At 36.3% G+C, this 72,089-nt stretch overlaps 4 protein-coding genes across 4 annotated transcripts; 3 read left to right on the top strand and 1 right to left on the bottom strand.

Annotated features, from left to right (window-relative positions):
• Positions 1 to 31,388: 31,388 nt before the first annotated feature.
• On the bottom strand, positions 31,389 to 33,844 carry LOC113230925 (juvenile hormone esterase-like; the record flags this gene model as incomplete). Its single annotated transcript, XM_026465034.1, has 2 exons — positions 31,389 to 31,591; positions 32,724 to 33,844. Coding segments are annotated over 2 exons (1,320 nt in total), but the record flags the coding sequence as incomplete, so codon positions are not given.
• Positions 33,845 to 38,389: 4,545 nt separating this feature from the next.
• Positions 38,390 to 44,953, top strand: LOC113230924 (acetylcholinesterase-like). The gene is made up of 4 exons (XM_026465033.1): positions 38,390 to 38,402; positions 39,514 to 39,650; positions 41,049 to 42,376; positions 44,691 to 44,953. The coding sequence occupies exons 1-4, from the start codon at positions 38,390 to 38,392 to the stop codon at positions 44,878 to 44,880; spliced, it is 1,668 nt and encodes a 555-aa protein (XP_026320818.1). The 3' UTR covers positions 44,881 to 44,953.
• A 1,924-nt stretch (positions 44,954 to 46,877) lies between these two features.
• LOC113230964 (esterase E4-like) lies at positions 46,878 to 49,962 on the top strand. Its single transcript, XM_026465079.1, has 3 exons — positions 46,878 to 47,075; positions 47,697 to 49,057; positions 49,592 to 49,962. Exons 1-3 carry the CDS (start codon positions 46,878 to 46,880, stop codon positions 49,779 to 49,781), a joined length of 1,749 nt encoding a protein of 582 aa, XP_026320864.1. The 3' UTR covers positions 49,782 to 49,962.
• Positions 49,963 to 52,256: 2,294 nt separating this feature from the next.
• Positions 52,257 to 55,496, top strand: LOC113230923 (esterase E4-like). Its single transcript, XM_026465032.1, has 3 exons — positions 52,257 to 52,457; positions 53,497 to 54,851; positions 55,082 to 55,496. The coding sequence occupies exons 1-3, from the start codon at positions 52,257 to 52,259 to the stop codon at positions 55,494 to 55,496; spliced, it is 1,971 nt and encodes a 656-aa protein (XP_026320817.1).
• The last annotated feature ends 16,593 nt before the right edge of the window (positions 55,497 to 72,089 follow it).

Here is a 72,089-nt window from a genome sequence, read left to right as displayed (position 1 = left end):
GGTGAAACTTATTCATTACACCACAACCGTAATAGGGCCATACAAGCCACACACTAATGATAGCTTCCCTAATAAGGGACAGAGAATTCTCCTTCACTGGCTCCAACCATTAATAACTCTGGCGTTACTTGATATCTCCGAAAACGTATTTCGGATTCATTTTCAGCATTTTCGTAGCAGTAAAGCTCCTTGTGAAAGAGTTCGTGTTAGGACGTACTACCACCGCACTTATTTATTTCATAAAATTACACAGTATTACAGTAAATTACCAAGGCACGTCTGCTTAGAGGTGTAAGAATGAGAGCCTGGTGCTCTATAACACAGGTTCATCCTTAAATGCTATGGAACACACTTTGAATCTAATTTGTGTGGATTCTGGAGCCATATCGTCTTTCCATACATCTTCATCTAACACGTAGTCTTCAATTTTGTAATATGATTTTTCGATCAAAATATTTTTAATGTACTTTTTAAACTTAGGAAATGATAAACTTAATATATGCTCCGGAATCTTATTGTAAAAACATATACAGTTCCCCATAAAAGAGTTGTTTACCTTGGTTAAACGAAATCGTGGTACCATGAGTTTGGATTTAGCTCTAAGGTTAATATTATGGATATCTTCTTTCTTATTGAAATTATGTATATTTTTACGGGCATATAAAATATTTGAGTAAATGTATTGTGATGCCACAGTCATGATACCAGCCGCCTTAAACTTTTCTCTGAGAGAAACCCGAGAGCCTAGACGGTATACAGAACGAATCGCTCGTTTTTGCAATAGAAATATGGTTTGAATATCTGCCGCTTTACCCCACATGAGAATCCCGTAGGACATTATACTATGGAAGTAACTAAAGTAAACTTGTCTAGCAGTAGTAACATCGGTAAGCTCACGTATTCTGCGGACTGCGTATGCAGCGGAGCTTAATCTGTTGGCCAGGGAAGATATATGTGGAAACCATTGAAGTTTACTATCTAAGGTCACTCCCAAGAAGACAGCTTTATTAACAAAGTCTAACTTTTCTCTGTTTATTTCTATGCTTGGACTAGTCGATTTTACGTTACGTAATTCAAATTTAACACATTTTGTCTACTTGGCATTCATAGGCATATATAAGTATAAGTTTCTTTTGTGAAAGTTAATAAAGACATTTTCATTTTTCATTTTATTACCGAGACACTGTCAAATTCAATAACTAGGTAATATTAACAGTAAATCACTCACAAAAACATTGCAGATCTGGTTCAGATACAAGAAGCGCATTAAAGCAATGCAGAGCGCGAACAACAGTGATACAGTGCGCACCGCCGGCACTGCCAAAAGATGGTTCCCACGTGGCCGCAGGAAACAGTAATGTGAGCATTACTGCATTCCAGTTTTGAAGTGTGCTAGTGAAAGTACAGGCACATGGAACTTGTTAACTTTATGTCACTGGGTGACGGGTGCAGTGTCACTACCTCTCAGATCTTTATTACTGCAACTATTATGGATAAACGTGTCGATTACCGCCAGTTTTGCACTACATCCGATTCGTATCAGTTCCGAACCCGAGAAATGACGGTCCGAAATGTCACAGGGATCATTTTATCTCTAGATGTACATATACGCGTATTTTCTCGGATTCGAATAGGACCTAGTGCAGAAGCGACATCCGAAGTGGGTCCTAGTTTTCTAGATTTGTATAGTCTCGTATTAACTGGGAGTACTCATCTGGGAATGCATTTGGACCGCAGAATTACCTGGAAGAAACACATCCAAACGAAAATAGGATGAGATCAATTTGAAATTCAAAGGACTCCATTGACTGATTGGGCGAAATTCAAAATTGGTTATTGATAACATTCTGCTATGCTGTCACATGGCATACAAATCTGGGGAGCTGCTAGCACCTCCAACGTAATGATTATTCAAAGGGTGCAGAGTGCAATATACTTCGTCAAAAATCAAACGTGCCATGGTTCATACAAACAACGGAGATTCACGAATTTCTTGACATGCCCACAGTAAAAAGAAGAAATGGCCTCCTACAGTAATATATACAGAACCCGGCTAGAACATCACCCAAACCAACTAGCCAAGCAATTCACCATGCCTGAAAGTGTACGAAGACTGACACAGGTGTGACATCTTTGACCACGATAGTCAGCAAAATATCTGACTAAACAATCTGTAGGGTTGGGCTCCACTGGGAGTAGCACCCTTTCCAATATGATACTACAACCCATCTGTTTATAGCCAAGAAGGCTGATTTCGCTGATTCGTGTGAATCGATATTCTATACTCTTTATTTGCATTGCACAATGATGTACAAAGTGTTGCATACTAAAATAAATCTCACTACCTTGGGTTGGCTGGAAAAGCTCTCTTTTGAAGATAAAGCCGTCATACCATAAAGCCACCTTCTATTTAATTAATATTTCTAGTGTATTTATGTGGTGCAATTAAGAATTATATTACGTATTTTGTTATAAATTTTTGTGAACATGACGTAAGGGCTAGACGAATAGTGAGTTAGTTACCTAATTAAGTAGTTTGTAAAAAAATCGATATTTTTCCGATGTGATATATCAAAATATTGTATCGATATTTAGCGATATATCGGTACAAAACATCGATATTTTCGATATGTCGTAAATAATTCTAAAATGTATAAAGGGAGGAAATTTTACTAAGAGTAAATATGTAAAACCACCAGTTTTGACACAGTAATCAAATGTATTTCTTATATTTATATTCTCATTGACTAGCCCCACAGATACTATATTATTGACAATCCAAGTTTATGTATGTTCCCAAGACAACAATATCGCCCGCACACAAGCAATATTATTATTGTGTGTGTGCGACCAGCCAATGAGAATATAACCACTAGTACTGGTCCACTACGGTACAATAACGGATTGACAGCGAATCAGCGTTCGAAGTGCGCTTCGTTTGTGCAAGTACAATTTTGAATTGTGTACTTTCAACTTTGTACGATTTTTCATGTATCCGATAAAATATATCGATAGATTAGTACTATCGATATATTTATATCGACACCGATTGACAGGATAATATCGGATTGATTCGATATATCGAGGGCATATATCGATGTTTTTTAAGTAACACACTTAAACAACCATAGGACACTGCTTATCCACTGGGCTTATATCTCTGAGAGAACCGGTACAGGAAGCTGATTAAATAGCATTTACTTGAATGGGTTAATTGATTCGTAAACCAACCAGTGTATAGTGAGACAACCAGCCTACTGGTCCCTTTTCACACCGCGAATTCCCTTATTAAATAATAATAAAGGCAATGCACGGAAAACCGCCTCTTTAATTTAAAAATTCAATTTTCATCTTTTAAGCCGTGCAGAAGGCGTGAATCGAAAATGGAACGCTCAAAATAATAATCATAATAAAAGCGGTGATACGCGGTGTACGAATAAAAAAAACAGCCGTTGCAGCCTAATGGTTTGATCTGCACGTCTAGGGAAGTACTTGCCACTTACCTATTATTTCCACCGCCAAGTAGTAATGTCTGCGTTACTGCGTTTCGGTTTTGAAGGATAGTAATAAATGGCGCACATTGGGGGAGGTTATGTCCAGCAGTGGACTGCGATAGACGATAGATGATAATGATGAAGGGTTCTAGTGAAATTACAGTCACATGCGACTTGTCAATGTATGTGTCTGGGTAACGGGAGCAGCGGCAGTGCCCCTCAGATTTTTGCGATTAAAACCTCTGAGCGGCACTGCAACTGTTATGGACAGGCGTGTCGCTTACCACTAAACGCACGACTTATTCGTCCGGTCAATAATTGATATCATTAAAAAAATATTGTTTTCCGTAAAGCGCAGTCCACACCGCGAAACTAGCTACGAAGCTAGCTAACTTAGTTTAGCTCACGTAGTTGCATGCAAAACTAAGCTAAGAAAATACGTAGTAAGTAGTGACGTAGTGAGGATACGTGCGGGGGTGAAGGGCGGGCGATGGGCGACATATTTTATATAGCTAGGATCCTTGGGTTAGCTCAATTAGCTCTCCGCCAGGCATAGTAGCGGTTATGCTGGCAGATCAAGAGTCCCATGATGCAGTTGCAGTGGTCTCCTTCTGTGAAGCGGTGATGCCTCCCAGGACCTCTCTGGAGTCACCGAGCTCGATCGGGAGAGGGCCGAGCATAAAGCCTCCCAGCTGCCCCCGCGGCGGAAAGATATCCTAGGAGCATTTCCCGACGAAAAAAACAAGTTTAGTTACCTCGGTCAGCTTAGTTCGCGGTGTGAACCGAAGTATAAAAAGATGCCCCGGCTACGTGAGTTAAGCTAAGTTAGTTTAGCTTCGTTCGTGTGTCCTGCGCATAACACCCAAAGAACGTTTTGGAAAGGTCCTTCATGATTACGAGAGACTATTGGAGAGTCACCCAACAAGCAATGCAACAGTTTTATTTCACATACCAGACATACATAACCCCTTTCCTTAAAGAGCGTCATATATGTTGTACTAAACGTATGTGCTATTTAGGGCCATTTGTCTAAGGGCAGAGAATAAGAACAGGCTAAGGACTCTCATCAATTTAAAAGGATTATGTAAGAGGTGGGTGTCATCTGGTTTCTGTCACGTTACTAGATACAGGAGCAAAAGCAGATTTTTTTATCATAATGAAAATAAGATAATTTGGACGTAGTTACACAAAGGATCCAATCCACATTCACTCACTTTCGAAATGTGGCAGTTTGAAGTTTAAGGGTGTTTCTCACTCTGTTTTATTTTCAAAACTTATAATGTCATGTAACTCCAGAGATATTTAATTATATTTATATGTTGGATATTTTTTGCTAATCTAAGAGGTTAGACTTTAAGAACCGTTTGGTACATATAACTCATTTTTTGATAATTTTATGGATTGGATCCTTTTTGGTTAACTATGTCCATTTATAAAATAACATAATTATTAAAATTAAATAGAAAATAATGATTGTTTTATTTTGTGAAACAACTCCACTAGTTAGTTATAATTATTAAATACAAAGATCGAACAGAAAAATCATGTGATCCGAGAGGGTATCGAAAGCCGAAAATTCAAGCAAACATCTATAACAAACCATAAAAGAAATTCACAAAGCAAAGGGGACGGAATCTCGTTGTCGGAGGTTCAAGTCCTGTCGGGTTGAACGATTTTTTCTTTAAGTTCGATCTTTGTATTTAATAATTACAACAAACTAGTGAAGTTATTTCACAAAAAATAAAACAAATCAATAAATGTTCATAAAAAGCTGCATCAACGTCAACTTGTGGTAACTTTGCGTATGCTGATGACAGCACAGTTGTAAATAGGTACTTGACCAATGCAAGAGTCAGTGAAGAGGAAATCCAGTCTTGTCGAGAGTCCACGGTTAGCCGTTTAAATTTGACACTCCAGGCAGTCTCCGACTGGAACAATGCCAATCTTGTCAAATTTAACGCTACCAAAACGCAGGCGCGTCTATTCTTCACAAAACAGAGTCCCTTTGAGCTGACTCCGACTTTTCGTGATATATCCATACGGATAACCGACTATCTCCCGCTACTTGGGATGGACCTGTCGTGCAATTTGAACTTCGGCAGATACGTTGAATCCATGGCCAAAAATGCAGCAAGGAAGCTTGGGATCCTTTCCAGAGGGAGGCGTTACTTTACGCCGGGACAGTTGCTTCAGCTGTACCAAGCACAAGTCCGATCGTGCATGGACTACTTACGTGCTGCCACCTTTGGGATGGCTCGGCTACATATCAACCGGCCACTTTGGATTCAATTGACAAACGTGTCAAGAGGCTTATAGGTGGCTCGGAATCAGTGTAGGCGAAGCTGCAGAGCCTTGAACACCACCGTAAAGTTGCCTGCTTATCGGTATTTTACAGGATACATCACAGAGAGTGTGCGATGGAATTATAAGATATTATTCCGCCTTCCCCTTTCCATCACCGGGGGACTAAGCGTAGGCTTAGGTTCCACCCCTATGTTGTGGATATTCCAAAGTTTCGCACGAAGCGTTATGCTTCCACATTTATATGGCGAACGGTTATGAAGTGGAATTCCCTGCCTGCAGACTTGTTCCCTGAACGTTATGACTTGGGTCTTTTCAAGGCGAGAGTGAATAGGCATTATTTAGGTGTACATGCTCCATCGTCGTTCTCATCGTCACTTTCCATCAGGTGAGATGGAGGTCAAATGCGCACTTATATTTTATAAAAAAAAACTGGAAAGTTACCGGCTGAGTGAGAAGGTTAATAAAATCTCACACAGATGTCACTACTGTATGATGAAACCCGAAAACTCAATGCAAATATCTAGAACAAACACATAGAAGAAATTTGTCGACTTGGTTACTCGACCTGTAGCTTAGTTTGTAAAGCAATGGAGATGGAATCCCGTGGTCGCAGTTTCGAGTCCTGTCGGGTCGAAGAATTCTTTGTGTTCAATATTTGTATTTAATAAATAGAAAATCGATTTACATTTTAAATAAGATTATTTAGTGACGGGGCGAATAAGTTGTGAACCTGGTTATAAAGGAAATGCCTACCTACATAACACTTGCTGTACTACTCAGAGCTTTAATCGCAAAGAACTGAAGGGCACTGTCACTACGCTCATTACCTTGAGACACAAAGTTGACAAATCTCGTGTGCCTGTGTGTGTGTTTCACCGGCACCCTTACCATTCAAAACCTTTTAGTAGCAGTTCTCTTTCACAAGGAGCTGAAATGATGAAGTCGTGAGTCAGGGAAGTACACCTTACCTATTTCTACCGGCAAGAAGTAATGCGAGCATTACTGCGTTCCAGTTTCGAAGGGTAAGGTGCTAGTGAAATTACGCGCTCATGGGACTTGTCAACTTATGCCCCAGGGTGCTATTCTCATTTTATTTACGGCTTTAAATGAATCAATACTGCCGATAGACTTAACAAGTTGGAGGAAGCGTGTGTTACTTTGTTATGTATCAAAAAATTATGTAATCCGACTTATGCCATTGTTCCAATGAGATGCATTTTGTTGACCTTGATAGCTCGGCGATTAACACTGTGGCCTTTATATGAGGATATACCGAGATAAATTGCCATTACGATCAAATTAGAAATGACATTTTCTATATTGCCTCTAATCTGAATGTTCTAAAATGTGTCCTAGACTGGGTTTCGTTACACTGGTACCAATAATAATTCCAAACCTGGGCACCAGGTTGCATGTTGATAAAGTGTCAATGGTAGGATTTTTTACGTTTCATATTCTGCTAAAAGTTTAGAGTCCGTGGCTAGCATCGAGTATATAACCAGAAATAGAGACGAAATGTCATTTAATTTGTTTGAAAACTATTCTGCCAAATAATTACGGTGACAACTGCGCTTGGCCAGCCCGAATTCAATTGTTTCACTCCAATACGACCAGTTTAGCTTGAGCTTTGCTATAATGGACAAAAATTTAAAAAATACATATTTAATTAACGATGAAATGTGATTTCGTTTGTTTTGTAATTAGATGTGTTGCTGCTTTTCCCACACCACCAATTGGAACAGCGTTATTTCGTCTCTATTTCTGGTTATATACTCGATGATGGCTACTAGCCGTCGAACTACTGCCATTCAATTGCCGTTGCAATTTTTTGTATTTTGCTCTTCAATGGCGAGTCCATTGTCGCGTTTATGGCGTAAGTAGTGTATTAACATTATGTAGATATCGGAGTATAACCATGCAGGGAGACGTTGTGGGAAACTCCCTCGTCACTAATCGTGTCAGGAATTATTTGATAATTGGTCTCTACGTTCTTTGTTATCAACTCGTTAAGCCGGCGGTGAATAATAACGTCAAAATTCATATATTTAGAGCTAATGGGTTTGTAAGTGCTCACACCACCGGCGGCCTGCCAAACGTCTTCTTCACCGCCGAAAACTGACACTTACAACTCCATTCGGTGTTACCCGCTCTAAAATAATAATAACTACAATCTTCGATTTAGCGAACACACTAAGTACGCGATATCTCGGTAATCAACTATTGCAATGATGCACGGTTATGTATCATATATTTAATAATCTTCCCTGGCCAGCACATTAAGCTCCGCTGCATACGCAGTTCGCAGAATACTTGAGCATGCCGATGTTAGTGCTACTAGACTAGTTTACTTTAGTTACTAGCAAAGCATAATGTCCCACGGGATTCTCATGTGGATTAAAGCGGCAGACATTCAAACCATATATTTGCATTTCAAAAACGAGCGATTCGTTCTGTGTACCGTTTAGGTTCTCGGGTTTCTCAGTTTCTCGGGGTCGGGGAAAAGTTCAAGGAGACTGGTATGATGACTGTGGCATCACAGTACATTTACTCAAGTATTTTATATGCCCGTAAAAATATACATAATTTCAATAAGAAAGAAGATATCCATAATATTAACCTTAGAACTAAGTCCAAACTCATGGTGCCACGATTTCGTTTAACCGAGGTAAACGACTCTTTATGGGGTCTCTATTATAACTGTACACGTTTTTACAATAAGATTCTATTAAGATTATCATTTCCTAAGTTTAAAAACTACATTAAAAATATTATGAATGAAAAATCATATTACAAAACTGAAGACTAGGTGTTAGATAAAAATGTATGGAAACACGACATGGCTTTAGATTCCACACAAATTTGATTCAAAGTGTATTCCATAGCATTTAAGTTTATTTGAAAAGAGCAATCCCTAGAGTTTCTTACTCGTTCTTCTCGGGGATATCAGCGTAGTGAACAAGCAGTAGCTTTAATGTGACGGTTTGAAGTGTAAATTTATTTTACGTATGAAATAATGATTTTGCCTGAAAACGGTTATTTAAACGAGATAAAAATTAAGGTATGTATAATAATTTCCATGGTAGTTTAGTAAGGGAACATCGATTAAAATTGAATTAATGAATACGCCATCACTGCTATTTAACTAAGACTCAACTGCCATTGCAGCTAGATTTTAACAGAATTACAAATAATATGCAATTATGATGATGATTATTATGCTGGATTGGATAGAAAAATATTTAATAAAATAATAAAATAATTAATGTTATCTCAATGGAATTATTAACAATGGAATTAAAGTCTGTCTTTTTTGTAGACGGAGTAAAATTAAAATTCATAGCGCAAACGTGTTGCGAGCAGCTAGTGATTGCAGTCGATACATATTCTATCGACTATCGAATGAATGTTGGTCACGTTTATGCAATAAATAACCGAACTTATTTCATTCGAATCATCCTCGACTCATTATTCATCCAATTACAGAGCACAAGTTCATTGTCAATTTTTCATACTTGCACATACATACACTGTATTTAGAACTATATTTATGAAAAATAGAAAGAGGAGACACATTTTAAAGTTTTTCATTTTAATTCAATATATCTGTATTCGATCATCATAATCAAATCCAACCATTCTTGTTAAAATGTATATGAACAAAAATTTGTCGCAATATTAATAGGCCAACCTTAGAATAATAACGCATAGAATGATAGTTTCATATCAAACGAACTGTCACAAGTGAGGCAAAAATCAAAGTCATGTAGGCTAGTTTTAGTAGTAGGTTAATTCTCGGTTTTAGTGAATATTTATATAAAAATACAAGTTGAATCGCGTTACTTCCTTGTGGAATGTGATCTTAGTATCTATTTTATATTTGTCTGACGTATTTTTACACTCATTTGCCGTACATTTCGTCATTTTTAGCTAAAATTCTTGAGCTGTTCGCGGTGCAAGTTGACCTTGAGCACTGACGGCCCGCCCGCTCGTGTAGGCCCATTGGGAGCGCTTTAATTTGCCTCACTTATCGTGTGCGGACTAGGTTTCTATGCGTTATTATTCTAAGAGGCCAACTTCCAAAATAAAAATAAAGAAGGCAATAACGCAGTCAGTAATTATTAGAACGTCATACATAACATTCACAATTCAGTCATTCTTGGCAAAATTTTATCTTTCACAATCCATCGATACAACTTTCGACAACAAGTACGTAACTATTTAAAATTTTATGAAAACTGGCAACTCTACAAATGTCATTTTACTCCGTCTTCCAAAAAGATAGACTATATAGATAATTAGCAGAATTGGGCCCCTGGTAGTTCCTATCATAGCCTACTGATATACTGTCTCCACTAGAGCTCTAGGATCTTATAAAGATATAAATGTGCCGTTCTTTTCGCGGGAAGAAAAATGTAGTGCGTTAGTTATTTTAGGCAGTAAGTAACGTCACCGTATACGTAAGTAGGGTTGCATGTCGCACCTAAATCTTAGCAGAGATCAGTTGGATTATCTTCCGTTATACTTTACACGGATTATCACAGCTCATACTTGGTGTACATTTTTTACGTTCCTAATACAACATTTGTCTTTGTACAGTCCGAAAAAATTATCGCTTTCATTATAAGAACATATTATAGGTTCATTTTTAACCGACATAAAAAAAGGAGGAGGTTCTCAATTCGTCTGTGAAGTTTTTTTTATGTATGTTACGCGATAACTCTTGTGTTTGTGAACCGATTTTCAGATTCTTTTTTTGTTGGAAAGAGGGCACGTCCATAGTAGTTCCATTTAATTTTGAAGAAAATCATCCACCTCTAAGGGTGGCTGTTCACGCATGAAGTTTCATTTTTATAAATAGCGCCTAAATTTTATTATAGGGAGGAATTTTTTTAATGTTTGAGTTTGCTCTTCTCCAATTCAAGGCGTTTTTCTCTCAATATACTTTGAGTAGTGAGAACCGATTTTTATTATCTCCTGTGTCAAGTCCCGTATAGTGGCGAACTAGGGGATGAATCCGGGTTTGCGCACTTTCCGGTAACCGATTTCAGTAAAACTTGGCAAATAGACATCATTCATCGAACGTTTGAGATAGGTTTTTTTAGTACTCTATACTTTATTTTTTTCCGTCCTCTGAGCTCTGTACTGAGATTATACTTCACAAACGACAAATTATACGGCGTTCCTAGCGATTACAGGAAGAAACAACTTTGTATATACAAAACATTTTACGCGGCCGCTAGCGATAACTGTCACTGTAATCTCATGTTACAGGCAAGTTGTCAACTCAAAACGCATAACGTCTGTGTAGGTCCTAGAGGATAGAAAAAAATAATAGGTAGACAAACTAGATAATGTGCACTGGTCACTTGCGAAATTTTTTTAGTTTTGCGTATTGATTAACGGTCCTCAATCTAAAATGTTTACAATTTTTTGTATAAAAAGTGATCAAAAGGAGAAAAGCAGACTTTTTTCTTGCTAGCATGACGTCACGTGGTGTGTTTGGTGTTTGCATAACAGATTAACAATATTACAATATCCTGATTTTATTTATTGATTTAAAAATACAAATGATTCTTATTTCACAAATACATACACATATTAATTGAATGATCGGTTTTATTATTGAAACATTCATACTAAGTACATTTTCTATCTGATCATTGTCCGTTTGACTATCAAAATTGGTTGCACGAAAGGAGCCTCCCGGCATGACGTACCATTTCTTTTCTGTACGCCGCACTCTGGGCAACAATCAAGTCAAAGTCTAAGTCACATAATCATTTATTCCAAACTTTTACACTTGACAACGTCATTTTTGAAGCCACTGCTCGTTCACTACGCTTACCTCCCTGAGAAGAACGAGCAAGAAACTCTAGGGATTGCTCTTTTGAAATAAACTTAAATGCTATAGAATACACTTTCAATCATGATTGTGTGGAATCTAGACGCTTGTTGTCTTGCCATACTTCTTTATCTAAAACATATTCTTCAATTTTGTACTGTGACTTTTCAATTAAAATACTTTTAATGAAAGTTTTAAACTTGGGAAATGATAATCTTAATATATTCTCCGGAATCTTATCGTAAAAACGTATACAGTTCCCCATAAAAGAAACGTTTACCTTAGTTAAACTAAATCGTGGTAGCATGAATTTGGACTTAGTTTTAAGGTTAATATTGTGCATATATTCTTTCTTAATGAAATTATGTATATTTTTACGGGCATACGAAATATTTGAGTAAATGTACTGTGATGCCACAGTCATGATACCGGTTTCCTTAAACTTTTCTCTGACAGAATCCCGAGAACCTAAACGGTACACAGAACGAAACGCTCCTCACCCGCCTTACGTCTGTTGGCAAATCCTTTCACTATGATAGTAAGCATTAAAGTGTATGCTATCGATATGACAAGAAGAAGAAAAAGCCTATCAAAATTTTATACACGTCGGTGGTTTGTGTAAAGAACGAAAGCGCCATTTTGAAAAATTTTCCTTCTGAAAATGTTTTAGGTTTTAACGATCGTTTTAAAATATTTACGTCCTGTTTTAAAATTCAATTTTGGTTTTAATTAAGTTTAAGTTTTAAAACAGGACGCAAATAATTTAAACAGTCGTGAAAGAGCATAACATGCTCCCCTGTTTTTTTAAATGGCGCTTTCGCATTTTCTGTAAACACCGACGATACTTGAAAACCAAGATCCTACGTACTACTATGTACTACCAAGATCGGCGCATGTGTGATGTTATGTATGTTAAACTGTGTTAACCACTTTGTACATATTAATAACTTGAAGAACTTGAAGAACTATATTCACAAATCACATTGAATTACTGTAAGCAAAAAAAACTATTGCCTTAATTTAGGGCAGATGAATGCGGGCTACGTACGTCGTACACTTGTCTCTACGCAATTTATTGCGGTTAAAAGACCTTTGGTTTCGTAGCTTTCATGCTGGGAACAGAAGGAAATGACAATATATTGTAGCGCAAGATGGCTTAGTCACAAAGTGCGTAGTATCATAGCATAATAAGATAAGTATGATGACTCCATATCACAGAACAATAAATACAGTAGAAGTAATTGGTTTGCTTGACACGTGCGCCAACAGTTCGCGGAGTTCCACAAACTTGAGCTCAGTCAGCCATTTTTCATTTTGTACGTCATGGTCGTGTCAATTATGATAATACAAAAAGATTACTAGAAGGCATTTCATAATTACATGTATATAACAATTATTATATTATGTAACGTCTAACTTAATGTTTTAATGTTAAATAAATACATCGAACCTGTTTTAAGATTTAATATTAAAAAAGTATGCACAAATATGACGCCTACATGCAGGTTCTCATTTACTTAGTAATTATGTAGCGATATAAACATTATGTCGCTGCAATGACTTCTTTTTTGGAGAACTAGGTACACATCTCGAATTCATCGTCGTTCAGCTATTAACCGCTAGATGGCAACATGTTAATTTTTTTATTTTTTTTATTTAATAATTACAAAAACATTAACACGGTTTCACTTTACTCTTAAACCGAAATAGATTTGTATGTGTGTTGCAATTCCTTTAACATAGTACATAAAATAACAATTTTATTAAATGTAGACAATATACGAAAAAAAAGAAAATATAATGAAGGTATAACGCAAATTAATATTAACAAAAAGTTATCCAAGCCACCGATTTACCGCCGCATCAGAGCGCGCACTATTGCAAGGAAACCAGTTCAAATCTCAGCGCTATACGCGCGCATACAGGCTATTCTAAATGAATATATAATGTGCCACTACTACGCATGGATTACTTATAAGAAAAAGAAAAATTAAGACAATAAATCCGTACTATAAATATTATTATTATGTTATATATGTATAAGTAGATTATAAAAATTTTTGACATAAAGTTACAGATAAGAAAAAATTTTTGATGGTATATTTCGATTAATTTTTCGTTTAACATGCAGTGGTAGCGTGTTAATAAGTCTACGAACCAAGTAATTGGTCGTACGAGCACCATAAAAATTACGAACTCCTCCCGTCTCTTGGGTGACCTGACGTGTGACTATGCCAATGTTCTTTAAATTTTTATTAATTTTGAAGTAGTTTTCTGTCAACAAAAAGATTTAACCGTTTTTGTATTGGTGGCACTTTACAGTAATTAAATAATCTTTGATCGTCATTTCTAAATTTTTTGTTACTTTAAAATTTTGAGTTGAACACTATAAATCCGGTTAATATACGATTTAAAAGTACGCCCATTGCTGCTTAGACCGTAGCATATTGTACTCTCGGCTAATGCTATATACAATTGTAATCTTACTGTGAATGGTATTAGCCATTAGTGCTCGTAATTTGGTACAGATATATTCAATGTGAGGACTCCAATTGAAGCGATTGTCTATAGTCACACCAAGATACGTGTGGTAAGCTACCTGTTCTATGTACTTGGAGCTGCATGACGGAGGGTTGACGTGCAGGCATTGGTGATCATGCGCTACCAATTTTATCATAGACCCTATATTGTGGCTGGAATGTATATGAAGTAGGTTCGTTTTATCGGCATTGATGACTAAACCGGCATCATGAGACCACTGACATATTAACGTAAGTTCAGTTACAACGTTAATAATGTCGTTAACATATATATATATATATATATATGGAGATAATCCTCGCACCATCGAAGCAATGGGCCTCTAACCCCGCTATAGTCTAGTTTTTTCACAAGTGTACTATGACGCAAAGTATCAAAAGCCTTGCTGTAGTCTATAACGACCATAAGCACGTGTTTTTTATCATTGAGGCAGCTATTGACGTGGTCAGTAACTCTCGAAAGAAGTTGAGTCGTACTCTTATTTGACTGAAAACCATACTGTATTTCCGATAAAATTTCATATTTACTATAGAATTTGTGTACTTCGTTACATATATAAACAATTTTATCTAGGATAGGCAGTATGGTTATCGGTCGATAATTGGAATATTCTGCTTTACTTTCTTTTTATATATAGGCCTCACTATTCCCGCCTTAAGTTCTTTAGGATATTTGACAGTACAAATACTTGTATTTATAAGGTTAACAATTGCCAGAGTAATCTTTTCCGCGATGGCTTTGATATCCATAGGTCGTATAGCATCTTTACCGGCCGATTTGTTAATATTGATATTTTTTATTATTTTATAAATATCATTGGATTCCGCTTTTTTTATATAAATAGACATATTACTTAGAGTTTCGTGGTTACTTTTGTTTAAAATTGGCTTGTTGCATTTTGGTACTATATCTTCAATAGACTCTTTGATATAGCTGGCAAAATTGTTCGCAATTTCTGTTTCATCGATAGTACTGGATTTCATTGCTTTCAATATTACATCATCTAGGGAATCAGATACTCTACCAGTCATTGAATTTAGGATCCGCCAAATCTTTTTCGTATTATGCTTAGAAGCGTAAATAATTTGTCTATAATAGCAATTCCTAGACTTCTCCACTAACTTATTGGTTTTGTTACGTAGTTTATTGTATTCGACTAGGAGTACTTTATTATTGCTGTCTTTTTTAAATTGAATGTATTTTTTTCCTTTTCTCTAAGTAGTGTAGTAATTCTAGTATTAACCCAAGACTCTTTGTTACGTTTGGATTGTTTTAATTGTACTGTGTATTTTGTTTTTTCATAACATTCCGTAAATTTCGAATTAATGGTTTTTTAGAACATGACATATTACTGGTGGGTTCCCAATGTATGGTTTGAAGCTCTCGCCTCAAAATAGTATTATTAAATGTAGTCATTTGATTTTTTATACTCTGTATATTTTTTATAATCTGTATAAATAATCTGTATAAATAAACTATACGTATAAACTGTCTAAAGTGTAATCTCTGATCCCGCATACAAGACCGAACTCATACATCATGTCTAAATATTGATTACGTACGCTATCTATATTGGTCAGATCAATATTACAATCTCCTATAACAATAAGCTCTTTAGAAGGATATTGGTATAGTGTACATTTAAGTTCTCGAAGAAAATTAGCTTTGTTTGTAGATTTAGGTCTGTTTATATATAATTGAAATTTCAATATAAAATCACCACGTCGTAACTTGCAATAATAGGTATTGATAGTATTGAACTTATAACGGTATGTCTACAGGTTAAAGTTGTTATTTCGTTTTAAATTTGAAATTACGACGAATTATTGTCAATGGTGTTTTATATTATGAATATGTGAGTTTAAGCGACAGCGGTTCTGATTGTAATCGAGGCTTAAAGCACTTCCACTTTTTTTTTCTTTCGTGCTCAATACAGACGTAGCACCGCGGCTTGTACGAGTATGTGTACATGCCCACTGTGCACTGTGACGCACACATTGCAAAATAATAAAAGGCGCTCACGCGTCTCACGACGACCAGTGTTAGGCAACGCGAGTGCATCGTGAGAATATGCGAATGTGTGCGTCCGTACATGGCTTGCGACGAGCGCACACATATATAAGCCGGTTACGTTTGTGTGGAGTTATCATACTTGTTATATTTATTGCACATAAATCCTCGTACAAGTATGACCTGGATGCCGATATCATCGACACACAAACAGTACGGCGGCCGGAAAAGAATCCGAAAAAATCCTTATAAATACTGAATAAAGTAATCAATATCAGTACCATGAGTTTACAGAATTCGGAGGCTATAGCTGTAAATTATTATCGTTTTTACTCTAAGGACATACTGCGATTTACTGCGCAATTCCTACTGTTATACAGGGCCTTAGTAGCAGTAGAGCTCCTCGTAAAAGATTTCGTCCAGGAGAGTACTGCCACCTTATCTATTTCTGCTGCCAAGTGGTAATGTGAGTCTTACTGCGATCGGGTTTTGAAGGGTAAGGTGCTGGTGAAATTACAGGCGCACGGGACTTGTCAACTTATGTCTCAGGGTAACGGACGCAGTGTCAGTGCTTCTCAGATCTTCACAACCTAAAGTTATGATTGGCGCAGCAGTTGTGTTTTTTTTGGACATTTGAATTGGGCAGGCGTGTCGCTTACCAGCAGGCGCACGACTTATTCGTCCCGCCAATTGATATAAAAAAAAGATAATAGTAAGGTATAATAAGAAAACATCTGCAAAATGACAACTTTTTAAGAGAGAGGTTTAGAGTTTCGTCACTGGGAGAATTCTTTTTCAAGGAGCTCTACTACTGCTACTTAAATTTTTCAAGGTCCCCCACGTGCTCGTTATTTGTTTTAATGTAAATTCGTCACACATCTCCATTATTCCACAAACCCGACAAGGGTAATCAGATGGCACGCATGTGAAAATTACAAGATGCTCTTAAAACCTTTTAATTCTTTCCACGCAACAGCGCGTTGTTACGCGTAATAGCGTGTGAACAACGCGTTCTCCCCTTTGAGGATTTTGGGGCGTAATAAATCTTGTAGAGGCTAACTTGTGTAATATATATACGTGTCTGGCGTTTAAGAGATTTATTTTAGTAGTATGGAGCATAAAAAATAATAATAGCCTAGTTGGGAGATCGAAGACGGCCTTGGGTTTAATTAAAACAGCAGGAAGCGCCACAGCCAAAAAACATTTTCGCAGCATGTGCAATTTAGTTTAACGGTATAAGAAACAGTGAAACTGGAAATTCTAATGACTCTGCCACACAGAGACGATAGTGTAAGCGTTCGGGGCCCGGGAATTTTTGTAATTTTCGGTGTGTGCACTGTTGGGTCATTTTCCGAAAAATTTAAAATAGTGGACATTCCGGACAAAATTCATGAAAAATCAGAAAAAAATACTTATAATTTAAAAAAATAATTCACTTAGAAATATATTTTTAAGTTTTATTTAACGTAAACTATGAAATAAACTTTTTTTCTATAACGTCAAGTGACGGGACGAACAAATCATGCGCCTATTGCAAAGATCTGAGGGGCGCTACCACTGCGTCCGTACAAGTCCCACGTGCTGGTAATTTCACCAGCACCCTTACCCTTCAAAACCGGGACACAGGACAACTCGTATATATAAAAACAACTTGGAGAAAAATGATTAAACAACACCGAAAAAACGAATCATAGGTTAAATGTATATGTCATAGTAGTAAAATATCAATATCACAAAACAACATCATGATATTCAATAAAAACAACAATAATGTAATGCTGTCGACAATCATTGGACCTGTCAAGAGAACGAAACCGTTGGTTTCTTCCCAAAAACATATACGCGAAATATTAGATCCGAAAAAATAGTTTCATTACCAATATATAGCAATCGCAAAAACCTTAACTTGGGGTAATGCTGATAAGTTTCTTGCGCCAGTATTGCTTTCGATGTCCTCTAACGACGCTCAAAATCTGCCTTGTCAGCCATTAGCGAAAAAACTGATATCAAATAATGCGGTAATCCCTCTTTTTCTTTAACATAAAATATGAAATCTCAGTTTCATTTTCGCTTATATCACAATTCTTGCACAACTATCTATAATGGATTTAATGCAGAACCTCAATAAACTTAAGGTAAAAGTTTAGATCAGCGTTTCCTAACCTAGAGCTGCGGACCCCTGAGGGTACTTAAGTATGTTCGTGGGCAGAGTTATAAAAATAAATGAATTGGATTGCAAAATAGTTACTAAGGTGGACTGTAAAAATGGAGTTCGGCTGAAAACGAGGAGTGAGCAAGACAGGCTACTTGCAGTACATTTTAACACAGAAAACAAAGTAAGAGATGAAAATGCCTCCGTGGCCGAACTGCTACCATGCCGTACTGCCGGTTCAATGCCCGGGCCGAGAGAAATATTTGCATGGCCTACATTTATTTCTCTCGTGAGTTTGGGTGTAATTTGTGGTTGTCTATATGCGTGTCCATGGCACCCGCGACGCAGGGCTTCCCTAGTGCGAGCCATGTTGAGTGTGTGTATTATTATATTTTAAAAAATGAGAAATCAAAGAAAAGGCCAAGAACAACCTGGGACCTCTGCGTGGCAGTCCGACATAGTAATCGTTCGGCCACATAGGCAGTTTATATAAAAAATTTATATGTATAAATATGAAGCGTAATTAAACAGTCAATCATGACCATGGGACCTGTAAAGGGCCCGAAATGTTAATTTGTTGGAAAAACAAATATACCCGATTTAAATCCGGGAAAATAGTTTAATTTCCTATGTGTAACAATCGCGAAAACCTAAGAACTCGATATGAAGCGTAATTATTATATTAAATCAAAATACACGGCACAAAGGTAAATGAGTGCCATACTATTCAAGTATTGTACTGTCTATGAACGCGTTAAAGCACAATTAGTTCAGTTGTGAATAACTGAAGTAATTCAGCCAACAATGCCTGCCCGGGCAGGTAAGCTCGGATCGGAATGACAACTATCTAAGGTTGGGGTCAGAGGTCGGCCCACAACATACATTATGTTTATTAGAGCGTATCAAAGACGAAAATACAACCTAGTCAGTGTACCATTGTTTTTGAGTATAACTCTAAAACTAAAGGGATTAAATAAAAATCCGTAGTGACAGTTGTCGATCATGCATAAATATAATTAATTATCTAATTTTTGTCCTAATAACCTGTAGTATTTCGAGGATAAATCGAAAAAATGTGAAAATTAGAGGTCATTTCGTGATTTTTATCTATCGAGGAAACTTTATTGTTTTATGTTTCTGATTAATGTCTATGCTTGAATATATCGTGTAGTTACTCCTACAATATTTTATTTTTAACTTTAAAGTGGATATACTCTTCTAAAATCAAATCGAAGATTAGGAATTTTTCCTCTGCTCCCTCTTAATACACCAACCACAAATACATGAGAACATAATACACACACAATCAGTTTTGGTTTTATTACATCCCTCATACTCTACACGTACACCAATTTTTATAGCATGCTTTTTTCCTTTTTGATTGACATTTAAGTTTTGATTTCCGCCTAGTTAAGTCTATTGTGCTTTTTTAACTATTTTATCTGCTTGGACGAAGCGACATCATCCTTGTTATTTATTCGGCTTCACTGAAAACCAGCGTACAAGGTGTTTTCGCACGTCTTGTTACAAAAAGCTGAGTGGAGACCATTTTGATAACTTTTAAATGTAATTCTTCTGTTTTGTGTTTTATCATAAGATTATTTTATTTTTGCTTTTTTTTTTATTGTGACTCGGCAAAATGACTGCACCGCGCCTGATGGAAAGTGCGAATACAGTCCAGAGATGAGAGTAACGGATGGAAAACACAAATATCTTCACTCCGTCACTATCATTTTGCCGGTCTGGCCAAATGCTTCTTCACACTACGTTTGAAGGACCCGATGTTATAGAGGGGAGGGAGTACATGCGCCGGGAGTTGGTTCCACAATTTGATGGTTCGGTATAAAAACGAATTGCCAAACTTTTTAGTGCGGGACGGTATTGAACTGACCGTCCATCTGTGGCAACGCAGTCCGGCACGGGTGGTCCGCTGATGGAAAGGAGAGGAAGGGATAAGGTTGAATAACTCTTCAGAGCACTCACCGTGGTACAGGCGATAGAATACGCTAAGAGACGCTATATCTCTGCGAAGCTGTAACGACTCCGCATGCTCAGTTACATGAGGATCGTTGACAACACGGAAGGCGTAGCGCTGCAGTCCATCTAGGGCATCGAACTTGGCAGAGCCGTCCCAAATCTATCTAGCTATCATTCTGCTATACATATTTCGTCATAAGTTTACCAAATAAACTACTTTTCTTTCTTCTTTCTTTCTAATAATGTAACAAATTACGAATTTATTTATTAAGATTTTTTTTTTTTAGAAATAACTCCACTAGCTTATGATTATGATTAAAGATCGAATGCAGAGAAAAATAATTTTTACGAGCCGGTGGGACTTGAACCTACGATCATGCTGCACTGCAAAAAAAAACAAATATTAAAGAAAATGTGTCACAAACTAAATATTATTAATAGACATTTGATCAAAAAGCGACATCGGTTGCGACATCGGCACACGTAGGTTCGATTCCGGCAGGATCGATTTCACTGTTCGGGAAGTAAAAATTACCCGTATAAATGTATTCGGTTATTAAATTTTGGTAAAGTGTGAAGTATAAGTATGTTGTGAATATGCTACTTTCAACATTAAACTGATAATAGACTATAAACAACTCATTTCCTAACTAACTTTTAAGACTACTGCTGTGTCGCTATACATATAAAAGCCGTAACTGTCCCGTTAACCGGCACTTAGCTGATTGGGATTCCATCATTAACCGCACGCCAATGTTTCCGCGTTATTTCAATACGTAAATGAATTTACCCAGGGGTTTAATCTGGAAAGAACTGGAAAGAATTAGTTGAGGACTTCGCATACCTTATGATCTTAAAATACAGTTACTATAAACTTATGTAGTTAGATAAAAAAAATTAACTTGTAATGTAAATATTTGTAATCTACTACCTAACCTACCGAAGTTGCCTACCTGTCCGTTACAGTGAGTGAGCCCATAAACTCCATTAGCTCATTCCGCCCCACAGTGGTGCGTTGGCGGAAAAAAGTATTTTTATGAACATTTATCTAAACAAATTTTACATTAAACATACACCACTATACGCTACACAGATTCAAAAACTATAAAAACAAATTGCCAATAGTTGTACATAACTTAAAATTACGAGACTGAACAAAAGGTTAATTTTAAATTAAATTGAATGGAAATTTACGATACTTGTGTTTTTTTTTATAATGCCTAGAAATATAATCTTGTCGGTACACCTAATACTGAAAGGATTTTATATTTTTAATATTTCTCATTTACGTTTTAAAGAATGTTTAATTTAAGACCAATATTTTATTAATTTAAAGCTATATCTTTTTACCGCTGTCGACCGCTTTTGACTTACATCACTTAATCGATTTATTAGTTTGTCTTTGTTAGATTTTATAAATTTTAGCTGCCACCAACTGCCGCTTTGGATGTGAGAACACATTAACTAACTGCCCTCAAAACCAACGATATAGAATATAACAATCTAATATTGAAATAAATATTTTAAACGAAATATTTTCTCATTTGTAATAAAAATTATTAATACGGAATTTGATAATTATACGTATATTTTATTATCACAAAAATATTTGTTTTATCCTTAAATACCCTAAAAAACCAATAGTCTCGTTTTACTTTAAAACATAATATTTTCCGCTGTGCCGCACAAAGCGCATCACTATGCGCCCGCCCAGTTTTACTACCGGACATCCAGACGTACGGCGGAATATCGTCTCTACTTGGTGATATTCCCTTCAAACGTACTAAACGCTTTTTTTAAAAAAATTCGAACTTGACGATAGACTCAGATGCACCTAACGTTTTCTGTCGATGAAAAAAAACATAATGACACGTTCAACTACGCGATTTGTCGTACGTGATATGATTTAACTTAATAAAATTTAACTTAACTGCAGGTCGTGGATGTAGGCTGGTGAAGGTGTACATTTTTATGTGTCTCACGACAAAGGTTACATTAAACTGGTTTAAAAGGAATTATTGTGATTCGCTGTCGTCTGAGGTCGCCAATGAAGAAATAAATTTCAGTTTTATTCCAGCTTATTCGCCACATTTCGGGGGTCTATGGGACTCTGGTTTAAAGTCGAACAAATATCATTTACAAAGAGAGTTGAGCAATTGTAACTTAACTTTAGAAGAGCTTTATACAGCACTTGTCCAAATTAGCACACTCAACATAGGCTACTAGGGAAACCCTGTGTCGCGGGTGCCATGGACACACCCAAAGTCACGAGAGAAATAAATGAAGGCCATACAAATATTTTCCAGGCCCGGGAATCGAAGCTGAGACCTCTTGTTGGCAGTCCGGCATGGTAATCGTTCGGCCACGGAGGCAATTAAAGTAGTCCCCAATTCACGCAAGGCCACTTACCCGTCTCTCGAACGATCCAGAAAACCTAATAATGCCATTGACACCAGGATATTTAATCATTGGTAGACTGCTCACTTCTTTACGAAACCTGGATTATAAAGTGCCAAACAATCGCTTGAATCGTTTCCAGCAAATTGAAAAATTTCGACAACATTTTTGGTGCAGATGGAGCTGAGACTCAGAGCTCAACTGAGGACTAAATGGCGTACTTGTAAATTCGCATTGAAGATGAACGCTCTGGCAACTGCTAGAGCAACTTTAGAACTCTAAAGGAGGACAATCTACCACCGTTCAAATGGAAATTGGGTCGAGATACAACTCGTGTTTCCTGGCACTGATGTCAAAAGAGTGGCACATATCAAAACTTCTACAGGAGTTGTAAGAAGATCCTTTTCAAAAATTTGTCCACTTCTTGAAGCAAGTATTACTGGATGAAAGGTAAGCTTCCAACGGCCGGCGGAATGTTGTTAATGATTGATTTTACTATGCTCTAATTCAAGGGTTTTTCTCTCAATATACTTTATACAATAATTGATACCCAATGTTGGGGGAATCACTAACTCCTAACATATCCTAGTTTAGAAGTTAGGGGATCACTTTTAAATGGCATTTCTTCTCTTCATGGAACAACTTATGTTTTTATTATCAAGCACCTTGGAATGTCATTGTTTTTCTTTGTTAACTAAATAATAATAATTATTATTATTATTATTGTCAGCTTTTATTATGTACACAGCACAGGAATAGAATTCCCAGCCTGTGATTGTGTTTAGGAACTTATACAACTCGAGTATCTTTAACGTGCGCTGAATGTGCATCTTTTAGGCAAGCTCGTGCCGTCATCATCAACCCACTGCTGGGCACGAGCCTCTTCTCGGGCCCAATGCAGGTTGGGGACTTCACACGCTTTCCAAAGGTTATGAACCTTCTTCGACGAGCAGATTTAAGACTTCACGTTAATTTTAAATTTAGTTTGAATTTCGCACGTAAATTCCGGGATACACAGAGGAGTGAACCCGGATCCGAGCACACAGCCTTTCCTTCCATCGTAGACCCTATCTTTGCTTCAGGGTAGTGATCTAGAGATTAAACCATTTACTTAAAAAATATATTTTAATACACAATGTAGAATGTACCTACTTCTGCCGCCAAATAGTAATATGGGCATTACTGCGCTCCGGTTTTAAAGGGTAAGGGTGATGGTGAATTTACAGGCACATGGGGCTAGTCAACTTATTTCTCAGGGTGACAGGCGAAGTGGCAATGCCCTGAGTGGCACTGCAACTATCATGGATAATCGTGTGGCTTATCGCGAGGCGCACAACTTGTTCATCCAAGGTGACAGTCCTTCATTAGACGAACACTTTCACAATGTGCTCTTTTGCTGCTACCACGCTACCATATACTCTTTATTCTATGGTAGGGCACTGACGTATTTTATTGAAATGTAATTTTAAAAAATTAAGACAGATTACACGTTTTGTTTATTGTCTTATTTAATTCTGTGTTAGTCTTTGAATGCCCATGAGCACAAAGGCGAGAAATGTGCGGTTGTCGAGCGAATGAGTTTGCGGATGGGTAGATACCGCCCGCCTCGCCGCCGAGCCGCTTCCATACATTGATCAAAGGCATTTAGAGGCATACTCTCAAATATAAGGGTTGTTAACGCTTAATACAATAATAATAATAATAATAATAACGCACACACTCGACAAAGCCCCGCACTAGAAACCCTGGGTCGCCATAGACACACAAATAGACAATTACAAATTACACCCAAACTCACGAGACAAATAAATGTAGGCCATATAAATATTTCTCCCAGCCCGGGAATCGAACCTGGGACCTCTGCATGGCAGTCCGGCATGGTAACCGTTCGGTCACGGAAGCAGTTAAATAAAATAAAAGCAATATAATAAAATAAAAATAAAATAAAATATAATAAAAACAAATTATTTTTAATATTCATTGTAATGAATATGATGTTTTACTAAGCCGATATTCATTTGTTTTTGTGACATTACTACACTAATTTGCTATAATTATTATTTATGAATACAACTCCAACTACACAGCCCGTTCCCTGTCTGATATCCGTCCAAAGCAATTACTGTCAAATAAGTAATATTCCACGAATGAATATTTCACATTGACTTGTGATTCGATTGATTGTTACTTATAAGACAGTAATTGTTTCGGACGAAAAAGCGTAGTCGGACGGAGATAGGGAGTAGACTCCCTGTGCCGTATCAGGGCGACCGCTCTTGTTATCCAAATTATTCACTTTTGTTTAAGTAATCTAGTAACTGCTGTATTTCCACGTTCTAAACGTACATTTCCGGACACATAAATCGAGCAATCTTGCATTTTTATTTTTCAAGTGCTAGAATAAAATTTGTTTTATTATCGTTGAAGAAAGAGTTTTTCCCGATTTCGAAAATTCAAATTTTCAACAAAACCTTTTGAAAATGACGTTTAGTACACCAGTTTCAAACTTGAATTAGTTATTGATCAATCAAACGTTATTTAACCTAAGGACATTTAAGACTGACAATGCAAAGTGGCTCGAAATATGTGTCCGGCGGTATATAATGGTTGATATAATATTATTGCAGAGGCCGGGAAGTAAGGCATTGCCGGAGGAGTATGAGTTACAAGGACGAGCGCCAGCGAAGCCTTGTATTAATACGAGTCAAGAAGTCCCCGTCCCCGCCGAGGCATGTATAGAATTTTCAGTATTTCCATATTTAATTATTATTTTTCTCAAACAATATGAGGAAATAATAAAAGACTAAAGAGAGGAAGACGTTTAATAGACAAAGTAAATGTGCGGTGAAAACACAACACGTCAATATCATACATTAATAACCGTAACCAGTGTGGCACAGCACCGACAGGACCGAAGTTCCTGTTGCGTCCGGCCACACCGACCTGTACTTGTACTGTACCTGTCGCGGCTGCATTACTCCACGAAGTTTGAGGAGATAGTGGACTACATCAGACATAAAGCCAAATACACCCTGAGGGTCGAGCGGTTGGAGTCCCGCCAGAACGTGAATTTCAATTCGATTGCGGCGCACCTAACTTTTTCTTTCGATTAAATAAAAACTGACATGTTCAACCACGCGATTTGTCCTACTTTACTTATTTATGTAATATAAATCCTTTGTTATATTTTATAGTTGGTATATTTGTTGACGTTAAATTACGATAACTAATTTTGCTTATTTAATTATTTTAATTCGTCAAAGAACTAAAATAATTTCAATAATCGCACAAAATTATAAGTATGTACAGGCAAGAATAAAAATTGATGAGGTGCAAATTCAGAACGCTTCCGATAAACTTTTTCTTTTGATTAAAAAAACCGATATTTTAGAGTTCACCTGTTTTTCTTTCATCTACCATTTTCCTCGCTATAGTGAGGTGAAAAGTTGATTGTTTCGCTCGGCAGCAAAGTTGTTTTGTGTCTCGTGCCATGAAACCCTCGCTACGCTCAGGACTCTTATCTTTCTTAACACCTTCACTTGCTCAGGTTTCAATACAAGAACAAAAACAACACCTTTGCAGCCTTGCATAACAAATAACTATTTTTAAGTGCTGTAGTGTTTCGTAGCAGAAGAGCTCCTTGTAAAAACTTATTATATACAGTTGCAGACACACAATTCGAGCCACCAAGCAATTGCAGTGTTAAGTGCCCTAAGCTTAAACAATGTTCGATTGATCAAAAACTATTATGCAATTCTGAAACTAGTATACTAAACGTCTTTTCCATAAGTCCTTGTTGGGAATTTGGATTTGCAAAACCGGGGGAAAACTTTTGCTTCGATGATAATATTATTTTTGTATTCTAGCCCTTTTGGCTCGAATTATGTGACCGGGAGTATATAATAATTTATTGAATATCCTACAATAATCGTTGTTTTGAATTGCTTCACTTGAACATTACGTTAGATTAATCAAAAGCAGTACAGTTTGCCAATAAACACATAAATTAATTAAATGCATTAATATAAGGATAAAATTATCAAAGAATAACTTTCGATATGTGTACAAAAACACTCCAATTTGATTAGGCCATTGACGATGACGGAACAAAAGCAGCTGAGTCGGGGGGTGCGGACCCCCTTAGCGTTGCGGAAATATGATTTTTTGCTCAACAAGCTCTTATTATCGGAATAAACATTTTCCGATTGGTTTCAATATTATTGGAAAAATGTAATAATTTTTTGAGTGACTTCCAAGTGCTTCTTCCGATTGGCATCACGTAAATTTGACTTGCTTAATAAAAATCAAGGATAATGTTGTTTTCCGAAGATATGAAAGACGACTCATTTTTATGCAAATTTTATTAAATCCTTCGTTGTTTATTTTTTGACATTTCTTGTATATAATCAATCAATAGCAGTCCACAACGAGAGCTGTATGACGAGATCCTAGTGACGAGATAATACCAAGTGACGGGATGAACAAGCCGTGCGCCTGATGGTAAGCGACACGTCTATCCATAACAGTTGCAGTGCCACTCAGAGCTTTAAATCACAAAGATCCTGGACAGGCGTGCAGTTTACCACCAGGAACACAAATTGTTTGCCCCGTCACTTGATTTAAAGAAAAGTAAGCAAATTAAACTTGAAATCGTCATGTTGATTAAACTCTACTGCTTATTCGCAAGGCAGATTCCTCTGAGAAGAATAAGCAAGAAAGCCTAGAAGTTGCTGTTTGCAAATACAGACATTTCCGCACGTTTATTATTTACAATATTTATTTCAAACATCATAAATCGAGACTCAAGTAGTCTTCTCTAGTCTAGTCTAGTCTCAAGAGCGAAAAGGGTCAATACCATGGATTTTTGTCATCAAAGTACACAGAAGCTGTACAATATATATAATAATCTTTAGAATAAAGTTTTAGTTTCGCTTTAGTTTTAACCCTCGTGAATAGAACATTTTAAATATCAAACGGAATCTTATTATAGCATCGTGGCATTGCTCCCTACATTAATTTGTGACTTTATGAAGACACTTCAATACAACCTTTGTTTCTATAAATCAATGTGTTATGAATTATGAATTATTCGCAAAATAAAATGTCCCTAAGTAGTACCTTGAGTATCAAATATCGAGATATCCCGATCTGTTTTATCGAAACATCGGGAAATTAAAAGACACTTAAGTGCTTCTTTGTTTCCCTTGAGAAAGCATTTTCTCGAGCACTCGTGTTAATAATACCATATTTGATCCTAATATTACATCAGTCTAAGCTTTTAATTTTTTTTACAATATCAAGTGACGGGACAAATAAGTCGTATGTCTAGTGTTAAAATTGCAGGTCCATTTAAAGTATAAATCACACAAAGATCTGAGGGACCCTAAGTCCTAAGTCACCCTAAGACATATATGAATAAGTCCCATGTGTCTGTAATTACACCAAGCTGAAGGAGCTAAAGACCAGCCCATATAACAAAAGTCATATTAGAAGATGACTATCATATCCATGGGGATAACAGAGTGCGTCATTTATATGTACATATATGTATTAAAGAAAGAGAAGTAGCCCTAGTTTACATCATTACACCAAGTCGACTTTTCATTGTTCGCAATATTCTTCAAAGACATCCTATATCACATTCGATCAGTTTTCAAAGGAGAACGGTCGAATTTGCCCCAGTCCAGGCTTCATTTGGACTCTCAGAATTTTATCATTCAATATGTTTATTTATATAATACATTTTTTTTGTAACGCACATACTCAACATAGCCCCGTACTAGGGAAACCAAGTGTCGCCGTTGCCATGGACACACACATAGACAAACACAAATTACACCCAAACTCACGATATAAATAAATGTAGGCCATACAAATATTTTTCCCGGCCCGGGAATCGGACCTGGGACCATCAGTCATGATCAGTCAGGCATGGTAACCATTCAGCCACAGACACAGTCAATTTGTATTTTATTGAATATCGTGATATTTTTACTACCTTGAATTTTATTTGGGAAAATACTCCACTAGTGTAGTTGTTATTATGGAAATATTAAAAAAAGATCGAACAAACACACAAACACAAAGAAATATTGGCTGGTTTCGTTTGCCTCTAGCCAAATCTTTGCTTATTTGATTTACACGGAGTTTTTCCGTAGCGCCACTTGTGAGAAACCTATGTAAGATTTTCTTCACAATCTTTGTATGAATAATAATCACAAAATTTAACATAGTTTAGTTTTAGGTATCAGTGGCTAACATGTCAATATTGCCTTTTGATTATACTCAAGCGCAAAAGTAAAGTATGTTCAAGCATAAACAAAAGCCTACCACAGTTTTTGTACTCTACTGTTCAATAAGAACGTATAAAGTGACCAAGCAGCATAGAAATAGTACTTATGTCAAAAAGAGGAAAGTAGAAAAACATTAGTTAGATTCATTGGCTTACAATTATATGGACGTCGGGTCCGCGCTAAAAAGTGTCCGAACTTATAGGGTGTTAAAATCGTATACAGAGCGTCATTCACGGTTTAGTCTTCGTTTGTTCGACTGACAGCGAAGCAAGCGAAATTAGACAGTACTGCGATGACATTACAATTTAAATTCAACGTTTTAGCTTTTTCATATTCCTTTACATGTCACTACGTTTAAATAGGTTGACTTGGGACATTTTTTTCGTGGTTTTTGTATTAGACCCGTCGTCCATTTATTTGTAAGTCAATGGTTAGATTTAATATATTTTTTTGATTTTGCAATATATTCACTAAAATTAGTTCTCAACGTTTATGGGCCGTCACCCTTCTCCTTTCAACCTACAATCGCCAGAGGATACCCTCTCGGAAATAATGTCCGTTCCATCTCAATGTCTCTAGAGCATTCGCAGCACAATTCTATATAAACTTATAGAAGGAAACAACCAATATACGTCGATCTCTGCACTTACAAATATACAAACGCATCATAACTCTACTCCACATTACCACAAAAGTAATCTCATGGTATCTTCCGATCGATCACATTTGTGCGTATACTCCAGCCATCAACTACTATATAATCAATTTTTTTACCATGGTGATAATTTCACAAGATAGCTGTCAGGTTAGTTCGCAAAAGAATCAACAGATGCCGCTTTCAAGTTGACGTTATCCGTTTAGCTCGCAAAAGCCAATAGATGGCGTTGTCAAGAAAAGCAATGTGTACCCCGAGGAAAAGATTGCGTGATCCTATGGTATCAACCCAAGAAAGTAACAAACAAAATGTTGGTGTCTAAAACTGCTAATGACTAGTTCATTACCGCGAGTGTCTCGGAGAGACACAAAGAACATTATAAGACAAAAGCAGATACCACGGATTCTGTTTTCGTAACTATTGTTTCTCGACCTTAATTTTCTCTTTGCCCAGTAGGTTTATACGTATAAACCAATTTCCAAAACTAGGAAATTCTCATCACAAAAAACGTAAATTGAGTTCCCTGAAAATTATTTACAAATGAAACGTAGATATACCTATATCGAATCAGTCAAGAGGCGTTAAGGGACATTCAGTCAAGAGATTGGTCTTCCTACGCGGCACCTCCAGCAGTTACGGTGACGGCGCCCCACGTACCTATCAGGAACGCACAAACCCAATTACTCCCAGTAGCATTAAATTGTATACAATATCTCTGAATACTTTCAACAAAAACACTGCTAACACTAATTTTCTGCGCACTTCCTGTTTCCTGTACGTCTGGCGCTCCCTGGGCAACAACCGGCGAGTACCATACGCAATCTCAAAATCAAATTAATAAATTTTTATTTAATTGGTAAGCAAATTACACTTGAAACCGTCACATTGATTAAACTCTACTTGGGAAATGAAACTATTTTTCCGGATTTAAATCGCGTATATTTGTTTTTTCAAACAAACCGACGTTTCGGGCCCTTTACAGGTCCCATGGTCACGGTTGACTCAACCGTGACTCAATCCGGAAAAATAGTTTCATTTCCTATGTGTAACAATCGCGAAAACCTAAGAACTCGATATAAACTCTACTTCTCATTCGCAAGACAGATTCCCCTGAGAAGAATGAGTAAAAACCCTAGAGGTTGCTTATTGTAAATGTATAATTGTGCAATATTTACCTACTTAAAACATTATAGATCGGGATTACTAGCAAAAAACCACAGATTTTTGTCATCCAACTATGCAGAAAAAAAAAATTATAATTTAGTATAGAGTTTTTGTTTTACTATATTACGCTGATTGGCAAATCGTTCACCGTGATGGTAAACAACATAGTGTATACCATCGATACGATAAGAAGAAGGGGGTAGAAGGAATAAACGCCGTTTTACCCCAAGCACAGGTATCTCACGGATTTATTTTGAATACGTTCCAGCATGAGATTATACCACATTTGGTGCGCAGCAAAAACTAATGCATTTCACTCCTGGAGGCTTCTTACAAAGGCAATTACTTTATTTATTTATTTACCTATTTCTACCGCCAAGCCGTAATGTGAGCATTACTGCCTTCCTGTCTTGAAGGGTAAGGGTGCTGATGAAATTACAGACTCTTGGGACTTGTCAACTTATGTCTCTTATGTCTTATGTCACTTGGTATCATAAAAAATCAAAAAGCAACTTGAACAGGTCTGATTTAATAAAAAAAACCTACCCTCTAAAAAAACATTTTCACAGTTCATCGTGCCACTTTGAGTCAGGGAAGAACTCATTCTTCAATTCATCCCAAAACTTAACTCTCTTTTCTTCAGGTACATTCACCATCTTCACTTTCTTGCCCATATTCAAAGCTTTAAGGTTTTTGCCAGGTTTCAATGGATCCCAGTGAATATTCTCTAATACGTCATCGTTTGTTGTCGGTGTTGGGTTTCTGAAAACACAACATCATTTATCAAAACTTGAAAGCTTTATTACAAACACGTAGTTTATTTTTGGAAATAAACCTTTCCAAAAGAACGGCTAATATCTACAATACAAGACTTGTGCTCGAGTATCCTATACTCGTAATAACGACGACTTTATCTACTGTATCCAGAAAGTTAGTAGCAGTAGAGCTCCTTATGAAAGAGTTCATCCAGGTAAGTACTGCCACCTTACCTATTTCTGCAGCCAAGCAGTAATGTAAGCATTACTGTGTTCCTGTTTTGAAGGGTAAGGCAGCTGGTGACAATACAGGCACATGGGACTTGTCAACTTATGTCTCAGAATGACGGGCGCACTGGTAGTGCCCCTCAGATCATTGTTATGGACAGGCTTGTAGCTTTCCATCAGGCGCACGACTTGTTCGTCCCGTCACTTGATGTTATATAAAAAAAGAAAGACCGTTATAAACTTGTAAATCTTTTTACAATGACTAAAAATTAACTTATCAGATTTCTTGCAAAAAATTGAACTAATTTTTAAGCGACTTCAAAAAAATGAGGAGGTTCTCAACTCGGCCGTATTTTTTTTTTGTATATATTTTACGCGATAACTCCAGTATTTGTGAACCGATTTTCATGATTCTGTTTTTGTTGGAAAGAGGGTACCTCCATAGTGGTCTCATTTCATTTTGAAGAAAATCATCCACCTCTAAGGGTGGCTGATCACGCATGAACATTCATTTTTATAAATAGCGCCTAAATTTTACTTAAGGAACAATTAATTTAATGGTTGGTTTTGCTATTCTCCATTTCAAGGCGTTTTTCTCTCTCAATATATTTTGAGTAGTGAGAACCGATTTTTATTATCTCCTGTGTCAAGTCCCGTATAATGGCGAACTAGGGGATATTTCAATAAAACTTAAGCAAATAGACGTAATTCCACGTACTTTTGAGATCGGTTTGTTTTAGTACTCTGTACTGAGATTATATAAGTTAATTTTTAGGTGTGAACGTCGTAACGTATAGAATCACAAGCAAGGTACCTACTTTCCACTTCACCTAGCGTTTACACAAACAATTATTTAAAGGAACATAAGCCTTTCCTGTCACTTAAAAATTACAAGTATTTGAGCATTGTACCCGCATTTAGCGAAATTCGCCCATAACCTCGCAATTTTCTTAATGAACTGTCTTTCATTCGACGCCTCAACACTTCTGTAGACCTCGTTTACTGATTTACATTTGAATAGATAGCAGATTTCGTCTCCAGTCGTGGCGCCCGAATAATTTAGACGGAGGGAATCCCATCCAATGTTCAAGGATCCTTTAAAAGCAAACCGGTACAAGTAAATATTGCTACAAGACGCCGAAGCGTGAAGTTTGGCCTGTCGCAGCAATGGGTAGATAACTTGATCAGAAACATATCTCGCATATCGGCGAAGACTCCCATCTCCAATTGTTCCATTAACAAAATAAAAATCCAATATCTTCCTCTGTATCTTCCTATATCTTTTATCTCCGTACTCGTCTGGCGGTCCCTCGAATGGCAACAAGTATTGGAAGTTATAATTGAGATACTTTAGGAGCTTTTTGTTGTTAACAAAACCCTTCAATTTGAGAAGGGCCTCCAAACTTGTATATCCGATCATTACGTCAACGTCGTTGTTCGCCATGCCTCGTTTGTAAACTTCAATCGGAGCTTTACTTATGAACGCTTGTTTTTGAGATATTTCTATTGATGGAGCGAATGAGTTTATCAGTCTTTGGCGATTCCTTACTTCTGTACTATCGAATAAATCTTCAGACAAGTCTTGCAGATCTTTTAACGAGACGTTTTCGAGTAATTCGTACAACCTCCAACGGTTCAACTTATTAAACGGCCCGTTTAGTCTCCAGTAAATTTTATTGAGTAACTCGGAACTGTATTGCCCAAAATCAGCCGGCGATAATGCACTTCCACTCTGTACAATAACCCTATTGAACAAATCCTCTGCGGACGAAGACAGTAGACTAGCAGCTACAATCGTTGCAGCATTACCGGAGCCTGCCAACGTAACTTTATTGACATCACCATTGAAAAGCGTAATATTGTTCCTTATCCATTTAAGAGCCATAAGGACGTCTTTGGCTCCCATATTTCCTGGAGCATAGTCATCACCTGTATTCAAAAACCCAAGAATCCCAGTTCTATAAGATACTGCTACGACCAAAACATCTTCGTCTATTAAAAAATCAGGTTCATGAAAATTTGATTCTTCATGTATCCAAACTAAGATAGAGTAATAATCTTTTCTATTATCCTGTATAGGCATATATATAGAAAGATATAAACAGTCTTCAGTGAGTTTTGAAGAGCACGTGTCGTTATGAGGTCTGCTATAATCGTATGTGAAATCGTCTAGCCATGATGGATGTAATTTTGATTCCTGGAAAGGAAATATTGTAGTATTACAATTTGTAAATAATGCCTTTGCTCAGATAGACGGTTTCATAGCCATCGTGAGGAACAGGTGTGCATCTGCCCTAAGGCGCCACCGCGGGGGCTCAAACAGCATCTTGTGTGTGTTCACAGATCGGTGGGACTCGCCACTTCTGCGTAGATGCATTGAGCTCCACACACTCATTTAGTTGTGTTGTCCTTTCAAAATTATATATATATATATTTATTTTATTTATAACACTATATGGATTTTTATCTGAAATAAAATATTTGAATTGGAATGTAACACTTTATCTCTGCAACTTAAAAATCAAACAAACTCAACATTTTAATTGATATTTGAAAGTATCAAAATATATCGGTTACTAGTCATTACGTCGTAATATTAAAAAAGATAACACCGAAACGCCTCCTTGAAAAATACAATAGTTTTTTGAGGGTCTACTTTATTACACCTATTGATTCCGTTCCAGTGGAAACACGCCAGTTAATACTGAACCAAGTATACAAGTTTCATGCAGGGAATTTTCCATTCAAAGTTATTGCTTAGTAGTGACTATACGAACCCTTGCATTTTTATTTATCAACGCACATCTAATCATGCCAATCCGAGTAAACGCAAACTCAAATTCTTTTTTAGAACAACGTCTCGTTATCAGCAAAAAAGAGGAAAAATTTCATTTTAACCCTAAATAGGCCATCTAATCGACGCCCAAATTAAATGGTTATTAACGCTATGAAGGAACTGAACAAATTTTGTTAAACATGTATTGATTTGTTATTATTTATTATGTAATGTAATATGAACAAATAATATAGTATACAAACAAATATTAGGTTCCAAGCAGCTATGATATAAATATGAAATATTTTCTCGTGCATGGTTGTCAATTTTCATCATAGTTTAATTTTGTTGAACAATATTGAATTGTTTTTGTAACGTATGGTGTAGTCTGTTTATGTATATTTACAAAAAAAAATAATTACTGTTACTATTATATACCACCACAGTATATAAACTTAAACGACATGCATTTCAATTACCAGTAAAAAGAAAACAGAGTAAATAAACTTACATTAAAAGTATTTTAATTGAAAAGTCATATTACAAAATTGAAGACTGTGTGTTAGATAAAGATGTATGGAAAGACGACATGAGTCTAGTTTCCACACAAATATGATTGAAATTATATTTCATAAAGAGCAATCCCTAGAGTTTCTTGTTCATTCTTCTCAGGAAAGTCAGCACATTGAACGAGCAATAGCTTAAAATATAATGTATAAAAAAATTTACCAATGGAATAAACGATTATTTGCCTTAGAGTAAATTTACAGGAAATTACTGAAACTTTGCAGCTGTTCTAGATCAGTTTAAATTGCCGCTGAACCGATTTAAAGCTTTGTTAGCATAATTTTTGTTACCACAGCATAACGAACTTTATACCATTTATGTAACGTACAAGCTATACGAGTCAAAAACAGCTCGCGCGTCTTCTCGAGTATTCTCACGCAGCCTCGGGAATTCCCGCAGCTACCGTATCGTATCTAGTTTACATGTTTGGTACAAGGTTCACTATGCCTACATACAATTTCGTTACAAAAATTCACTTCCATTCCATTCCACAGCTACGTAAATTGAGCCGAAATTACAACTCTAAATTAAACTAATTTCCTGACCTTTTCATACTGATGACTGAACTTAAATATGAGTTTAGTTCGCTTTCGCTTCAATCGACACTCGTTTACATGAATGGCGTGGCTAATGGCGATTATCATTCACTCATTGTCTACGAAATCACTTTTGGTCGCTTCTCAAGCAAAATAAAGATTTGATAGACGTCAAATACTGACCTTAAATCTCAGATGATTCAAAGGAGGTACGGCATAAGGCACCTTCCAGAATGCCGCGTAAGGCTTATTCTCAAGCACAGTAAACAATTTCCTTCCAACAACAGTAGTACTGTTCGATTTCAATATTACCAAATCATCTATCGACTCTTCCTTGGGCACATCTTCACTATCACACTTGGAATTTGCTAGAAGAACTGAAAAACAAATGACTGTCGCCTTGTATCCTAACAAAAAGTGCATTATTTTTTTTTCTCGTAAACTATAGAAAGTACAATGAAGATTGAATTTTATAAACTATTAAAATTAAAATCTAATATTTTCTTTTAACTTCAAACTAATGACGAATAAAATAGAGGTAAACAAGAACTCTTCCGTCTGTATTCCAGTAGTGACTAGAAGATTTTGACGTATGTGATGCTAGCTTCCATGTGGCCACGTCAATGTAAACTATGCTAATGCGCATGAATATGTTTTGAAAATACAATTTTAATGCTTTTCCTTTAAGTACCTAATAAGAAATGAAGCTAGAGACGAAATATTATAATCTATAAAGAATTACAGTACTCTGAAATTAAAGTATTTTCTATAACTGATGTTATAAAAAGGTGATGGAACGAACAATTCGTGCGCCTGATGGTAATAACTTACACGCCTGTCCATAACAGTTACAGTGCCACTCAGAGCATTAAATTGCAAAGGTCTGAGGGGCACTACCCCTGCGCCCGTCATCCTGAGACATACGTTGACAAGTCTTTTGTTTTGGTGAAATTACAGGTACATGGGCCTGTAGTTTCACCAAAACAAAAGACGTGAAAAAATCATTGACTTACAAATAAATGGACGACGGGTGTAATACAAAAACCACGAAAAAAATGTCCCAAGTCAACGTATTTAAACGTAGTGACATATAAAGAAATATGAAAAAGCTAAAACGTTGAATTTAAATTGTAATGTCATCGCAGTACTGTCTAATTTTGCTTGCTTCGCTGTCAGTCCAACAAACGAAGACTAAAGCGTGAATGACGCTCTGTATGCGATTTTACGCCCTATAAGTTCGGACACTTTTTAGCGCGGACCCGACGTCCATATAATTGTAAGTCAATGGAAAAAATAGAATGTTTTTATACACAACTGTTTAAAAAGCTGGACGATTTTGTTTTTTATTTATTATTCAATGTGTCGAGAATTTTCCTCTTCAGAATAGATTTTCTGTGTTCAATTCTGTAAAATACAATCGCATATACAGTAACAAGAGCTGTATTTTCTTAGAAACTAGGCCAGACCACAGAACCACAGCAATAATCTGATTTCAACAAATTCCCTGTATTGTGAGTACACTGAGCCACATAGTTCACTTTGAGGTACCATCTTTTTTACTAGTATAGTAACTTGTTATCTCAGCAAGTCCGAAGGGCAAAAAAAGGTAAGGAAATTCCGTTGACAAAAATTACTTATTCAACTTATTTCTTTTACTATTGATCACTAACACTTTTCGTTACTTAACACAAAATGGATCCGAAAACGGTGCAACTTGTCCCAATCTTCTTTTTCTCGCCGTTTTTAGGCGGGAAGAACCCTAGTTCCACGACTCATCAACCAATCAAAATGCTGTACCATCTCAGTGATATAAACAATTTAGCTCGGTGTGCATAGCAATTAAAGTGATATCCAAATTGCTTCCATCCAATTTGTTTATCCAAACTGCCTCCGTGGCCGAACGGTTACCATACCGGACTGCCACGCAGAGGTCCCCGGGTTCGATTCCCGGGCCGGGAGAAATATTTGTATGGCCTACATTTATTTCTCTCGTGAGTTTGGGTGTAATTTGTGGTTGTCTATGTGTGTGTCCATGGCACCCGCGACACAGGGTTTCCCTAGTGCGGGGCTATGTTGAATGTGTGCGTTATTATTATTATTATTATTATTATCCAAGAAATGAACCCTAACACTCGAGGAAATGCATACCCTTGAGTCCAGAGAGGCTCAGGCGTTATGTGGAATTAATTAAACCTATGGCTTACCGTCTTGGCCAGGATGTTGCGAACGTAGTAGGATCCCGAAGATTCACCACAACGACTCCCTTAGCTGCGCCGGGAAAGAAGGAAGGGTTGGCTCGCCTGACCCATACTGCTCGGACACTACCCAGACCAACCAGACCAAAACCAATTTAGAACCTCCTCCTACGGTGCCCACGGTGTTACCGTTGGACTGCAGAGATCGATTGCAGTTCCAAATTGTAAAAAAATATTTCAAGGGATTCATTTACATACAAGTACATTTTAAAAAGCACAGCATTATTTTGGCTTAAATTTGCCTTAGTTGTCATAAGCAGCTTATGCTCTAGAGAAACATTGAGTACCTATTGAGATAGATGTTCTCCCCTGTGATGTCTACTTGTTGGTAAATTGCAGCTTTGATGTCAAGCGTTTACAGCAAATCTACCCTTATTGTTCAAGCCTATATTTAGAAAGACCCTGTTCGTCATATCGTCATCAGCTAATATTCAGAATGCGTTATGGCGTTCAATGGTGAGTGCGAGAGTGACGACGCATATTTTGTATTGTGGTATTTTTAGTTACCCTCTAAGCGTTCTGGTTATTTTTAAATGTGTCATAACACGAATAACGTGTTACGAATGTATTAAAATTTTTATTGAATTGATATTCAATTATTTTTTATGTTAAATTCCTCCACTAGTTTGTTATAATTATTAATACAAAGATCGAACTCTGAAAAAAAATTCCTTTGATCCGGCCTTATTCGAACCCACGCCGTCTTCTAGCATACCGTGCCAGACGCTATACCAACTAAGCCACGGCACGAACCAGCGGACCTCACGAATTTTTCTATGTGTTTTTGTTGTCGTGTCTTTGTATTTGGTTTTTCAACAACTTTTTAGCCGTAGCGCAATCTATGAGAAATGTTAAGGATTTCGTCACCAAGTTAGATTACCTCGTTAGTGACCTTTACAGCTAGCCCTGGCTAGAGATGTCGCTATTCATTGTATTTAATTTTTTATTGAATTGGTATTCAATTATTTTTTATGTGAATTTTATTACTAGGAGTAATATTATTCCACTAGTTTTTTATAATTATTAATACAAAGATATAAAGATAGATAGCTCCTTGTTAAAGAGTTTGTCCAAAGAAGTACTGCCACCTTACTAATTTCTACCGCCAAGCAGTAATCTGAGCATTACCATGTTCCGGTGTAGAAGGGTAAGGGTGCTGGTGAAATTACAGGCACATGGGTCTTGTCAACTTATGTGCTAGGGTTCCGACGTAGTGGCAATGCCCCTCAGATCTTTGCGACTTGAAGCTCGTGGCACTGCAACTGTTATGAAGAGACGTTGCTTACCACCAGGCACACAATTTGTCATGTCGTCCCGTCACTTGATGACATAAAAAACAACGTAACTACAGCCAATAATGAGTCATTGCAAAATAGTATTATCATTAATCTTTATTACATTTATAACTCTTGATTAACCACAACGTTCAGTCGGTAGCATAGTAACTAATGATAAGTTAGTCATACAACTTATTTTTTACACTGACATGTTTTAAAACATTAATACAAAATGTGGAATAATATAATAAAATTTTGTTTTATAAATATTATATTAATTAATAATATAGTTTTATGTGACGTTGTCGAAACGACACATGGTAAAGTGGCAGGGAATATTTTTAAGACGTTGTTGAATGGGGATAGTTATTATGGTTTTATGGGGATTCCTTACGCCAAACCGCCGGTTAATGAGCTAAGGTTTTTGGTAAGTTAATCTGTTTTATTTATACTTCCGGACACGTAATTTAAGCTACCTTACATCTATTTTCTCAGATGCCTAAAATACAAACTTAGTAGCTATAGAGTTCCTTATAGAAGAGTTCGTTCAAGGAAGTACTGCCTACCTATATCTGCCGCTAAGCGGTAATAATGTGAGCATTACTGCGTTCCTGTTTGAAAGGGTAAAAGTGCTGGTGAAATTGCAGGTACATGGGACTTGTCAACTGATGTCTCAGGGTGACGGGCGCAGTGGTAGTGCCCCTCGGATCTTTGCGATTTTAAAACTCTGAGTGGCACAGCAACTGCTATGGACAGGCGTGTCTCTTAGCACCAGGCGCACAACTTGTTAGCCCCGCCACTTGGTATCATAAAAATACATTTAGAAAGAAAAATAACAAAAATATTGTTGTCATCGAAGAAAAAGTTATCAGTTTTAGAAATTCTAAAAATTACATAATAGTTTTTGATCAATCAGTAAGGAGTAATATGGTTGCCCGCAGGTTTGCTCGATGCTCACTCGAAGTTAAAATAACGCTGTTTAAAGCCTACAGCCAATATTTCTACTCGAGCAGCCTGTGGGTGAGGTGTAAGAAACGTGCCTATACGTTCAATATAACAACGCATTTAGAGTGCTGATGGGACTGCGAAACTGAAGCAGTGCCTCGCCCATGCGGAAGCTCACGCGGACAGCTTCCAGGCCGTAATACGGAAAAAGATTGTCTGGCTGTTAAGTAACGTGAGGCAAAGTCCCAACAGCATTCTAAGTGCAATAGCGGGAAGTTTTGACTGACTAACTGTAAAGTTCTGAATAAAGCAAATTAAGGGCGTAGCCAAATTTATAGTGTAGTTATAAATTAAGCCTGCATTCATTGACTTACAATTATATGGACGTCGGGTCGGCGCTAAAAAGTGTCCGCACTTGTAAGGCGCTAAAATCGTATACAGAGCTCCAAACTCCGCTTTAGTCTTCATTTGTTCTACTGACAGCGCGATACTGCGATGACATTACAATTTAAATTTCGAATAGGTTGACTTGGGACATTTTTTTCGTGGTTTTTGTATTAGACCCGTCGTCCATTTATTTGTAAGTCAATGCCTGCATTGTACTAAATTAACCTTGTTTTTAAATTCTCGTACTAACAAACTATGGATATTTTTAATGATCAGAAATCAAGAATTATTATTATTATTAAAAAGATAAATAATTTCCAATTAATATTTTCCCGATTAGATGTAGAACTTTCAAAAAGTATGAAGCGGTTACGGCATAACTGCTTTAGATTATTCATCACATACTCAACTCTAACATTAACAAAATTCGATAAACATCGTTCCAATAAACCACTTCAAACAATTCAAAACAAATCCAATTTATTGTCCGCAGCCGCCGCAGGCCCTTGACCCTTGGCCTGAAGTACTTGAAGCTACAAAGGAGAAAGTACCTTGCATCCAATTCAACTGGAACATCAAGAGGGGACGATCCAGGGGACTTTATGGACAAGAGGACTGTCTCTATTTGGATATCTTCACCCCTGGCCTTGATAACATCCACCGCCCTGTCATAGTCTTTCTGTACAACGAATACTTCAAAAACTCGTATAATAAGACAAAAGATTATGCTCCTGACTTTTTTCTCGAAGAGGACGTCGTCGTTGTTACAATATCTCATCGCCTCGCTGTGTTCGGGTTCCTATCTTCAGAGGACGAGACGTTGCAAGGCAACGGGGGATTAAAGGATATAGTATCTGGCTTACAATGGATAAGAAACAATATCGAACGTTTTGGAGGAGACCCGAATAAAATTACTCTGATGGGTGCTCAAGGAGGAGGGGCTGCGGTCGATCTGCTCATACATTCGGAAGCGAGGCAATTGTTCCATTCAGCAATCTTACAAAGTGGCACGTCTTTATTCTCTATATATTTGCAGGAAGGCGCTAGAGAACGCGCTTTCAAATTAGCGGAAATTCTAGATCGTAGTACGGGCAATGGCAATACTCTAGTAAAATATCTAAACGAAATTCCGCCCAGGGATTTGCTAGCGAAACAATTGAACTCTATTTCCAAGGATTATAACAAGGAACAACAAAGAGGCCTGCTCCCTTTCGGCCCAATTGTGGAACGCGAAGGTCTTGTAACGCGATACCCCGAGAGCTCGCAGAAAATCGACTTGCCTGTTATGATTGGATTCAACTCTAGAGAAGGTCTAGAAATGTCACTAGAATTTCTAATAGAGCATAGATACTTAAGTTTTGTGCAAAAAGATTTTACACTGTTAATGCCGTGGCGTGTTAATTTCAAATTTAACCCGATTGATGATTCCTACGAAGATGCGATCAATGATTTGAAAAAATTCTACTTTAAAAATGGAAAAGTTACTATAAACAGTGTTCCTGAGTATATTACCTATGCAAGCGATCTTACGACTTCATCCATAGACCGCACAGTGCAATTTTACGCGAATATATCAACAAAACCTATTTATTACTACCATTTTGATTATTACAGCGATTTGAATGAGAATAAAAACGAGTTGTTGAAACTGGCACAAACAAAAGATGGTACATGGGGGGCGGCAACAGGTGATGAGCTGTGTTATCTTTTTAAATGTCCCAGTTTGAAGAATGCTTATTTACGGTACAACAAAACGATGTCTGAAGAAATAGTGGTGTTAAGGAAAATGGTCAAAATGTGGACGAACTTCGCTAAACATGGGTGAGTGCATCGAGTTCTTTGGATTTTGTGATTGCTACTCATTAGAAATAAAACCATTTTTTTTCAGTCAGCCGTGACTATGGGACCCTGTTTTTTTATGTACCAATATAAGATCATTGATGAAACCTGTAAAATGCCTAAAACAGAAAAAACAAATATACGTCATCCGAAACAATAGCTACAGACACCAAGTGACGGGACCAACAAGTCGAGTACCTAGTAATAAGGGTCACGCCTAACCACAACAATTGCAGTGCCACTCTGAGCTTTATGTTGTACAGATCCGAGAGCACTATCATTGCACCCGTCACTCAGATCGAGACTTCAGTTGACAAGTTCCATGTGTCTGTAATTGCACCATTAATACTAAGAACTCACGGAGCGATTTTCACCCGCCGCCGCCATGGCTGCGGGAAAAGTGATTTATTTCAATACGCACGACACCACAGATTTGTGCGATCATATAGTCGCCGCAGTTGCGGAACGGAGACGCAAACTTGGCAGAAGAGCTATAATCTCAAATTTGCGGTGTCGCACGTATTGGAATAAATCAATTGTCCCTCACACATGGCGCGAGCGGGTGAAAAGTCCCGCAGTTATATACGATCAATCAAGATCATCCGTTAAGTCCCAGACTTCGCCATGGAACCAGAAACGCTCGGTTTTACTAGTATCCCGCGAATATTGCGGCTACCGCTTGCGTTTTCGTTTGCGATGGTTGCTTGCAACCATGAAGTGTGTTACAAAATTTTACATACATCTACATTCCATGGAACAACAGCGGAAGCGGAGGTTAAAAACCGCTCCGTGAGTTGTAAGCCTTACCCTTCAAAACCGGAACGCAGTAATGCTCACATTACTGCTTTGGGGCAGAAATAGGCATGGTGGTAGTTGTTCCCTAGACGAATTATTTCACAAAGAGTCGTACTGCTGCAATATTTTTCTAGAATGTGTGTGGAAGGTGGTAGCCCTACCAGTAGTATACTTCGTCGGCTACATTTGGAAATTCGTAACTCCGTTTCTAGACGAAATCCGTTTTTTACTCTTCAAACGCAATATCGGGCAATTAAAGCTTAAAATATAATTTCTACACCTTCTTTTAGTTATAAAATAAAGATATACTTAGACTGTTACATAATTATTTGTAGTAATAATAAAGCCGACGACTTGTGTGTTTCTTAAACCCCGGAGTATTTTTCAAAGGTCTTGCATTAATCTTAGCATACAAATTTTGCGCGTAACTTTATAGAGATTCTATACTTAGCGAGATGGGTGGATGGCACAAACTACGGAAGGCCTACACTCTGCAGTGCGTGAAGTCAGGTTGTGAATGATGACAATCTATAGTTCAAGTTTGCTCATCATCTTATCTACTTTCACAAATACGCATTTTCAGTTGCAATTTAGCATCTAGCATTTTTATAAATAATTCTTCTCAAAGAAGTTCTTAAGACTTTCGTTACCAAGCTACTTTTAGTAACAAACAAAGTAAGCGAAGTTTGTTCCAAGTCGGACATAGTTTAGCAAAATATTTGAACAATCCGGCCTCGGTTTTAACAATGCTTTTGTAGTTTGACAAGATGCTCTTTGATCCCAAACACTTTACTCTCATTAGAGACACCCGATATCTTTTCGGTTACTGATGATGACTGAACGGTGTTTTTATTTCATTCGAATTTTACTACAATCGCTATGTTTTATTATATTGATTACGCTAAATCCTAATATTATGCAGACTCTACGCCCAGCATTAGACTCGTAAAGACATATATCGAGTAGTAAGGTATATTTTAAGTTTCTTATTTACAACTATATCAAACCAAATCATTTGTTTCGGATCAAATAAATCCATATACAATTACAAATTTAAAATTAAAATTTATACATTAAAAACTAATATTGCATAACATAAACATTGTAACTAAAATAAATAAATAAATAAATAAGGTCGAAGAAATTTCGTTTATGACCAATCGTCAAAAAAAACAAATAAAATAATGTTGAGCATGCAAAATAAAGAACTTAATGTAAACCGCCACATGAAGCTGCACCCAATGGGCCTGGACGGGGCAGTCTACTTTGTTCGCTACAACAGTCAGAATGCTGTTAAGGCTTCCAAGCACACGTCGCCAAAGTGAGGCTACCCCCTTCCTCAGAATGGCATAAAAGCCGTCTGAGTCGCGGTAACGCCAACAACATCCTAAGCGCGTTGTTGTACTACCCTCAGAGTCTTGTCACACAATAACGTTACACCCCACAACTCAATATTACATCACATCATCAATAACTTCAAAACATTGTTTTTTTATTTCAGTAACCCGACGCCAGATTCGTCAGACGTACAGTGGCCACCTTATAACATCAACACTAAACAGTACCTGCATATTGGACGCAACATGGAGGTCAAAGAAGATCTACGTGGAGACAAGTTTCGGTTTTGGAGTGAATTTGTCAAGAAATGGGAAAAGAAGTTGAAACCAACCGGAGTCAACGATGAATTGTGATCAAGATTTCATCGTTCATAGAAAAAGGACACAAATTTTTGTAGCAAGTTGCTTATTTAATTATAACGATAAGAGACAATGTCGAATTCTTAGGTCTTCGCGATTGTTACAGATAGGAACATAAACTATTTTTTTAAATCTGAATCGTATATCTTTTTCAAACAGACCAATGTTTCAGGCCTTTCGCAGGCGGTTTTACTCTCGTTTCCGAAATAATTGCAGTCAAATAAATAATACCAACCACATTAAAAGACAATGTCAAGAATGAAGCTTCAAACGCATCCTTCGTCTTTTAATATAGTCGGGTATTACTTATTTCACAGTAATTGTTTCGCACGGATGTCGGACTAAAGCCTTATTCAGAGGGACCGCGCGCGCCGGCGCCTGTCTCGAGGCGAGCGCGGGCGCCAGTGCGCGGGTAGAGGTCTATTGGCTCGATCCGGCTGTACCTTTCACAGTGATTAGTCTAGCGTCTAGTGTCTGTTTGCGATTTCGATCTACTCGCTCGTAGCCGCTTAAGCACTGTGAAAGGGCGGACGCCAAGACCCGCGCGGCCCGCTCCCGCCGCCGCATCCGCGCCTGCACTCTGAATGAGCCCTTAGAACGAGAGTACAGGGCCAGATACTATGGTCAATCCCATCCATTGTAAAAAAATTACGAAATTAAGTTTTTGTACCTACCTTTCCGTGGCGAGGCGTTCTTATAACTCGATTCCTGCCGGCTTGCCTAAAATTTTCCACGTATTACTAAAACACTGAAAATTAAGTGAATTAATATCTTGTGTGCTAATAAGTGTTGTATTAAATGTCGCCAAGGCTCCTTTTTGACGGGAAATAGTTTTTGTTAGGATTTTTTTGCTTCGGCTTTGCTATGGAAAATTTTCACCTGCCACTGCTACCTTTGAAAATACAAAATCGATATGCGATGCGATGTCTATTATTTAAATTTTTTCTAGTTCTGTTAAAAGTTCTGTTTTCAAAAATAAACCTCTGTAATCATTGACTTACAATTATATGGACGTCGGGTCCGCGCTAAAAAGTGTCCGCACTTGTAAGGCGCTAAAATCGTATACAGAGCGCCAAACTCCGCTTTAGTCTTCCTTTGGTCGACTGACAGCGCGATACTGCGATGACATTACAATGTAAATTTCGAATAGGTTGACTTGGGACATTTTTTTCGTGGTTTTTGTATTAGACCCGTCGTCCGTTTATTTGTAAGTCAATGTCTGTAATATTGTTTTTTCTTTTCCTGTAAAATATACAATACTTGATAAATTAATTTACTATTTTTTGTTTCTTCGAAGATATGGGGAACGTGATATATTTTTTTTTTTTGCCACCTTACCTATTTCTCCCACCAAGCAGTAATGTGAGCATTACTGCGTTCCGGTTTTCAAGGGTAAGAGTGCTGGTGAAATTACAGGCACATGAGTCACTTAGATCTTTTCAATTTAAAACTTTTAAAGTACGTTTTAAAGAGTTTTGATTAGTTGCATTGTCTTGCAACTGCTAAGGACAAGTGTGTCGCTTAACACCAAACATGCTACTTGTACATCTCATCCCTTGGTGTCGTTTGCGCTCTACGTCCGATTTGTATTAGTTCCGAATTCGAGAAATGGCGGTCCGAAATGTCACAGGGATCATTTTATCTCTAGGTGTACAAGCGATATTCATATTTACACGAATTTGAATCGGACTAGTGCACAAGTCACATCCGAAGTGGGTCGGAGTTTTCTAGATTTGTATAGTCTCGAATTCGCAACGAATACGAATCGCAAACGCGCTTAAGTTGAAGGTTTACCCTACAAATAACTAAATTAATCACTAGTAACGAGTTATCAATTAGTTCACAATTGACAGTAAATTATCACTAATGTTCGATAACTTGTTAAAAACCCAGATAGATTAAATAAATCTTATCTGAGAACACGTCAGTTCTTAAGAAAATATATTTACAGTGTTATGATTTGCTTTTAAATTAAACAAAACACTATCGCCATGGCTGGTATAAAGGCAATAGTTTTTAATACAATATTTCTAATCATATTAAATGTAGTTAGTGCAAATGTTCAAGTTAAAACGAACAGTGGTGTTGTAGAAGGCATAGAAGTTAAATCTATTTTGAAAGATGAGAAATATTATTCTTTCTTGGGAATACCGTATGGTGAACCACCCGTTGAAGACTTGAGATTTATGGTAAGACTTTTAGGTACTATATGTTAACTTGTAATTACAAGTTTCTAATTTACCTAAGAACGGTAACTTTGCAACAAGCGCTAAAGATTGTAACGGTATTCCTTTTAACAATTGCTATTATAATTTATAAAACAGAGGTTGGAGTGGTTGCACCATTATATCTATGGGTTACACGCGGGGACTTCTGGTAACGATACTAACGCGCGTCTGTGAAACATGTGATTGCATCACGATACTTGCCATTTATAGGACAGATTTTTCGAACGCGCGACTACACCGATGCAAATGCGCCACTATGTGCGAAAAATCTGTGTAGGTTTATGCACAGTCATTGTTTTGTTTTGTTAATTGTAAATTTAAAAGTGATATAAACAAATTAATTAATTATTGAAAAACGTGCATCGCGTTTGCATCGCGATTGTATTGTTTGTGTAAAGGTAGACGATTAGCAACCGATTAACAACTAAAAGCCGCCGTGTGTAACCACTCGTCCTTCCATGGAACGTTTCTGTTGCTAACCAATCTGCAGTGTACCTGAAAGTCCTTGTAGAAGGCACAAAATACTCTGATCAACATGGTAATAAAAGTTTACTTTATAAGTCAATTTGTTTTTCGTTTCAGCCCCCAAAACCGCACAAGAACTGGGAAGGAGTGCTAGCGGCCAAAAAGGAAAAGAAACCATGTGCACAATTCAACTTCGCCATAAGAGATACGAGCGAATACGGTTTCTATGGAGTTGAAGACTGTCTACATCTCAGTATACATACTCCTAAAATTCCTTCTACCAGCCAGAATGTCAATTTACCAATAATAGTTCTATTTATTAATGAACAATTCAGAGTCATGCCTAACATATCAAAAGAATTTGGACCAGATTTCTTTATGAAAGAAGGCGTAATAATCGTAAGTGTTAACCACAGATTAGCATCATTAGGCTTTCTATCAATGGAGGATGATCTACTACCAGGCAATAATGGACTTAGAGACGTCATATTGGCTTTAAAATGGATTAAAGATAACATACACAATTTTGGAGGCAATCCCAATAAAATAACCCTTATGGGTCAGCAAGAAGGAGCCGTGTTGGTTGAGATACTGTTACATTCTCCAAAAGCGAAAGGATTATACCATGGAGCAATACTGCAGAGTGGCACAGTGTGGAATTCTTTGTATTTCACAGGAAAAGCTCGTGAAAGAGCTATTGAATTTTCCAAGCAAATGGAAGAACATGCGACTACGACCACGTTTATGTTGAAACGATTTGCTGATGTGCCAGCTGAGAAATTACTTGACAGTGAACATATGGCTGTCCACGCTGATGAAGCTAGAGCCATTCAAAGAGGCATTATTCCATTTGGACCAGTGATAGAACATGATCATCCTGAAGCGATAATCACTAAGCTCCCAGAAGAAGGACTAGTTAATATTGAGGTACCAATTATGATTGGATACACTTCAAGAGAAGCTCTAGAAGCGAACAAGAATTTCTTTGTCAGACCACAATTCTTGACATACGCTGATAGAGATTTCTTAGTAATGATACCTATTAGAGCAGGTTTTCACTTTACAGTCAATGACAAAATATACTTCCGTGCCGTTAAAGATATCAAAGATTTCTATTTTGACGAAGGCTATGTAAAGAATAGTAAGCCTGGAGAATATATTACATATATGAGCGATGTGTTATCGTTCTATCCCATAGACTATGCAGTAAGAAAGTATAGCAAAGAATCTAAATCTGACGTATTTTATTATACATTCGATTTTAGTGGAGAATTGAATAACAGAAAGATAGATGCTTTAAAGGAGGCTAGAAATTATGATGGCACATGGGGAGCTACTGTAGGCGACGATCTTTGCTACTTATTTGTATGTAAGAAAATAAAGAAAGCCTACAAGGAAGCTATGGAACAAAACGACTCGGAAGAAATGCAGGTTTTAGACAATATGGTGCGGATGTGGACAAACTTTGCAAAAACAGGGTAATTAAGATTTTTAAAATATATCTTTAAATTTATAGATTCAGGTTATTTTGCCGAAGTCCGTACTAATAAAAAACTAAGCAAATTACCATGCTTCTTTGCGATTGCGATAGTGAAAATTAAATCAAGCAAAATAGTGTTTTGAATATTTTGTAAATAATGCTTATGTTGAATATTTTGTGATGCAGTTAATTTTAAATAAAAAATAATAAATTAAATAACACAAACGCAATTAAAGTCACAACCACCACCTAAAATATAATCGACATGTGCACCTCCTCCCTACGAGGCATCATCAGGAGATGTTGGCTGTTCGACCCTTGGGCGAAGATATTTTCCTTGAAAAGAAACGACTTACGTTAACACTTTAATTTTCTAACGCATAAACGCATTTCATTTCATCATTATCAGTTGATGAGGCGTACAAATGTAAACTAATGTAAAAACAGCACTGTTAAAAGAAAACGTTGTAAATTAATACGGTAAAGTCAACTAGCAATTTAAAAAAAAACAAAAAAAAATCATTTTTTTCAGAAACCCAACACCTCCCGGTGATAAGTTTACATGGAAACCAGCAACGCCTGAAAACAAAGAATGTCTGCTAATCAACGAAGAGCTGCAAATGAAGACCAAACTTCACGAGGACAGGGTTAAGTTCTGGGACGACTGGATAAAGAAATACAAGGAAATGGCAAAAGATAGTGTTGTTAAAGATGAACTTTAGAAAATCCCACTAGTATAATTATGTAAATGAATTACAACATTTGTTTAAAAAAGTTTTGTAATCGACTTTGTACGGACTGCCTTAGACTATTACAATTATTCTATTCATATTATTTCCAATTATTTATAATTATTCAATAGCAAAGTGAAAGAATTCGTCTAGAGAAATACTGTCACTTACTTAATAGGTTACTATTTCTGTCGTCAATCGTTTTGAGGAATAAGGATGGATGGATGGTAAAATTGCAGGCACATGAGACTTGTCAACTTATGTCTCAGGGTGACAGGCGCAGTGACAGTTTTTGCATCGCGTTTGCATCGCTGCTAAAAGTCACTATGTGTAACCGCTCTTAAAGCTCTGAGTGGCACTGTTTAGCACCAGGCGCACGACTTGCACGCCCCGTCACTTCTTATCATAAAAAAGTACCAATACAAAGATTTACGCTTGTCAGTGACAATGACAATGATATTTACAGTTCATTAGAGTCAGAGAAGGCTAGACATAGTGTTACTAATTTTCATTGGCTATCTAAAAGCCTTCAAAGACCTGTCTGTTCTAGAGTAATAATTGGAAAGGAAAGACTCGATTATTACGAACGTTTGAATATTCTTCGAACTTGTAAACATCAACTCTCGGAGTCTACTCTCATTCTCCGTCCGACATCTGTCCGAGACAATTACTGTCAAATAAGTAATTATTATCATTCGATCAAATTCAAAGACAATGTCAAGTATGAAGCTTCATTAGCATCATGCGTCTTTCTATTTTTATTTCACAGTAATTGTTTCGGATGGAGGGCGAGAGTACAGGGCCTACGGCCTGTATTTGTGAATGGAGCGTCCGTCTATTATTTTTTTTTATGTAACATCAAGAGACGGGACCAACAAGTCGTGCGTATGACGGTAAGCTACACGCCAGTCCATAACAGTGACCATGTCACTCAGACTTTTAAATCGCAAAGATCTGAAGGACACTACCACTGCGCCCATCACCCTGAGACATAAGTTGACAAGTAACATGTGTCTGTAATTTCACCAGCACCTTTATTTACCCTTCAAAACAGGAACACAGTAATGCTGACACTACTGCTTGGCGGCAGAAATAGGTAAGGTGGATGTACTTCCCTGGAGGAACACAGAAGAAGCTCTACTGGGGCCTTACCATGAACACTTATTACGATTCAATTTAGGACCTAAAATGAATGGTTGTGAAATAGCGCTACATGAAGTGTATATCACCATCCCGCTTTTTTGTCGTTACGAACCTATACTAAACTGTAATAAGAGTTCATGCTACTAAAACTGGTCTATTACAATGTAAACTGCTTTATTTGCTGACCCACTAATTATCATATAAGCCGGAAGACGTCCACTGCTGAACATAGCCTGCCCCCAAAGATTGCCAGACTAGCCGGTGATGTGTAACCATCGGTTACCCGTCACCCTAACCAGGTCATCCGTCCATCTAATAGGGGGCCGGCCCACTGAAGACTTCCGGTTCGTGATCTCCATTCGAGAACCTTTCTGCCTCAACGGCCGTCAGTTCCACGAGCTATGTGCCCTGCCGACTGCCACTTCAAATTGGGCTGTCAGTGACTGTCGTTCTTCTAAGGATCTACTCATTTCTGATTCGACCACATAAAGAAATACTGAGCATTACACGCTCCGCAGGTCGTTAAATGACTTTGAATTTTTTAATGAGACCCGTCGTAAGTGACCACGTCTCAGAGCCGTAGGTCATCGCTGGCAATACACAGTGCTCGAAGACTTTTGTCTTTAAGGACTACGCTGTTGCGGAAGAGACTAACCCAACCGCGTCGGTACCAACTGTGTGTTGGTACCGACAATAAATTATAACACAATAAATTATAATACATTATAATGATATATTTAGCTAACTACTAATTTTAATTGAATAATGTAATAGATTTTTCATAGATTTCTCATAGATGGCGCTAACTAAACCAGGTAGAAAGATCCGACAAACAAGCACATAGAAATATTCGTGAGGTCTGCTGGTTCGTTATGTGGCTTAGTTGCCATAGCGTCTGCCACGGTTTGCTAGAAAACGTCGGTTCGAATTCGACCGGATCGACGGATTTTTTTCTCAGTATTTGATCTTTGTATTAATAATTGTAACAAACTAGTGGAGTAATTTCACAAAAAAATAATTGAATATCATGGTGGTCAAGCATCCAGACGTTTAATAAAACACTTAATGTGATAGACATAACCAAATAATGTTATCTAAATTGTCAAATTAACCTTGCTATGAATAAATAACGAAATACAGTGTTATAAAAAAGCAATTTGCCAAGTTACAGTAATTAAAAACCTATTAATAAAAAATATATATTTAATATAGTTATCGATCATAGATAATCTGAAGTACACGTAAGTATTACGTATTTTATCATTGAGTAGGTACAAAATATATCGACATTCAGGTTAATACTTTAATCCGAGAACGTACACAATGTTGGGGTTAGGTCTGTTGACCAAATTGGTATTAATAATATTTAGTAATTACGTTTCAAGCGATGAAACTATTGAAGTGATTTTGGAACAGGGTGTGTTGTCTGGGACAGTGAATAAAACGTTTTGGAATGAACAAGACTATTATAGTTTTCAAGGCATACCGTACGCTGAACCTCCAGTTGGTGATTTAAGATTTCAGGTACTCTATCTAAACTGTATTCTACTCACAAGTCAGTATGTTATCTTTACACTTTACTAAACCTAAACCTTTATACATATACTTGCATCACAATTAACTTAACTTGTTTTATTAGGGTGCGCCTCACTTATGCGAAAATTAAATTAATTAATCAAATACCGTTTTAAATTTTATTTAGTCCAATTTCACTTCCTATAATTTAACTTCATGTAATTCTTGTTTGATATAACATTCACTAACATTTTATAATTTTATTAAATATGAATCTCATATTATTATAACACAATCATATCATATATTGTCAATTTAGATAATTTTTATGTGGTATAATGTAACTTTTCATAAATATAAGTTTAAACCCGACTCGCCATGATGCTTGTCTATTCGATACTATGAGTCTAATTTAAAAGCCGGATGTGCGGACCGACAGTTGTTTTCCATATATAGTTCACAATGCTGAATTTTGATTTCGACAAAATTATTATTGTTAGATACTTCCTCGGTGGTTTGAATAAAACAAACGTATTTTACATTGGTCAAATCTTGATTGCGGCTCCCATTCAGTAGGTTAGGTTTGAACATGAAATAGCTGCACGAGCCAAGCGAGCATGCCGCGACAGCGGCCAGCGAGTGCCAGAAACGAATTTGTTTGCGTTTCCGAACAGGTTTTCAGGCCAAATTATAATTAATATTAGTATTAGGGATATAGTTTTTGGAGAATAATCGTATTTCCAGATGAAATGAAATTTAGATAAAATGACGTCATGTTAACTGTGGTTTATAACTTATGATCGTTATTAAAATTGAGTGTTAGTGTAAGTGATCGTCATGAAAAATTAAATTATAGAATGCAACTTTATATTATGAAGTGAATTAGTATTATAATAAATGAGTTTATAGGAAATAAAATTATGCCAATTGACCGTTATGTGAATAATATTTATATGATACATTACACACCCGTTTTATTAATTACAGTCAATACTGTGCAGCCCAGTTCTGCATTTAAGCATTGAAAATTCCATCTTGTTACTTTCAGCCTCCGAAACCGCTGACAAAATGGGATGGGACATACGAAGCCTACAAGGTCAAACCGACATGCCCACAATTTAGCTCTAGAAATCGCAACAATGAACCATTTGGATACTCAGGCTCAGAAGACTGTCTTTACGTCAGTGTCTTTACACCAGACTTGGAAGGCAACAAGCCTGTAATCGTATTTGATTACAATGATGACTTCAGAACTGGTTTCAATGGAACAGACACTCATGCTCCAGACTTTTTCATGGAGGAACATGTTATAATAGTCACCATTGGGCATAGAAAAGGAGTTTTAGGTTACCTGACAACTAAAGATGACGTTATACCTGCTAATAACGGCCTGAGAGACTACATTCTCGGTCTAAAATGGATACAAAGTAATATTGAAAAGTTCGGTGGCGATTCTAAGCGCGTTACTCTAATGGGCAACAGAGGAGGGGCGGTAATTGCTGAGATACTTCTGTATTCTAAAGCAGCCAAAGGACTTTTCAGCGCTGTAATGTTACATAGTGGAACAGCAATGGAATCATTATTCTTTTATGACAAACCGAGATTAAAAGCTTTCCAAGTCGGAAAACACTTAAACATCACAGCGGAAGATAGTAAGGAGTTGCTTGAGGGGCTTCAGAAAGCTGATCCAGAACAGTTGCTGGTTTCAGAATTAATGATACACGATGGTGCAGGACTAGCAATTAAACAAATAGCTGATCATCCATTTATGCCAATGATTGAAGACGACCATGAAACTGCTATAATAACTGCCTTGCCTGAGAAAGGAAAAATCGTCAATGATGTACCGGTAATAATAGGTATGACTTCCAGAGAAGGCATAGATTTAATCGCTGATTTTCTATTTGACCCAAGGGTCTTCCTGTACTACAAGAAAAATAATATGCTCGGTATGCATTTTCCGATCAGAGTTGATTATAGATTCAATTCAAAGAGCTACTTATTTAAAAAGAACGTCACACAGGAATTGCTTGATTTTTATTACGCAGGTGAAGAGATGAATTTTGACAATTTGCCACAATATGCTGAATTTGTGGGAGATATGACTCACATGTACCCATTGAACTATGCAGCAAAAAAATTGTCTAAAGAAATGGAGTCACCTGTATATTACTTCATGTTTGACTTTAAGGGTGGATTGAGTGAAAACAATATATTCATATCGAAATATTCCCAAATTCCTTTCGGAGGAGGGGCTACAGTGACTGATGAGCTATGTTATTTGTTCCTATGCTCAAGAATTAAGAAACATTATCTAGTGCTGAAGAAGTTAGAGTCCGAACAACCTGAATATAAGGTTTTAAAGAAAATGCTTCGGATGTGGACCAACTTTGCAAAGACAAGGTAAGAAATAGGGCTTGAATATAATTATTTACTATTTCTTTATAATATGTGAAAATCATACTCAGTACAGTTCCATTCTCCCACCGAATTGAAAGAAAAAATAGGTAACGATAAACTATCTTTAACAATTACAGAGAGGAAGTTCATTTAACATTAGACATAAAAACTGATATGTATAACAATAACGTAAAAAGCCTTACTCGAAACGTTTTTCTTAATAACAATTACAGGAACCCAACGCCAGAGAATGAAGAGCTATTAAAAAACTTAATTTGGCAACCTATAGATAAAGATAGTAAGGAAATTGATTACTTGCACATAAAAAAGAACCCGGAAATGAAGAAGAACCCTCTTGGAATTAGAGAACAGTTTTGGGATGAGTTTTTGCAGAAATATGCAGATTTAGCAGTCAACGGCGTCGTTGCTGAAGGCGAGGATTATGTTGAAGAAGTGGAAGAGAAACCTGAACAGGATGGAATGGCTGATGTGGGGCGTGACGACGTTATGACACCCACTGAGAAAGAAGCTGAACAACAGGTTTTGAAATCTTTAGAAGAAAAGGAAAAGCAAAAACAAAAAGAGAAGGAAAATGAAAACAAAGCGGAGGAAGAAACTGAAGGTGGAGAAGTTCATGTTGAACTTTAGACAAAATTTAGAAACTGTTTCTATGTTTATAATACACGTTAAAATATTTTTTCCGTTATTTTAAATGTTTACAATAATTATTGGTCTGTCTGTGAGTGAACTAATTATAATACTTGAGATTGCCAGCAGCATATTTCATACTTTTGGTATAATAAATCCACAATATGGTCAAAAGTGCTTTTGTCACATGAAAGTCATGAAAATAATATGAATTACAATAAAGTGTCTAGGGATCAAGCAAGCTATTGCTAATTACTGAAAATCTCGTTTGATAATGAATTTTTTAAACACCAACTTTCATATTCAAATTATAAACCTGACCAAAAAATGTTAAAAAAACCCGATTTTTAAGTCATTGGCAAAAACATTCTTGATCCCTAGATAGATCCCCTTTTTATGTATATTAGGTACAGGTTCCATATTTAAAAGTAATTCTTTACTTTCAAATATAGGCTTGATTCATATCGCCGAGACGCAACGCAAAATATACATAATAATGATAGTTATATTTAAGTTAAAAATCGATCACTTTAAAATCAAAATGCTATTATATATAGATATATTATGTGACTTACAACAACTTACTTGGTAACGATTTGTTTTTTCAAGCAAACCCGCGCTACAGGCCCTTTACAGACTCTTCGTCGGACAAATGCATAGGAGCACTACATGCTCTGTTTTCGTTTTCTTATTCTAAGGGCTGCTCGCTTTCTCCAAAATTCCGCATATGCCAAGAGAATAGCACGAGCCATTAGTTATATTCACAATTTACAAAGAATATTACTTAAAAAAACAAAATAACAAATCAAAGAACAAAACTAAAGAAAAAACCAAACAAATGTTAAGCGTCGTTATTTAAGAGCGCCTTAATAAGACTAGCTTATCAATTTTACTTGGTCGGTTTATAGTGTTCATCACTATGGGTCGTATTCCCTCAATACCGAGTACCTATTGCAGTGAGCACTGAAAATCATACTCAAGTCTCACTTGCCATTAGGGTCGTATCTCCAGTGCTTGAAATCATACTCAAGTCTGCTCAAGAAATCTATAAAACACTAGTCATTAGCAGTTGCTATCGGTCTCGAAATAAATTAATATTATTCACTCGGTGATTATCACTTTCTTATGCACTTGTGCTTACGGAATACGAAATAACGTTATCAATACAAAATCAACTGTCAAAACAAGTTAAAGTGATAATCACTGAAGTTGACGTTTCACAGTTGCTAACCATGATACACAAACTAATAAGAGATACTACGTATCATAGATAGAAATTACGAATATGCATTTTTGACACAATGTAGTTGAGCCACGTTGAGTACTTTATTCGGTGACTATCATCATAGACAACTATGTAGGTACCATAATGAAAACTATCATTATAATCTGTCAGTTGAGTTATGCAATGGGTCTGCAGTACGTTTCAAAACGATTTACGTCCGAAAAAATTGTTTCATTTCCGATCACATATCAAGTTAAAAAATTATTATTTATAAGTTTTTATTTATATTACTTGTTAGGACGAAAAATTAAAGAACTCGAAATATAGATCGCTAAAGTAGAGACAAAGTTACGAAAACTAGAGACTTGATGACAATATACTTGTTCGTAAATTGAGAGCCACTCAACAGGTTATGGCATAATTAGAGCGTTAAATATTGTACCTCCTGTTTGTTCCGAAAGTTAGAAACGAAACTTTATAATGTAGCTAGTTTAATTATGTTAGAGGTTCGTGGAAATTTCTCACAAACAATTAGTATAATGTATCTTCTTTCGTAGTAAAACCAAAGTGGCGTCACTTCTTCAGTTTTAGATTATTGGTTTGTATAAAATGGTTGGAACCACTCCAAATTTTATTAATTTTGAAGATACAACAACAAACAATTACAATTTTGCTATTTATTTATGTGAAGTCAGCGTTTGTTATGGTTTCAATTTTTACTGAATTTCTACCGGGCGGCGCCATCTATTGTGTACCGTGAGAACTTTTTAGTTCTCAAGGTTGCTACAATATTTCATTCGTTCACAGTGTTTAATAAACTCCTGCATAGATGGAGTCGGTAGCTTCAAAATGAAAAGAAAGTTCAAATTGCCGACGTGTGTGTGAATTGAATGAGCACCGTCTGAAATAATAGCATAAATAGTGAAAGTATTAGATAAATCGTGTAATGATTCGATCGTTAGTTGATAGGATCAGTTAACAACTAATACTACTATTTTCAACCATAAAGGAGAAGTAGAAAAGAGAGTAAAATTAAAACAAATCCTTTTATTCGCTATATTTTAAATGCATTTAACAAACGTCAATATTTACTAATTAATTATGTGTCATTGAAAGTATAACTTTTAAGTATTATTTACAATTTGTTTTATACAATACGTAAATAAACACTTAGATTAATAATAAAACAAAATAAAAGTGATTACGACCAATACGACTAATTTGTTTTTGACTTATGGAAATTCCGACAATAAGAAGTACACAGTACACGATACGTACTTTGCGCGAGGTTAAATAAATGTACTTTAAAATGGGTACTTTTTTAACTAAATTGTTAACATTGAAAAGCGTCAACATGTAAATAGCGCGAACAAGTAGTTTAGTTGAAGTTGGAGTACTATTTTCTGGTTGAAGCATGGGTTCGTCGTCACGAGAGCATATATTTGCGATATTTTCTGGATCAGTGGTGGTTTTATTTTCTTTGTTTTCTATTTTATTTATAACAACGGCGGTGGGCGGAAAATGCAATGCAGTATAGTTTCATTTCTACTAAATAAAGTGGGTATGTTTTAGTGTCCTGCGGTGCAGCGCGGCGCAGCCTGACGTCACCAGCTTGTGTCACCACGGGTACTACAAAGTGTGACTAGGCTTCTCAACAATAAGGTATATTTCTTTGAAAGGCAAGAACTCTACAATATAGAACTTCTACAATATAGAACTTCGAATGTGTTAAATAAAGTGAATATTTCTTCTCACGGGAATATGCTGTGTGTGTGGTCGTGTTTTAAGCGATTATGTTTTTGACCCACATAGCTACAGATGCAACTAGATCACGTTTTAATACGGAAAAACGCTATAGTTTATTTTACATTACTTTAATACATTGTATTGTATGATTTTTATTCGTAATAATATATAAATTAAATTAAAAGTCCATTTTCTCATCTGAACAAGATTTTCAGGCCGCCATCTTGAATATTGTTTTACACAAACAGTAGACCTCATCGCCGTCAATGGCATTCTTTTGAGTAACCGTTACTCATTTCTAAGTTATGGAGAAAACAATTTTTTTTAACAGCTATTTTATTCGTTTGAATTTTTGTCGTTGATTCATTTTTCAAATTATCTACACTTAAAACATCTTGTACATTTCTCTTTACTTTGGAACGGATCCTCGTACAAAGCTATAAGTATTCTTCTCCCCATTTCGGGCAGTATGCTCTGCACTTTCATCAGTCAGTCCGCACTTCACATCGCTAATTTTGATCGAAACCAAAAATCTTTTCACACAGCTATTAATATAATATTCAGAATGTGCAAAATTATCTTGTGAATGAAGCATCGAGCTTGTTAAAATAATCAGGCCCGACGTTGAACAGGTATATGTTTTAGCCATTTTCCCTAATCTTTAGGTATTTATAAAAAGTGTTATTAGTGTGGTTATGAGATTTTATTTATGTAGATTTTACATAAAGCACGCATGAGAAGGTTCCGAGTTCGATTTGCGGCAGTACCAATTAGGGAAATGAACTTTTCTAAAATGGTTTTGGCCTAGGTGTTCTGGGTAGTGCCGCGGAGTGTATTTCGTAACTGTTGGTCCCGGGTTCGATTCCCGGTTGAACGAATTTAGGAAATTACCTTTTCTGAAATGGTTTTGGCCTAGGTGTTCTTTTGGTATTCATAGAAATTCGGCATTGGTTTGGCATTTTTTTCCCCTAAATACTTCTCTTTGGCATATCTTCCAAGAAAATGGAATCTAACAGAGAGACGGCTGAGATACAACAATGCTATAATAAGAATCTCATTTCCACTACATCAGTAAGTATGCCTTACATTTTTACAATTGTAAGATCTTGTACGCATAATTTATTACGCCTCCTTATAAAATTACCTCCATACATTAGCATGCGTACGCTTCGGACTTCGCCCTCCGCGACCCTCGCCCTACGGCCTTGGCGCTTATGACTTTGTTTTAAAGAAAATTAAATAAAATTGCAAAAATATATTTTGACCACTAATTTTTATCAAATAATCTTAGAGATCTTTTCGTACCAATATTCAGTCCGAACAAAGCAAGTTTTTTCAACAGCCATTTACATAAAAAATTACGGCTATATCGAAAAACGGCGGAAATAAAATTTTTACCCCAAATAAGGATTGGAGCCATGCCATTTTCAATCAAATTAGAAAAAAATTATCTACCTCCAAAAAAGTTTGTATGGCCGACATATTGAAAAATGGCGAAAAATAAATTTTGACCGCTAATTATCATCAATTACCTATAGAGACCCCCACATACCGATTTTCTGTTTAATTAGAGCTAATTTTATAAACGCTTGTATGGCGGCCATATTCATAATTGGCCAAAAACCATTTTGATCACAAATTATTATCAAGCACTTCTAGAGGCCTCTATATCCCAATTTTCAGCCGAATCAGAGCAAGTCTCTTCCAGCAGCTATTTTTAACGAAAAATAACGCACATATAGCAGCCAAACTAAAAAATGGCGAAAAAATCTTTTGTCCCCAAATTATGATTATAGACGCCATCAAGACGCATGTCAATTTTCAGCCGGATCGAAGCAAGTTTTTCTTCGCCCGCCATTTTGAATTCGCCATCTTGATTTTTTTTAATTCAGGCAGTTGACCAATATTACTCTCTATGACATTCCTTCGAGCACCTCCTACCTATCTCTAATATATGTTCTAATATATGTACATTATTATTACACATATGTATAATAATAATGGAGTCTGAGCCCGTATTTGTTCGGTTTAATGATAATGAAGCTGTTATGATGATTATAACGTAAGAGATATACGCAATAAAATTAATACTTAACATTAATACCTAGGTACTTACTAGGTACTTATTTTCATTTTGGCATTGTCATAACGTGTGGTCACCTAACATTATAAATTTTTATACATTTATAATAAAAAGCGAATAAATTAAACAATAAAAACGAAATGTTATATGGCAGATATTTAGTAGTAAATTACTACTAAAACTTTACCAATTATAGTGTCTGTAATACTTACAAATCCAAAGTGAAGATTGAGTGAGCACTTAAAATAAATTATTACTCAAAAACGTTCCACATTAGTAGCATGTTTTATATTTTACAAAATACTTCTACTAAAATTAGACACAAACAAAATTTAATTGTCTTAATTGGTTCTTAAGAAATCATACCTTACCTTTATACCTTTTAAAAGTGTGCGGATTGAGTGAGCATAAGAAAGTATTTGTATAAATTTGAAAAAGGCACTAATCGATCTATAATTAAAAAGACATAGTTTAACAAGACTACTACTAAAAACTAGTAGAACAATGTTATATGCAAACTTAATACTTTTGTAGATCCTCAGTGGGAATTGAGTGAGCACACATTAAGTTATTTCTCTTTTGTTTATCTTTTTACAAACAGAAAGATTGGTTTCTACAATTGTTTCAGAACTTCTACTAAGTGACTAATATATTCTAATCTTCTTTCAGATGATGATTAGTTGCTCATTCAATCCACACACACACGTAATTGCCGTACTAAAATAATTAAGGTGGTTGCTGTGTAAAATAAAAGCAATTACATAAATTACTGCCCATTACTTCGCTTCAACTGAGTATTACTTCGCGTAATTGATTAAAGACCTTATTTTTACAGTCAACTTCACATCAAGCTTATACACTTTTATTGGAATAACGCCTCCAGAACAACATAACAAGAATCCGTCAATGTTTAGTTTGATACGCTGCCGTGCGTACCAGTAATTAGTACCTACAAAAACAAATAAACTTTTTATGTTTTATAATCTAATTTTCAAATGACAAATCCTACATTGACTTTATTTTTAAGGACAATGATACTGACACTTTATCTATCCCAGATTGTGGCACTATTCTGCCAGTGGGTATCGAGTTTATATAATGACTATAATGACATGGTCGAAATATTGGGAGTATGGTGATGGATATCAATACCGTAACCATACCTCTGTAAGGGTTTGGTGAAATTACAGGCACATGGGACTTGTTAAAATATCTCAGGGAGTCGGGCGCAGTGGCAGTGTCCCTCAGATTTTTGCGATATAAAGCTGAGAGTGGCACTGCAACTGCTATGGGTATCGCCACGCACTGTGTTCATATTATAATAAATTGTTCTGACGAAGAGGAATCGGTTTTTTAATCATGATATTCTAAATTTTTGCTTCACTATTATTCAAGGTTAAAGTTATTATTCCTCGCATGTCATATCGCATGTCGCTTTCGCTGACAAGGACTACCCTTAATAATTAACCAACTATTTTTATTGGTTACGTTTTTATTTTGATGGTTTGGTATGTGGGTTAAAAAGAAAAGAAACAAAAGAACAAATAATTATAACTTTTTATTGAAAAAACCGATCTCAGAAGTTCGTGGAATTACATCTATTTACCAGGTTTTATTGAAATCGGTTACCGGAAAGTGCGCGAAACCGGATTCACCCCTAGTTTGACACCCTTAGAGGTGGAATATTTTTTCAAATTTAAATAGACCAATACTGGGGTACCCTCTTTAAAACAAGAAAAGATTCTTTTTTTTTTTATTTATTTATTATTCATATAAAAGCATCAGAACAAAAACATTACAGTATAACATAAACTTAAGTAAGTTTTTCTGTAAACATCGTCATCATCAACATCGGTTCATAAATGAGTAATCGCGTAAAAAAATACAGTCGAATTGAACCTCATCCTTTTTTAAAGTCGGTTAAAAACAGTACAATAACAAAAATTAAAATGAACATCGGCCAGTACCATCAGGAGAATAGATGTTTTTAATGATACTAAGTGAAGGGACGAACAAGTCGTGCGCCTGATGGTAAACGACGCGCCTCTCCATAACAGTTGCAGTGCCACTCAGAGCTTTAAATCGCAAAGATCTGGGGTGCACTGCCACTGCGCCCATCACCCTGAGACGTAAATTGAAAGTCCTATGTGCCTGTAATTTCACCAGCACCCTGACCCTTCAAAACCGGAACGCAGTAATACTCACATTACTGCTTGGCGGCAGAAATAAGTAAGGTGGCTACTTCCCTGGATTAACTCTTTCATAAGGGGCTCGACTGCTACTAAAAAGGATGTCCACTGTTTTTCAAATACTCTTTGCATCCAAGCATTACACACACAAACCTACACACGTATAGTTTTTTTTATTATTTAGGCGTCTCACTGCTGGACATGGATCTACTCTCAAGCGAGGGTAAGTCCGCTATGCTGCTGGCCTAATGCGAGTTGGGGACTTCACTAGTTTTTCGTTGTTTAAATTTCAAATTAAATTACGCACATTAACTCCGAAAAACTCAAGAGGTGCGAGCCCAGATTCAAACCCATGGTTTTGCTGGAGAGGCGGTAGAGCAAACCGTTGGGCTACCGCGGCTTCTTTGTACGCCCTTCCATATAACTACACATGTAACAAATCATTGTTCTAAATCTGTAATTACTTATGTCCAGTATAACCGACGCGTTTATGTAATACCTAAACAGCATTGCTAGATTACACCTAAGTTGAATTACATAACATGTCATACATGACATGTAAATATCCCTCCATTGCGTACTACCTAATAACCTTTGTTAAACACAGTTCTTACAAGACAAGTAATGTAAGTTGAATTGATTAATAATCTCAACTACATTCAAGATTTCAAGTCTGTTAAAGTACATCATACCAATCAAATGAAGTGGTTTGCCTTTACTTGATCAGGTACACACCATATGTACTCAAGGTATTCAAGATTTTATAGCCCTATAGCACTAGATATTGAGGCTATATTTTTGTAGATTAATATTACCTGTGTAAATAAATATAGTACAATGTCACGTGTATTGTCTTCGCATAAAATTAAATACGATAATTTTAGAATTGAACCAATGTAGAAAACTGGAGTGGAGGCTTTTGAGATGTGGATTTGCCGCCGTATTTTGAGAATCTCGTGGTATACCATATGACCGGGTTACAAATGCCGAAGTATACTTAATAAACTGAAGAAAAAGTAGAGCTTATGAACTCCATTAAGCACAGGAAGATCTCGTACTTCGGCCACGTCAATGGGGGAACACTAAATACAAATTACTTCAGCTTTTCATCCAAGGCAAAATCGCTGGAAAAAGTATTGGTAGAAGGCGGCACTCCTGGTTGAAAAATTTGAGGGAATGATATTTTTTCTTTTTTTAATAATATCAAGTAACGGGAAGAACAAGTCGCCTGATGGTAAATTACACGGCTGTCCATAACAGTTGCAGTGCCACTCAAAAGCTTTGAAAAGATCTGAGGGGTACTGCCACTGCGCCCGTCACCCTGTGACCTAAGTTCACAAGTTCCATGTGCTTGGAATTTCACCAGCACCCTTACCCTTCAAAATTCAGCAATAGGTAAGGTGGCAATACTTCCCTGGACGAACTCTTTCACAGGGAGCTCTACTGCTGTTATGCTATGTTATTTTGCAATAAGAGTATTAAAGTCAAAGAAGTAATGTTTATTTAGTTGGAAAAACACCTACAGAGTAAACATATAATCGGTTCTATATTTTTTTAATTTTCCTCATGGCTTTAGCCTGCGCGCATTGTTAGTGAACTCAAGCGAGTATAAATACTATACTGTACTATTAATCACTAAAACCGTACTAGTGCTGTAATTATACTAATTACCTAAGTTTAGAATAATCAGCATACTCTCTTGAGTCGTGTATAATACGGAAAAAAACCGAAGAATATATAATTACTTTTCTAGTATAGAGGAATAATTTCAGCAAGATTTTTGTTTTCGAAATGTTCAGATTAGACATGTGCACCACACCGCCGCGTCGCACAATGGGCCCAAATTGATAATTCTTGGACATAGGAATAACTTGTGGAGTATCGAGCAATTTTCTTTTATATGATAGATAATAACATTCCTAACAACTTTTATTCTTGTATAATTTCTTGAAAAGTTGATAGTTGCGGAGAAAAAATAATATTTTTGTTTTGTATGGTATTTTATGTATGTATATTATTTTTTTATCTCAAAGTATACAAAAATGTAACGTGGGTGGATTACTTACAGTATAGTTTCATTCATTTTCTATGTAGAAAAAAGTAATCCGTCTGCATATGCTTGCGGTTTTGTAAGTAAAGGTACCGCAAATTTGCTAACTCTTTTATGTACTTTTTTAACAAAATACACATGAACTTCGACTAAAGAAAAATTAATTTTAGTGTAATTTAGAGAGTGTTATAACAATAATACGAAAGATAAGTAGAAAGTAGTATATTGTGTTAAAAAATAAATAACAAATCTAAAATTTTGACACCTTTTTACTCGTTATGCCGCAAGTACCTGCAGATGGATTATTTTTTCTTGATAGAGAATGATTGGACCTATATTGCAAATAAACCACACACATTACATTTTTCTACATTTCGAGACAACAAAATAAAATGTTCATTTCTCCAAACAAAAAAAAACCTAAATTTTTTTTTTCTCTGAAACAATCAGCTTTTCGAGAAATGAAAAAGAAAAATTAGCTCGATACTTCACAAGTTATTCCTGTGTGAATGAATTATCAATTTGGGCCCACTGTGCATCGCCAACGCCCGCGCCGACAACTTTTCACGCCGCTGCGCGTCGCCTCTGATGAACTTGACCGGCGTAAAAACGATGTGGCGAAAATTTGTTTTGTTTTAATGAAGTATCAGCTTGCTTGTGGACGAAAAATTGATTCTTGAGCGTAGCGAGGGTTTCAAGGCACGAGACGCAAAACATCTTTGCTACCGAGCGAAACACACAACTTTTCACCTCATTGTAGCGAGGAAAATGATAGATGAAAGACAAACAGTTGAACTATCAAAGTTTATCTTTAGATGCGTTCTGAATTTACACATCATCAATTTTTATTCTTGCTTGTACTTTTATTTTGTGTGATTAAGTGATTATTGAAATTATTTTAGTCCTTCGACGAATTAAAATAATTTAACATACACAATTAGTTATCATTGTCAATTTAATGTCAACTATAATAAGAATAAAATATACCAACGGATTTATATTACATAAATAGTAGTAGTTGAACGTGCCATTTATCTTTTTATTCATCGAAAGAAAAAAGTTAGGTGCACCACAGTCCATCGTCAAGTTCGAATTTAAAAAAGATTTTCAACGAAAAATATACTTTTTATATGAAAAAAATACTTTTGCGCGCACATTTCTAATGAGAAAGAAAATCTTTCCGAACTTGTGAGGTGAAAAATTAATTACGTTCCTGTTTACGTATTTATGCAAATAGTATTCATACTAGATTTCAATGAAGAAAGTTTATTTTTTATAAATATGGATGTTTTTACAATAATTTTTTACATTATTTTTAGTAAGAGTATCTGTGTGTGTACTACTAATGTACAAGTTTAAGTATAAAAATTAATTGCGTTGCAAATTAATTCAAAGACTGATAAAATTATCAATTAAATTATATTTTAGTGTTTTTAAACACCTGAAAAATACTTATTACGCTTATTTCGCGACGATCACGCCTCCGCCGCCCCGCCACGGCTCGAAAATCTATCAGATTTTCTTTAGTAAAATCAGTCCGTCTCCTTCATTTCGGGTTGTTTTGGGAGACCTTTTAAAAACCTGAAATGGTTAGAACTCTAGATGTTAGAAGTCGTAAACATTTCATCATTTCGAATTGTTTTAGGAGACAAAAAACCTGGAATGTAGATGTTAGAAGTCGTAAACATTTCATCATCGTCATCAACCCTTTTATACGTCGGGCACGGGTCTCCTCTCAGGCGAGGGATTACGCCATAAGTTCCTAAACTTTTTGACGCACCGCTATTTCAATGCCCACCACCTCAAAAATAATTAAAAACACATATTTTTTATATTAACTTAACACAAAAAATGACAAGGGAAAAACATTATGTGTTATATATTTGTAGTGTAGTTTATATAGAAAATTCAGGTTTTTTTCCAAATGCGGTTGGACAGCATCAATGCCCCCAATTTCTTCCGAAGCCCCTACCCCCTAGGACGCTTCAACGTCCACAGAGGGCAGGTAGGGACCACTGTGGGAAACCATGATTTAGGCCGTAGTCTGCCACGCGCTGAACTATATATAACTAATGCGTGTTAGAGACATACATCTTCCGAGGGTTAGGAAACTTCTTCGACGTGCAACTTTCATCACGAAATTTTCATTCACCAAAAAATACACATAAATTCCAAAAAACTCAGCAGTGTGAGTCCGGGTTCTTATCCACGACCTCTACTCGTCAGTACTCGTCGCTTGTCTAAATGGGAACGCGGCAACACAACTGCACACTATCGCCAACCCACAAGCGAGCGCAGTCTCCGACACCACCATGGGAGACACTATTACGACAGTATCTCTCTACGCCGAATGCTGATGACGTGCTGAAACACAGCGCCCGTCATCAAACCTCAAGAACCTGTCTCCGTTCGAGCATCGAATGTCGCCGCATCCAATGCTCGGAGGCAAGCCACCACCTACTGCGACGACCACTAACCACAAACTACCATGACGTGTTTATAAACATTTACTTAGGTATTATTATTTGTAAGTTAAGGCGAATAAGGGGTATGTACGTTTTATTTGTTTATTTTACAAAACAACATGAGTAATTTAGCCGTCAGCTATTATTGAGCATGTAACACTCACGTTATATCCTCTGTTGTTCAAAAAATAACTCAAACTCCTTTTATATAATAAATAGACTTGCCCTATTATATAATACACTATTATTAAGTCGTGAAAGATAAAATTCATAAAAATTTTGTTCGATAAATTATTTATATACATAACATAATTTAAATGAAGTTAGAACTAGAGTTGCAATGACCATTCGATTACTCTTCGGTATTCCGCTTATTCGACCTATTTTTTTGCTATCCCGCCGACTAATGAATACCTAAAACGAGAGTAAAAAATAAAAAAACGGTAAATTGTCATGTAATTGATATTAATGCTGAACATACATACTCGTATATTGCTAGTTTTAGAAAATAAATCAAATCAAATCATTTTATTCGACATCATGGGTACAATAAAAATGATAACATTTATTTTATGATCGCCATGACGTACCATCAATGCATACGAATTATACTATTATTATTAATTATACTTGTCCAATACTTTCAAATAATAATAATAATAAAATAACACTAATAATTATCATTAAATATTCAAAAACCACTGATTATAGGCTTCCACCTTCACAGGACCAAGTCTTAAAATCTACAACAGTTAGGCCATCAAAACAAAAGTAATTTAATTAATATAATAAACAATGTAAATAAATCAATGTCATACAGTCACGTTCGTCTCAATAATAAATAATAAATTAATTAATATGAAATAAATGATTTTTTAATTAAATACTCAAATAATGTGCGTTTAAATTCCGCGAAATTTTCATTCTGCCTTACCTGTAATAGCAATTTATTATAGATTTTTGGTACCATGGCAATTATACCCTTCTCAAATAGTGACGTTTTACAATTTATTTGGCGTAGTTGGTTAGGACGTTGGCTCTAGTAACTACAGGAAAAAGTTGTGGGTGTCGTCGTATAAATAAGGCTATTTCATAGATATATAATGAAGGCAAGGTCAAAATTTTTAGTTCTCGAAAATAGTTTCTGCAACTGTCGGTCTGTTTCAGTCCACAGATTGTCCTTATGCACCTCTTTTGAGCCCGAAAAACTTGTATTATGTTGCTACTATTACCCCAAAATAAGATACCATATCTGAGTGTTGCAGCTACATAGCTGTGGTAAACTACAAGTAAAGCGTTTTTGTTTACCACCTTAGACAATTTAAAGAGAGCGTATGATTGTTTCGATAGCTTGTTCCATATTATTTGAAGTTGTTCGTCCCATTGCATTTTCCTATCAATGTGAAGTCCAAGGAATGTGGTTCCCGATGTTTCACCGATAACACGAGAGTTATAAATTAATTTGTTTGTCAAAGAGTTACTGCCCCTTTGCTTGAAATTCATAATTGCGTTTTGTCAAGATTTAGTAATAAATTATTAAATTTAAGCTATGTCATTACATTTATTAGGGATTCTTTTATTTCAGTCTCATTTTCAAATAAAATAGTACAGTCATCAGCGAATAGAGTTATATGATTTGGAATTGATTTAGGCATGTCATTAATATAAATAATAAACAGCAATGGACTTAAAACACTACCCTTGTGGAGCCCCATATTTTACTAGTCTAGAAGATGATTCGTAAATAGTTTCTGTTTTTGTAGTTAAAGAAATTGGACTGATTTGTGTTATTTGTGTTCTGTCACTCAGATATGATTTTAATAAGTTTTGAGTATTTCCGCGTATACCATAAATTCCTAACTTTTGCATTAATATATCATGATCAACATAGTCAAAAGCTTTTGACATGTCCATATACGGTGCCATTACAGGTTTTCTTTTGTCCATTCCACTGTAAATATAATAAATAAAAATTACATGTTACAAAGGACATATACAAAAGTGAGCTTATCTCTAGAAGAGATCCCTTCCAGCCATTACCATGCATTTATCTAAAGGATGAAAGATAATGTAACATAACCAAGTTATTTTTCTAAAGAAATCAACTGAAAATGAAAATGAAAAACATCAAATTAAAAGAAAATTACCTGTGTATTATGTAATGAGGTTATGACTAAATAAACACTAACGAAATGTATCAGTTACTTATTGTTACCAAAATAAATATAATTTTTTTTAAAGTTATTCAAACTGAAGAAACATTGCTATCTCAATTAAAATGTAATAAACTTTAAGCTTTAAGCTTTTTCATAAGCGCGCTTGCGCACTGCATCCGATTCATCTTCGTTCCGAATTCAAGACTACACATATCTAGAAAGCTCGGACCCACTTCGAATGCTCTGATCTGATCTTCGAATCCGAGAAGACACGAATAAGGGTTGTACACCTAGAGATAAAATGATCCCTGTGATATTTCGGACCGTCATTTCTCGGATTCGAATTTGATACGAATTCTAAAGGTCTTTTTCAGGTTAGTTTCCTCTCCTTAATTTTGGTGGCAATTTTTATTATTACTGTTAATTTTTATTACCCATAAAGTAGACTGTTATGGACAGGCGTGTCGCTTACCACCAGTCAAACAACTTGTTCGTCGCATCACTTGCTATCGTAAAAAAGGAAATTAACTTACCAAAGAAGGTTTTTTTCATTGTACAAAATTATTTATCATAACTAAAGTTAATAACTAGTATTTTTTCGGGCCAATTTTCGTACGTGCGTTAATTAAGCCGAATAGTTTTGAAATAGTCAACTATTCGGCCACGCTTTTAGCCGACTTCTCAGTATTCGGTCTGAGGCCGAATATAGTACTCATTGCAACACTAATTACTTATATATGTTTCTCGCAATAATAGGAAACAGCCAGTTAGTATGAAGAGTCAAGTACCGTTATGCATCTAGACCTATTTGCTGCCATCTGATCGGACGCGGTAATTATATCTTCATAGTACATAGAGCATGTCCTCTGCGTTACGCTTACGTCTGGTTTGTTATCGAAGCCTCCGGTTGAGTTATAAAGTTTTATATGCGGATGGCAGTGGAATTGAAAATTGTAGACGTTCTATACGCTTTTGAACAAATTATTCAAGTTAGAACTCAGAGATTTATTGTTTTAATTTCGATTCTAAATCACAACGTTGCATAGTGAAAGCCAGTTATTTGCATGCTAGCTTTCATATAGCTTCACCTAATATTATGTTGACTTTTATGTGAAAACGTTTTGTTTGTAATAATAATTTCAGTACAGGTACAGAGTGATAAAAAAACCGACCTCAAAAGTTAGTGGAATTACATCTATTTGCCAAGTTTTAATCAAATCGGTTACCGGAAGTGCGCGAAACCGGATTCATCTCCTAGTTTGCCACACTTAGAGGTGGAAAATTTGCTTGAATTAAATGGACCACTACTGACATACCCTCTTTACAACAAAAAAAGAATCACCAAAATCGGTTAAAAATATGACTTTTCCCTTAAACGCTACTGAATGAAAAACGCAAGTAATATTTGTTTTATTGAAAATCATGATTTTTTTTTATAGCCCCGGTATAACGGGGTCGCTGGTTCGGATCCTGCGGGATCGAAGGAATGTTTCCTTATGTTTGTTCGAATTTTTATCTCAATAATATCAACAAAGAGCAAGTAAGGCTGGCTGTCGTTACCTGCTAATAGAACCCTTTAGGTGGTAAGAAATCAATTTTGCTAAAAGTACATAATATACACTCATGTTTATGTTTTTTTTTCTTTTATGCCTAATCTATATTTGTTATATCAGGAAATAAAGTGTTTATCTATCTATCTATCGAATCGATGGCATACACTATATTATTGCAGCCCAAAACTTAGCCACACTGATCACGCCACTGATGGCCGCCATGCTGAACAGTACATGGGATACGTTTGCCATCGTGGTGAAGGATTTGTATAATCAGTGTAAGGTGCTTGCCGATTGTTACCAAGGTTGTGCCAGATGTAGTAGGAATACGGTTGTTGCAAGTCCTTTCGTATACCCCAACTACAAAGCAATAAAGACTCTATAGTTTGTGATTAGTAGCAGTGGAGTAGTACTACTGGTGAAAGAGGTCGTCCAAGGAAGTACCCACTGCCACCTTACCTATTTCTGCCGGCAAGCAGTATATCTGCATTACTGTGTTCCGGACATATGGCATCTATGATCCTCGTTCACCCCCCTCCAAGTTCTTTAAAGGAATCCCTAGTTTGAGAGCAGGTAGTTGGTGTGGTTGATTGGCATATTATTATTATTAACGTTGAGTGGGCAGGTCGGGAAGTAGGAAGAGACAGACTGACAAGTTGTTACCCTGCTCGGTGCGGTAACTACAGTCCGACAAGCCGCCAAGTTACATGTGTGGGTAGAGAAAATAGCGAACTGACGTAAAAATTACGTATAAAACATCGTAAAATTTTTAGTATTTTCCTTATTGTTGAATTGTTTTTTTTATAATATCAAGTTACGGGATGAACAAGTCGTGCGCCTGATGGTAACCTACACGCCTGTCCATAACAGTTGCAGTGCCACTCAGACCTTTAAATCGCAAAGACCTGTAAGGTACTGCCACGGCGCCCGTCATCCTGAGACATAAGTTGACAAGTCCCATGTGCCTGTAATTACACCAGCACCCGTACCCACATGGACAGTAATGACATTACTGCTTGGCGGCAGAAATAGGCATGGTGACAGTACTACCCTGGACGAACTTCTACCTGGACGAGCTTTGGGAATTCCCGCAACTGCCGTATCGTATTTATTAGTTTGCACATTA

Source organism: Hyposmocoma kahamanoa, unplaced genomic scaffold (assembly GCF_003589595.1).
Source record: "Hyposmocoma kahamanoa isolate Upper Pololo Valley unplaced genomic scaffold, ASM358959v1 64, whole genome shotgun sequence".
In the NCBI taxonomy this organism is placed as follows: domain Eukaryota; kingdom Metazoa; phylum Arthropoda; class Insecta; order Lepidoptera; family Cosmopterigidae; genus Hyposmocoma; species Hyposmocoma kahamanoa.
The sequence above is the reverse complement of the archived record's forward strand: the minus strand, read 5'-3'. Positions and strand labels throughout refer to the sequence as shown.

Coding starts and splice junctions, on each gene's coding strand:
- LOC113230923 (XM_026465032.1), top strand. CDS start 52,257: ATGTTGGGGTTAGGTCTGTTGACCAAATTGGTATTAATAATATTTAGT. Junction 52,458..53,496: donor TTGGTGATTTAAGATTTCAG/GTACTCTATCTA, acceptor TGTTACTTTCAG/CCTCCGAAACCGCTGACAAA. Junction 54,852..55,081: donor ACCAACTTTGCAAAGACAAG/GTAAGAAATAGG, acceptor TAACAATTACAG/GAACCCAACGCCAGAGAATG.
- LOC113230964 (XM_026465079.1), top strand. CDS start 46,878: ATGGCTGGTATAAAGGCAATAGTTTTTAATACAATATTTCTAATCATA. Junction 47,076..47,696: donor TTGAAGACTTGAGATTTATG/GTAAGACTTTTA, acceptor TTTTCGTTTCAG/CCCCCAAAACCGCACAAGAA. Junction 49,058..49,591: donor ACAAACTTTGCAAAAACAGG/GTAATTAAGATT, acceptor CATTTTTTTCAG/AAACCCAACACCTCCCGGTG.
- LOC113230924 (XM_026465033.1), top strand. Junction 39,651..41,048: donor TTAATGAGCTAAGGTTTTTG/GTAAGTTAATCT, acceptor TATTGTCCGCAG/CCGCCGCAGGCCCTTGACCC. Junction 42,377..44,690: donor ACGAACTTCGCTAAACATGG/GTGAGTGCATCG, acceptor TTTTTATTTCAG/TAACCCGACGCCAGATTCGT.